Consider the following 72,089-nt stretch of genomic DNA (forward strand, 5'->3'; position numbering starts at 1 on the left):
AAAAGAAAAGCCACATGTAAGTGGACCCAGACAGTTCAAACCCGTATTGCTCAAGGGTCAACTATATTTCTTTAATATGTATTCATTATACATCTACTATGTGTTTGTCATGCCCCAGGCATTAAAGAACACAATCAACAAACAAGAGTAATATACCCATGGGGCTTACTTCTACTAGGGAATAGTAACAACAAAAAATGGATTGTGGTAAATGTCATGCTAAGAAAAGAAGTACGATGATGTGATAAAGAGACCCTGAGCATCATGTTAGCATTGCCTAGTCAAGGAGGAGCTCACAGAGAAGATGGCATTTAGGCTGAGACTGAGATCTAACTGACAAGAAACACCTATAATTAGGCAACATAGACAGGGACAGAAGGCATCCCTCCAGACTGAGAGAATAGCCACTGCATATATCTGAATACAGGAGACGTCTTGGTGTGTCCCAGGATCAAGAAGAAGACCAATGTTTCAGGAACAGAGGGAATAACAAGGAGAGTGACAGGAGATGAGGTCAGCCAAGTTAAGTAGCTTGGATTTTTTTAAATTGCATTTTAATACATGATTGCTGACATTGTAGTCTGAGAACCAAGATTTTGGTGAATTTTAATCAATGCCTGCCATTAACTGACTGTATGACTGCAGAAGACTTATATCCTTTCTCTTGGCCTCAGAGCGACCTCAGCTGTGAAACAAAGAGATTGGATTAGAAAGCAGATGATCTATGAATTCCTTTTGAGTGCTAACATTCTATGATTCTAATCTTTGCCCTCAAAGATGAAGTTGAACACTCCCTTTTCTTAAAAGTACTGAGGCCCTTCTGTGAACTAGAGAAGTATAGCTCAGAGTATGCTGGTCATTTGCCCTGAATTGTAAAACTGCCAAGACTTAAGATAGGATGAGGAGCCAAAGATTGCATTTCCCCTGTTTTGTTGACATTTCTTACAAGACATATTTGCTGTGACTTTTCTTATTTTGCTTCTGTCTTTATTACTTTTCCAGTTTCTTACGAGTGCTTGATTAAAGCCCCTGTCTTCCCTACTTTCACCTCAACAAAGAATAATTTTTTAAAAGGACAGAAAAGAAAGTATGAAAAAGGAAGTTATTAATTCTTTCCCTTATCCCAGGCACATTGGTTTTCCAAACTTTCCTTTGGAAATAAGATCCACTCATTTCTCTTTGTACAAAGGTGTTTGAAGATATAACGTAAATGTAAGCTTGAGCACCTTGTAGAAATTTCCAATTGGAAATATAAGCAATCAGCATAGTGATTTCCAGAGCCTGAAATGCACTGTGACCAAAGATTAGTTGGCTCTCACCATAAGTAATTTAGAAAGACCACTAAACAAACACTTCAATAGACTCATAGGGTTGCTAAATAAACAAGCAATACATGCACAAGATAAACCTTTTAACAGAACAGCTAAGAGATCTGGACTTTTAAAGAATATTTACCTTGGAACTGAGATAAAACCCAAGAATGAGTTTAAGGAAACAGACAGCACACAGAACACAGCCTCTCTTCAGTGGATCAAGAAGAGAAGAACGTTGTTTCTGATTTGTGGTATTTTTAGTTGCAGGGCTGTATTGATGCTATCTCTTTTCAGAGTCACATATGCTTTAGCAGGAAAAAAAACACTTACACTTAAATAATATACATATTTGTGAGTTTGTTATGTTGTGTAGTCTTTATTGTGCTTTAGGGGGCCAAAATATATTTGTCAGAAAACAAGTCTATTCTATTATGGAAAAGAAAATCTGACATACAGAAATTTTACTTTTAAGAAAACTATATATCCTATAAAGTTATTTTCAGGAAAACAAACCTTCTAGAAAAAAATATTGCTTAAGTTGCTAACAATGAGTCATTTGAGAAGTATTTTATTAAATAAAAGCATTTGACAACTGGGTTTTAAGACAGTTTTTTTAGTAATTAGCATTGTAAGCTTGGGTAAGTTACTCAGCTTCTTCGAACATCACCTGCAACTGCTAAATAAGGCAGTTGGATTAAGTGGCTTCAACTTGTAATTCAATGCTGAATCGCTGAAAATGTATTTTTAACACTACATATTACATTTGCATGGAGCATACGGTAAATATTTAATCAGTTAATCCACAATTTGGTAAAGAAAACTGAAACAGCGAGACAATACTCTGCAAGTTAGGAAAGGGCATAATATATCCTGGAAGTAAATATTTAATCAGTTAAAAAACAATTTGGTAAAGAAAACTGAAAGAGCAAAACAATACTTTGCAAGTTAGGAAAGGGCATAATTTATCCTGGAAGTATAATGGATAGAGTCCTGGAGATGTTATCGTAAAACTCTGGTTATTCCTCCTACTAGTCATAAAGAAATTTTGGAAAGATAATAAATTCTCTAGATCAAAATCTTGTTTATGAAATAGGCATAACAGTATTTTCTTTTAATAACTATTGTGAACAATTAAGAACACAGGTACTGGAATCAGACAGTCATATTTTTAAAAATCTGCTTTTACCAGTTATGAGTTCTGTGATGTGGGAGCAATTTAATTTCCAATTGCCTTAATTTTCTCATCTGTAAAATGGAATGATACCAATACCAAAGCGAAAGAGTTGTAAGGAAAAGGTAAGAAAACACATGTGAAGTAATTAGAATAGCACTTAGCATTCAGTAAACGTTGGTGTTCAGTTATATTGTTATTACTAGAAATAGCCATGGTAGCAGCAGCAGTAGCAGTGGCATGTGAAAATCCAGGTACTAGGCAGAGAGAAATCAAAATGCTTTAAAGGCAAAGAAAATGTAGTCCTGTGGTCTGGAGTTACTAAAGATGGCTTGAGGATGGAACCACGGCTATGGGTGGATGTCAGCGAAGGGAGAAAAAGTCAAAAGGAAGACATTACAACCTGAGAGGACAGAATAATAAAAAAGTAGGAAGAGAAAACTCTAAGTGAGATTTCCCGGTAAAGATAGTAAAATAAATGTACATGCATATAGTCTTGCTTTTTTGTGAAATCCAAGAAAATCACAAGGAAAAAAATGTTTTAAGGCATAAAACCATAAAAACAAAATAATAGAAGAAGAGAAAACAATGAAACTTTAGAATTGGTCGAGCAATTGGACTTATGCTAAATGACATAGAAGACGTGAGCAGTATGAATTCCAAGTTTGGAGTAAGAAAAGCTAAAATGTGACCAAATTTATGGCAGAAATCCCCACAACATTCAGAGGTTCTTCAGCACCAGGTGCCTCTAAGAGTAAAAATGAGAGTTGGGCTAAAAAGAGAATAATTCACTGAAGGCTTGCTTAAGAAACACCTCCTCAGATTCTCTTCTCAGGTCCAAACGATGGTATTATCTTGCCGAAATTAGAGAAATTATGTGCACTTTTTATATGCTAAGTGCTGAAATTCACCCTAATACCCCAGTCCCAGTCTAATCACTGCTAGGTCTCTAAAACACTGAAAATTAAACTAACATCCTGCAAGGAAAAGACTGGAATCTGAACAGCCCAGTTGGCTTTCACTTCAGCAGCACATCTACTATACTTGCAATGAATAGTCCAAGTGGGCAGACATTAAGGGCTCAGCATCGAGGCTTCTTCCACAAAGGAGCCCATCAAAATCATCTCTACATTGAAGACTGTGGCTGACAAGTTCTACCACAGTACCCAGAATTTCACATCAGCCTTTAAGGGCATCACTGTAAAAAATTACCAGATCATTCAAATAAATGCTAACATGAAAAATAGAGACCTAAATGCAAATAAAAAAGGACAAAAAAAGCCACTTAGATATAATAGGGGAAAAATGCAAGAAAGAAGTCAAAGTTATTAATACACAACATTCATAAAATAAGAACCGAAGCCCTTTACAAAAACAATTAATCTGACAATTTTAAAAAGAGTCTTGGAAATAAATATGAGAGCAGAAATAAAAACTTCAGTAGAAAGAGGGTTGCAACATAAAATTGGGAAAATTCCCTAAAAAGCAGGACCAGATGTCTAGGCAATGAAAAATAGGAGAGAACACAAAGAAAACTTAAAATCAGTTAGGTATTTTTAATATCCAAATAACAGGAGTTTCAGGAAGATAGCACTGAATAAACAAGAAGAAGAAGAAAGAAATCACAGTGGAAAACTACATCAAAATATATTCAGAATTGAAGCACATCAGTTGCCGAGTATCTGGCACAGTGAATGAAAACAGAATTATACCAAGATAGAGCATCATGAAATTGCAGAAAAGACCATACACATCTACAAAAAGAGAAATAAATAGTCACATACAAAGGATGAGGTATCAAAAATAGTGTTGGACTTCACAATAACAGAGCTAGAAGATATAAGACAATGCATCAAAGTCTTCAAATTCTGGGAGAAAATGAGCTGTGACATAAAATTCTATACCCAACCAAACTTTCAATTGAGTGGTACCAGAACAAAGACATTTTAAGACATGCCATAGTCTAAAAAATGTTATTTTTCATTATTCCTTTCTTATGAAACTACTGAGTGATGAGCTCTAGTTAAACAAGGAGATGATAAAAACAGAAGACATGGCTAAAACAAGAGGGAATCTAACATGGGAAAAAGAAAGTCCCTAAGGTAACAAAGGCGATTGTAGGGCAATAGCTGTGCATGAAGCAGAGAAGACAGATCCACTAGGAGCACATGTTAAGAATTTTGATAAGATTTCTTCTGGAATATAAAATTAAAAGAATACTTGAAGATTTTGACAGTTCATGAAAAATTCGGGCTGGATTAGTGATATGTACAGAGAAAACTAAAGAAAGAAAAAAAATCAAGTATTCATTCCAGAGGAAAGGAAAATTGCTCAGAAAAGAAAAAGAAACTATCATTTACTACACAGTTTATGATTTACCTAGTTATAATAGAGGAAACACTGAAAATGTATACAACCAAAATTATGATAACTATATTGGAGGGGCGGAAGAAATGAGAAGTGTGTGTGTGGGTGTGTACACATGCAGACACGTGTGAGGTCAATGGATAATGCCTAAACTGAAACATCTGTAAGTAGCATTGTATTTATCAATTCTTCTTAGCCTTGTTCAACACATGGCACACATGCACATAAATATAAGGCACACAGGAATAAATGCAAAAGGCTGATTGAGACTAGAGGCAACCAGATGGGAACTCATACCACCTTGGGTTCCACCTGACCACCTCCAGGGAAGAGGGGACCAATATCTCCCCAAATCTGTAGCCTATTTGTGCCTTACTGTTTGAGAAGCTCTGATTTAGAGAGGGTGAGGTAAATACCAAAAGTATAAGTTAAATGAATAGGAAGTGATTTCCTCTGGAGAGAGATAGTAATGGGGTGGAGAAGAATGGGGGCAGAAATCTATTTTTCATACAAATTTGTAGACCTATTTGACTTTTTAAACCATGTACATATATTACTTTAACTTTAAAAAGAAAACAAAATAAATTAAAAACCATAAACTATATTATAAAACTAAAGCTTGAACTAAATATAATGGCCAACACTGATTGAACATTTTTTAAATGCTTAAATGCCAGGCATATATTCATTTCCCCATTTGATTCTCATGACAAGGCAGCAAGCAATAATTATTGCTATTATACACATATTTTTTTATAGGGAGTCTTGCCCTGTTGCCCAGGCTGGAGTGTAATGGTGTGATCTCAGCTCACTGCAACTTTCGCCTCCCAGGTTCAGGTGATTCTCCTGCCTCAGACTCCTGAGTAGCTGGGACTACAGGCGCATGCCACCATGCCTGGCTAATTTTTGTGTAGTGGAGACAGGGTTTTGCCATGTTGGCCAGGCTGGTCTCAAACCCCTAACCTCACGTGATCTACCTGCCTCCCAAAGTGCTGGGATTACAGGTGTGATCCACTGTGTCTGGCCCTATTGTACATATTGTTAAAGAAGAAGAAATGTGGAGCAAGAGAAATTAAGTACATTGCCCATGTTGCTACACTAATAAATAACAAACTTGACATCCAAAAAGACCTCTTCCATGTACCAGAGAGACCAAACTCCTAACCATCCTGCTGTGCCCTCTCTCAGGTGAGGTCAGGGCTGGTGGGGCCTGATTCTGGAGAACTTTGTATATCAGGCTAGACAAAGTCCCCTGAGTAGGCACTTTGGAAACAGTCTCTTCCAAAAATGTGTTCAAATGATATGTGTTCATATCAAACTGCTCAAGCCTAAAAAGAATAGTGTTCAAAACCAAGCCCCATCCCCTCCCCAGCGTTTCCATAGATCCTTTTCCATGATAGGACCTCACTGCCTCCCCTTGCCATATGGAAATGGTGTAGCACAGCTTTCTGTCTTTACTCAAGGAAGCCCCTTTCTATAGGGATGTAGTACTGTGATGATTGAACATGAAGGTTGAAAACAGAGACACAAACTTCCGTGGATGTTTAATGTTTTTAAACATCACTGCTATGTTTTGAATGTTTGTATTCCTCCAAAATTCATGTTGATACTTAATCCCCGATGCCATAGTATTAAGAGGCAGGGCCTTTACGATGTGATTAAGTCATGAAGGTTGGGCCCTCGTGAGTGGAATTTGTGTGCTTGTAAGAGGGCATAAGAAAATCTGTTTGTTCTTTCTTTCCTCATCTGCCATGTGGAGAATGCAGCAAGAGCTGCCATTTATGAAGCAGAGAGTGAACCTTACCCAGACACCAAATCTGCCAGTGTCTTGATCTTGGACTTTGCAGTCTCCAGAACTGTGAGAAATAAATTTCTGTTGTTTATAAATTACCCAATCTAAGATATTTTGTTTTAGCAGCAGGATCAGACTAAGATAGTCACTATTGCTCAATATGTTTTCTAATATGAACTCTATTGTCTCATAAGATTCTTTTAGGTATATGCAAAGCAGCATGTTCTAATCTAAAATTCAGTGGAAAAAAACTTTAAAAACATTGTTGGACACTTAAATTTAATGTAAAAACGACCCTGACTTGAAAATAGCTAATGCAGGCAAGGTTTAATAGTTAGGTGATGGGCCAATGGGTGCAGCAAACCACTACGGCACACGTTTACCTATGTAACAAACCTGCGCATCCTGCAGGTGTACCCCAGAACTTAAATAAAATTAAAATGACCCTGATTTTAGCAACCATACCATTAGGAGGTTTTCTGTCATTTTTACAGTTTTAAAGCTTTTCTGAATATTTGCTTCCAGAAAAACTCTAATACACACACACACCCACACACACACACACACACACACACCCACCCACCCACCCACACACACACACACACGCAGAAGCAGGAGTGAATAAGTTTTAAAAGGATAATAGCAAAGAGCTGTGCTAATCTCTAATCAAAAATATTTTATTTTATCAAAGAAAACTATTAGATTATTTACGCTAATCAATGAAATTTAATTGACTGGATATGCCTATTTCTGTACATGACTTCTTGTTTCTGGACAAACCAGACATGTACACTTTTGTACCACAGATCTACCCAAAACCTTCCAGATGCCCCATGCTCATCACATATGCACACACACACACACACACACACACCACACTCATACACAACGCTGATTATAGAGTAATTTTCCTTGTGTAAATCTAGATTCCCTCTCAGAATCACATCTCATTTCACAGCAAGGGTTAGGCTGGCCCAATTTCACAGTCTGAAGTTGGATTTCCCATAGCCAACCAAACAATTCTCCAACTGGCTTCTATCTCTTAACTCCCCCTCACTCACCACCATCCCACTATACGCAGGATTCATCTTGAGTTTTACAGAAAGAAGTTCCTTTTCTCTAGGAGATGAGTCATGATAGGGTGATCATTAAAAACCTGACCTTTCTTGACTATAAAGACATTCATTTTACTTTCTTTTCTTAAAGAAGGATTTTATAATTTAAATATATAATATATAAGTTATACATTATAAAGTTATATATAATATATAATATATATTATATATATTATAAAGTTATATATAATATATTATATATATTATAGTTATATATAACATCTATAATAGATATTATAATATATCTATTATAATATCTATAATAGATATATTATAATATATATATTATATATATAACTTTAATCCACTCCATAGGGTTTCATGGAGGCTTCATCACACTCTTCCATTCCAAGGCTACACAAAATACTATCCAGGGCACTGATTTCTTCATGGATGTATTAAATAATAATACATTCATCCATTCAATCAGAAAGTGTTTAATGAATACCTACTTAATAGTGTTTGAAAGAGAGACAAGAAATCAAGCATGAGCCTACTAGTTTAATGTTGAAATGGAGGAAAACATGATGGTCTGGATGCCCAGTGGAAGAGGTCAGCACCTAACCTGGACTTACAGTGGGAGAAGCTAGAAAGGATGGGGGCAGGGGATGCTACTCATCATGGAAAAAGAGTGGTCTGAGCAGGGAAGAAGAGAATTGTCTGTGCAAATGACCAGAGCCACAGACAGTATCTAGGAAACAAAAGACTATTCTGCTGAAGCAAACAAGGAAAAAGGGATGGGTCAGGGTTGGCTTGTGAGCTGTGAAGGCTGAAGATCTGAGCAGGCATCAATCACACAAGCCCTTAAAAGCTAATTTTAGTGGTAAAAAACCATTGGAGAGGTTTTAAAAGGGCAGTAACATGATCACATTAGCATTTTCAGAATTTCACTGATTCTTGGCATTAGCTGGTCACTTTGGAGGTCTACTGTATACTTAAAAAGCAATCAAACCCTGATTATAACAAATCTATTAACATTTAACTGGAGTTGGATAATGGTTGTGTAACACCTGGAGATCACAAAATATTTCCAAATATATTTGTATATTTTATCATCATAACTATCTATAAGGCTACTGTGATTTTCCAATTTTTAGCACAGGGAAAGCTAAGACTCAGAAAAATGAAGTAGACTCTTGGGACTTGCTTTTATCCATGCCAGTTACACCCTATCAATGCTTTGTTAGCAACCTACTGCTCTGGGCCAGACGGAAAGTTCATGTGCTCACTTTGACAGCTTGTAACAAACAGCATAAACAGACACTAAAAACAGAAGGGCCAGTTGCAGTAGACTGAAATTTATGACTTACAAGATGATCCTGGCTGGGTATGGTGGCTCATACCTGTAATCCCAGCATTTTGAGAGGCCGAGGCGGACGGGTTGCTTGAGGTCAGGAGTTTGAGAGCAGCCTGGCCAACGTGGTGAAACCTGGTCTCTAATAAAAATACAAAAATTGGTTGGGCATGGTGGCAGGTGCCTGTAAATCCCAGCTACTCGGGAGGCTGAGGCATGAGAATCACTTGAACCCAGGAGGTGGAAAGTTGCAGTGAGCTGAGATTGTGCCACCACTCTCCAGCCTGGGTGAGAGAGCGAGACTCAAAAAAACAAAACAAAAAAAAAGATGATCCAGTAAAAAATGAAAAGACATGAATCTGAAAACCAGAAGATCTTCAGGGATTTTGCAAAGGTCTTGTTGACTTAAGAAGGCATTAGTAGTAGTACTAATACCCTGTAGGTACTAATGCCCGAGGCTTGTCTTTTCAAAAGTGTTTTCCATGATGTTAATAGCTGTTTCACAAGGAAAAGAAAATCTCAGTCAAATACATTTGGAAAATGCCATTTTCACCTGTTCTTCTTTGAAAAACTCTTACAAACTTGACTAGGGAGATTCTTTTTGCTAGGAAGGCTGTTTACTATCTTGCAGGATACCATTACTATATAGAACGCTTGGGGGAGCATTGTCATAAGCAGTACAGAAGATTGTCGCAGTAACCACCCTACAACTGGTCAGGCTTCTCCTGACTGACCCACACTCTTGTGCATTCCTCTTCCACTTCATTTTGAGTTGGGCTAAGCGATTTGCTTTGGACAGTGGATATCAGCAAAGACAGTAAGTGGGTATTTATTAAAAGCCCACCCACCAGGGCTTGACCTCTTGGATCTCTTTCCACGAATCCTCAAGCTGTGAAGAAGTCTGGGGTGAAAGACCAAGTAGAGAGAGAGAGCCCAGCCATCTCAGCCATGCAGGTGAGCCCAGCCTCCAGCCAACTGGCCTGGTGAATGTTAGTTGTTTGAGTGAGCCTAAGCAAACACAGAATTGTGACAAATAATAAATCATTGTTTGACATCATTACTTTTGGAATGGTTTGCTATGTAGCTACAGGTAACTGCTACAGACAGTTAAATGTCCAAGGATGGCAGTGGTCCAAGAACAAGGGCATTTGAGCTCTATTCTGAACTCTGTTCTTTGCCTCAGTTTCCTTATATGTAGAAAGAAACAGTCACAATAGATAACATCTAACGAGCCTTTCAGCTTCAACCTTATGTTTAATGTAAAAGGTATGTATTCCATGAAAATGTTCTACTATTTTGGCATCTGTTTGACCCCAAACTGCAGAGCTTGAGCTTAACATATATCTTGCATGTGAAAAAAGAGAGCCACACTTGAGAATTGGCAAATCAGGCTCCCTGTCCCTTCGGCTGACTTAGCCCAGATGTTACAATTGAAGTATCCAAGTCTGGAGCGTGATTCTTTGCAAAATCGGAGGTGAGGTGATGGGCCAAAGGTCACAGGCTCTTTGCCTCCTCACTTTTCCAGGCTCAGTGACTCTGTCGGCAGCAGCACGACCCTGGTGCTCTGAGCAGTGTTTGTGTTTACAGTGCACAGGACAGAAGAGCAACAAAAACCACCCCAATTCCCAGCCAAGCTTTCTAGCTGTCCGGAAGGAATAGGAGTGTGGGATCACACTCTGTTTATTTGTGGTTCTTTTAAGCGATGTCCAGAGACCTACATTTCATGCTTGTTTGAAAGTGTGTACGTAACTGGGGAAGCTGTTAAGCAGCAGTTGGCCTTCACTCCAGTTATTTACTTATTTAGTTATATGTCAGCATGCAGTTTATTGAGTCATAATTCTTTTCAGTGCTCTATGGTGACCAGCATTTGAGGGCATCAGAAGAAAGTCTGTACCTCATATTTATAAATATTTACCAGGACATCATATTTGGATGCTTCTATTTCAATTATCACAGGATTTTCGTTTGCTTGTTCAAAAGGGCTTTCATTGGTAATATGAATTACAAAAGAGGAGGGATAAAAGAAAAAAAGAAAAAATATATTTGTTTCAGAGGGAGGAAAAAAATAAATGTCATCCAAAACAAACTGAAGCAAATTCCTTAAAAGTGCTTAAAACTATTTTAAGATGTGCAGATTCTAAAAAGTGAGAAAAAACAATAATTCATAATTATTGCTTTTTACCACGAATATCTAACCTAATGTAGAAAAGTATAGTTTAATTGTGGGAGAAAAATCAAATTTTTGCTATTTTGCATTGTGTGCATTGGCAGCATAAAAAATTGTTCTTCAGGAAAAATAAAATTCTAAATCGAGGGAGAAGAAACCAGAAAGCTAAATGAATGTAGGACCTCAAAGAAATGCTACGGTTGTTACTTTTCTAAGAACACTGTCAACTACAATCTACAAGCCACATTTTCTAACTTGCACAATGTTGTAGAAATGTGCAGGCGGGATAAGTCCCTCTAACTCCTTTTGCAATACCTACAAGAATTTCACTCAAAGATGAGGCATTTTCCTTTGGCTGCTTGAAGGTTTTTCTGTGCAGTACAAGAAGGCAAAGGCAGGACGACTTAGCACACTCCATGCAGAAAGAAACGACTGGGTTAAGATTTGTGTTCTTACTCATCTCTCCTGTTCACCTCTGTTTACTGCAATTGGCAGAAAAGAGGGGGTACAAGAGAAGATGAATGATGGGGGATACTCCTCTTTTCTGTCTACAAGAAAGCTGAGTTACACCTAGGAACCAGAGCTACCTCTTCTTGGTTTTTAGGAAAATAACCACTGAAGACAGAACTCAGGAAGAATCTGGAAAGGTGTGGTCACTTCCTTGGCTACATTCTCACATTCATTTTTATAACCATCACTAGCAATCACTCTTAAGAGATAAAAGTTTATTTGGAAATTCAGTCAGCATGTTAACTGTGGTTGAAAGCAAATGATTCCCCCTTCTCTCATTTTGGCCTGAGATTTACACCCTTTCCAAGCCAGCCTGGTCTTATTTATGTAACTGCACGAGAGAGTGGCTTCAGGTTGCCTCTTAAAATAACAAACCTATTTGTGCCTTGTGGGGCTGGGCCCAGACAATTGAAGCAACTCAGACCAAAATAACTCAGGTAACCAGAAAGTAAGAACAGGCAGCTTCAAGAAGCTTTTACCAAGATGTCTCCCCTTTAAATAAGACAGCCTGGTCCTGAGTCTGATTACTTAGACCTCAGAGATACGTAGAATTCTAAGGGACCACCACATGGTCTGGGTTCTGAATTGTTTCAGGTGCTAAAGGCCTTGAAATGTGGACACCATCTTAATACAAAGCGTCTGTTAAGTGACACAACAAACAGACAGAAATGCTTTTTCTGCTTATCCTGGTAGACATAGGCATTGTAAGTACACTTTGGTGTCAGTTTTTGCTCAAAAGTAACCCTCCCCAATTCCAGATGTTACACTGTAATGCACACACACATCCACCCATAGTCATATACATGATATGTATTAATACATTTCTGTTATATCAAGAGTTATCAACTATTCTTTGTTACCTTTCATAAACCCACATGAAATTTAGAAGGAGAATAATCAGTGCTGAGCATAATTTGCAAAGGAGCTTAGATGAGGTATCCTTGGCTTTTTTCTCAATTCCAATGTCAAATGTTAAGTAAATCGACATTTCAGAGAGGAGAATAAAATATACTTCAATTTCAGCTAGGATAATAATACCATCCCTTTCTATCAAAGAAGTCACAAAACTTTCTTTCTCCTCAGGCTGTTAAATGGCGCCCCCTTCCTGTCAGTGGTGAATCTAGTCAAGGAGAAATATATATATGCACACACACATATATATTTAAACTAGATATATAATAAACTAGAAACAAATAATAAACAAGAAATATATGTATATATATATAAAGAATGCTAGAAGATGAAAGAGAGAGGTATCTCATCTTCTAGATTTCAAACTGTTAGAGTTTGAAATGAATACTGTAGAGAGAATCTCAAGTAGACCCTTTTTTAAACATACAAAATAAACTAAGATTCAAAGTGGGGAAAGGTCTTATCAATTTATTAAATTATTCAAACAATTTTTAAGCAGTAACTGTGTTAATCACTGGAGATAAAGAAGGGTCCTGATACCGAGGGAACTCAAAATCTCATAGCGGAGGCTATGGGACTAAACGTAAACCAATTATTCCAATGCAGGCCAAAAAGTGCTATAGTTGAGATGCTTCTAAAGTGTTGTTATAGAAATACTAAGTTTGCCAGAGCAGTTTAACGAGAGCTATCTAACACGTAAGTTAGACAAATCACTCACCTTTAACTAGATGGTTAAATGTTGACCGGGCATAAAAGGTGGAAAGAGAATTCTGGACAACTAAAATGGAATTTCAAATTCTTAAAGGTTTGGAAAACATGTTAGAATGAGGATCAAGTACTTCCGGGTGGCAGCTGTGTAAGATCCATATGAGTGAATAACAGAAGGAGCCGAGTCTTTCATGTAAGACTGCAGGGTTTCAACTTCAGAGTCATGGTGATCACAGTCCAGTATGCGCTGTTATAGCTCAGTGCTGTCCTTTTGTTCCATTCAATAATCAGGTCAATTATATAAAAAAATGGTTATGAGAGGCCAATTCTATGTTAAGCCTTGGAGTGCAGAAAAAAGGCTTCAGAGGTATCTTTTCTCTACATAGCCACAATATGAAGGTGTTATAAATCCACAGCAAGAACAAGGCAGAAGGCAGGGTCCAACAATGTATTATATACAATGTATTATATAGGGTCTTCATAAAGAAATAGTGAAAGGACTATATAGGTCATCTGTCATGCAAATAGGAAAGGGAATATGAAAATACACATAAACCTAATTTTTTAACATAAAGAAACATGAGAAGGGTTAAAATAAACAAAATTTGTCACCTAGATAGCAGAGGAGCAGGAATGGAGGGGTGACACTCCTTTGAGTGTATTATTTTGTAGTTTGGACTTTGGGAAGCATAGTAGTATTCCACATAGTAAAAAATAAAATTAACAAAGATGGTAGGGAAAACCTCAAACTAAATGCAAAAGAAACAAATCCAATTGTATTTGAAATGAAGAAAATAATGTTCTCACTCATAAGTGGAAGTTGAACAATGAGAACACATGGACACAGGGAGGGGAACAATACACACCGGGGCCAGTCGGCAGCTGGGGTGAGAGGGGAGGGAGAGCTTAGGACAAATAGCTAATACATGCAGGGCTTAAAACCTAGATTGACGGGTTGATAGGTGCAGCAAACCACCATGGCACAAGTATACCTATGTAACAAACCTACATATTCTGCACTTGTATCCCGGAACTTAAGGTAAAATTTAAAAAAAAAGAAAAAGAAAATAATCATATTGAAGAAAAAATAAAATGAATGCAAGCAACTATAGAAGACAGTATTATTAATATATCACTTCAGTCTAGGAAATTGAACTAAAACAAATCTGGAACTCCCGAGTATGTTTTTAATATATAGTCATTTGGGTTCAGCAATTCTAAAACTAATTTTGCTATTGTAGAATTGAGTAAATGTGTTGATGTCATTGGGAGCCAAGACTCTCACTGTGGAAGAAGGATGACAGAAATATAGTAATGGAGGGAAAAAGGATATTAAGGGCATGATTGGTGCAATTGACAAAACGGAATATGCAATGCAGATGCAATAAAAAATGTATTATTGTTACATTTCCTAAATTTGGTAACTGTACAGTGGTTACACAAGTTTGTAACTTTTTATTTTAGAAAATACATATGAAGATCTTAAAAGGTAAACGAGTACAATATATGTAAACTATTCTCAAATAGTTCAGAAAAATTACAAAATATGCACATGCATGAGTGTGCACACATGTACGCACATATATTAAAAGATTGTAAAAAAGCAAATATGGTGAAATGTTAAAAACTGATGAATCTTGGTAAATTGTATACAGAAGTTTTCAGTAATATTTTTGCAAACTTTCTGCTAGGCTGAAGCTACTTCAAAATAAAATTTAAAAATAAACAAATCCATAGAGGATGTGTGACCAAGTTTCATCTAATGATGTGAGCAACATGTGCCCAGTTCTTTTAATTAGTCAGGCAGCAACAGGCTGGCAACTCCAAATTGTCCTTCAGCACTGAATGTGTGTGCAGATTTAGAGCCACTTTTAACAAGCACATAACAAAAAATCCATATACCTCAATTCAAGCCCCTAAGGGTCATCCAGGTTAGAGAACTGGCCTTGATAACTATAATGCCACACTCCAAGTGCGGTCTTGGTGACATCATGAGCAGGACAAACATCCTGAAGAAAAGGGTTCCAATAATGCCCCCCCTCCCCGAAAATGCCTTAGCCCAGGTGATCCCTAGACAACGTGTTTTTAGATGAGTTATGACCTTAATGCTGAGTTCTCTTCCTTCATGGCCATCATATTCTATCTTAATGAATGTGAAATCAGACAGTAAGGAATGAGGAAAAACAAGGGCATGGTATTATAGCTTTGCAAGCTCTATTCACAGGACAAATTATTTTAAAAGTTCCACCCCTGCCCCGACCTTGTTTTTTGTTTTTTTTGTGTCTGTGGTTTTGTTGTTGTTTGAGACAGGGTTTTGCTATGTTGTCCAGGCTGGTCTCAAACTCTTAGGCTTCAGCCATCTTCCCAGTCAGCCTCCCAAGTAGCTGGGACTATAAGCACATACCACCATTCTCAGCTATGCCTTGAAAGATTCTAAAGAGGTGATACTATGAGCCAGATAGAGTTCTGGAAATAGAGTTCAAGTAAATTTAGAAGTATCATGACTGACAGTGTCACTAATATTGTGTATATTGAATCCTAATATGTCAGATGGTTTTTCTTCGACACGAAGTCTCACTCTGTCGCCCAGGCTGAAGTGCAGTGGTGTGACCCTGGCTCACTGCAACTTCCGCCTCCCGAGTTAAAGTGATTCTCTTGCTTCAGCCTCCTGAGTAGCTGGGATTACAGGCATGTGCCACCACACCCGGCTAATTTTTGTATGTTTAGTAGAGATGGGGTTTCACCATGTTGGTGAGGCTGGTCTCAAACCCCTGACCTCAGGTGGTCCACCTACCTCGACCTCCCAAAGTGCTGGGATTACAGGTGTGAGCCACCACGCCTGGCTGGTTTGCTTTCATACAGTACCTTTCAATCTGCAGAATGCTCTCAGGCATACCATCTCTATAGCAATAATACTGTCAGTAATAACCATAGCAGTTATTTATGAAGCATTTATCCCACAGGGATTACTCTTTTAAGTGCTTAACACATATCTCATTTAATTGTTATGATAATCCAGTAAATAATTATTGTTATTCTCATTTTATATGAAGCTCAGATACATTAAACAACTTGCCTGACATAACAGACAATAAGTGGCAGAGCTAGAAGTCAAACACAAGACTGGCATTAAAATCTAAGTTCTTGATCACAATGTTCCCCATAATGGCCTTATGAGTATCATTTCCATTATTCAAATAAAGAATTTGAGGCCCTAAAAAGTTGAAATATTTATGTAAGGTTGGAATAGCCTAGTCCAGGTCATTTGACTCTGAATCTGACATCATTCCTATTCTGATGCTACAAGAATCACATAAAACAATGCATAGAAGGTGCTCAGTAAATTGTGAAATTTGTGAATATAAGAGGATTAGATATCATTACCTTTAAAAACTTCCTCAGTGCATCATGAGAGCAAGCAGCAGCTGGAATTAAAAGGAAAGCTGTGCCACTCTGGAATTCAGTCTGGCAATAAGAAAGTTAAACACACACTTGCCATTTGACCTAGCAATCCCACTCCTAGGTATTTACCCAAGAGAAATGAAAATATATGCTCACATAAAAATCTGGATGGAAAAGTTTATTGCAGCTTTATTCATAATTGCCAAAAACTGGAAACAACCCAAATGTCTTTCATCTGGTGAATGGATAAACACACTGGAACATCCATTCAATTGAATAGTATTTAGCAATAAAATGAAGTGAATTACTGATGCATGTGACAATACGGATGAACCAGAAATGCACTATTCTAAATGAAAGAAGCCACATTCAAAAATTCACATACTGTATGATTCCCTTTATACGATATTGTAGAAGAGGCAAAATATAAGGATATAGAACAGCGGTAGCCAGGGCTGGGTGTGAAAAAAGTGTATTAACTGCAAAGAAGGGTAAGGGAACTTTTTTAAGTGATAGAAATATTCACTATCTTCAACGATCTGGTGGTCACGTGATTGCATGCATTTTATTAAAAACCATAGGACTTTATTCATAAAAGGGGTAAATTTTATTGAATGTAAATTATACTCCAATAACCCTGACTCAAAATAAAAAAAAAAAAACAGATTCTCTAAGAGTTGGCCAAATAGGTTGATGGGCACACTTGGCATCCTTATGGCTTACTGGAAACACCTCTCAAGAAGGCATCAATAGGCCAGGCATGGTGCGTAATGCCTGTAATCCCAGCGCACTTTGAGAAGCTGAGGCGGGAGGATTTCTTGAGGCCAGGTGTTTGAAGCTGCAGTGAGTTCAGTGATCGCATGCCACTGCAGGCCAGCCTAGGTGATAGAGAAAAACCCCATCTCAAAAAAAAAAAAAAAGAGGAAGCCATCAATATCCTAAAGATGGTTCATCAGAGCTTTCCCAGGCAATCCATGTTCACTGAAGTCTTGTATGGATACATCTCCACATAAGATTTTTGCTGTCTCCTGACCTACTTTCATTTCTTGATTTCTTTTGCATAATTTAGCACTAGTAAAAATGCAGTCTATGCTGAATCATTAATCTGAGTGGACCTGAAGATCACTCACCTGCTTTGTTCTTTTCCCTGAAACCAACCTGTGTGTCTTGTCCTATCTGGAACTCCCCTTCCTCTTTCCAGCCCCTCCTCATGTTTCAAGATCCAGCTTAGCTTTGCCTCCCTGACCATTTCAGCCCACATGAATTCATAAACTGTTCCAATTCCAATCATGTGTTCTTCTTTTGGTTCTTACTCTGCTACTGTTTGTGGTTGCCTATAGCCTCTTCCTGTGACTCTCATATAGATACAATGTGGTAGGCCTTACTAGTGGTCACAAATCTCAATTTGTCTTCTTATTTTTGGAGAGAAGACAGACTTCATTTCCAAGATATCTTTACAGTTAAGTGGATTCATGTGACAGTGGCCAAGGGACTGTGAGAATTGACATATGTTGCTTCCAGAACAGAGCTCAGAAGAGAAAACGTGAAATATCAATGGACTTGTTTTCCCTGTTTCTGCAAGTGTGGAAGTCTCCTATTAAGAACGTAGACAGGAATACTCTGAATTATGGAAGTGCCACATGGAAGATAGGTTCTGTAGATTCATCTGGATCTTTTGTGAACTGTGTGGAGTCAACACAAACTTTCTTGTGATAAGCTGCCAAGATTTGGGTGTTGTTACTGCAGTATAACCTAGGCTATCCTAATACAAATAAATAGCACAGAAACACAGATGGTGGGTTAAAATTCAATCCCATAGAAACCAACCAGAGAAAGAGATGGGTTTTTATCCCTGAAACTCCAGAGTGTAACATGCTGCCTGAAACATGCAGAGGAAGTAGGTTCTCAATAAATGCCTATTGAACTGAAGCTGTAACTCAGTATTTTAAGTACTTTCTTGGTTTAGGAATCTCAGGGAGGTTCACAACAATTCATTTGCAATCTTTAAGTCCATCTCTTGATTTTGAAGGTAAGGAAACTGAACTTTTGAGACAGACAAATATTTGGCCAGTTCGTTTTGGCCACACAGCTAGTTAGAGCCAAACAAAAACCTCTCTTAATCCAGTAATCATTCCACAGCACACAGCTCTCAAGAACAGATTACAATAATTTGAGATGATTCTTACTTTAGCTTGTTATTCTCCTTCTCCTAAAATAATGAAAGCATATCTTGAAGAAATATTGCTTAGAAATCGGATGTTCTTTATGTTTTTATTTCCTTTCAAGTAGATTACTTTCAAATATATTTAGTATCTCTTTACTCAAGAGGGATGCTGGAAGTCCTCCTCAGTTTATATAGCTTGAGTGAAACCAAATAATGTTAAATGTGCCTTAAAAATAGAGCAATAAACATATGCACACAAGCACCCACACACAATATTCCTGCATCTAAAATAAGCATTTATTATGTTTTATTTTAGGAACACCTGGGGTTTAGGCATCTAAGTAAATAAAAATAAATATGAGCTCAAATGAAAAGAACACAAGGTTTGAAGTCAGAAAAAGGGGGTCAGAATCCAATTCTGCTAATTTGATGTACATGGGTTTGAACATTACAATTCACTCCTTTGAAATATGAACATGATATAATCTTCCGTGCTTACTCCACAGAATTGTTGTGAGACACAAATGAAATAATATAATCAATATCATTTAAAATTAGCACATCCAAGGGAGAAAACAGGCTTATCTCTCTCCTAGCAAAAGCAAATATTCCACTTAAGCAAACAGATAAATTTTCTTCACAGTACAATTTTGCATTTTCTCAAGACCGCTGTGTTGCTAATTGTTCATGTCAGACCAAAAAATACTTGTAATGCATCTCTCCATCGATGTACTTACATTCCAGCTAAATGCTACAGTTTGTGCTATCTTCAATTCTTCACCCCAGTCACAGGTGGGGAGTTCTCGCTTCTCATCAGGTGCTGTCTACACTCCCCACCCTGCTCCTTCTCTCCTGCCTATATGGGTTTTCATCAACCAGTGCAGGAAATCAGATGAGATTGCCCTTGCGGTGGACAGAAAGCTGGGGGCATTGGAGGGCCTCATGCAGGTTAGGGGAGATGTGAAGGAAATGCTGGAGTGTTGGGAGAATGGACGTTGATAGCACTGTAGGTGGGAAAGCTGGTCTGGATAATGTCCACAATATATTCCTGCTCCTGACATTGCTGGACGTATTCCTGTGTCACTTGGTGGGAAACTATTTTGTAGGCTCACCCTTCATTCAGCAAACCATGTTTTTGCAGCCCTTTGAACTGCAGTTGCTGGCTCCAGGATTCTGCCAGCACCGAGGACCTCAGTAGCTGCTTTTCCACCATCGCGGAGCTCCCAATTAAGTCGCAGTCCAGGCTCTCATGGCATAAATTAGGAACAGAAAAACCATGTTTTAACTCATGGCTCTGAAAAGCAATCAGTAGAGCCATGAGGCCTGCTTTGGCAAAGGTTCTCTCTCAGTGAGGGAAATAGGACAGCCCAGCCAATCAGTCTGCCGCTCGTTTTCCAGCCCATGGAAGCAGAGCCACCAGTGGGCACTAGGCTGCCTGTTTTCAGTGGCTCTGCTCCCAAGCCTGTGGCAGCATCCTTGTTGTGATTTTGGCAAGCTCAGAAGAGTAGTGGGAGATGGCCGCTGCTAGTGTTCTCTAATTGGGAGGCTAACTGCTTGCCTTCCAGATTTACTGTTCCCAAGGTCTGAAGGACATGCAGCTTAGGTCCTGGCGAGTCGTGGATGGCTTTGTGTTACTGTTTGGAAACTTTTTATTATGTTCTGATGTAAGTGGTATGGGGGAGTCACTCCTTGAGATAACTCATCCTCTAAGTTTCAAAGGTGACACTGAACTTTCCCATTCTCTCCTATGTATGCGCTGCCCATCAGTCATACAAATGCAACACCAACATCGGCAGGGGGGCGGGGCAGTGGCAGTACCACCACAGTTTCCTCCGCCTCCTGCTCTTAAGCTTTGCTCTGAGCTGCACACAAATCCACAGCTCCGTTTTCCTTTCTTGGCCCTGGGCCCCTTCTTTCCGGCACTCTGTTTCAAAACATCACAAGCCACACAGGTGGTTTTTGTTGCACCACAGCTCGTATTCTTGACAGATCCTACATCTGCACATTAATACTCCTTGATGCCTCCAGCCTGAAACTTTCCCAGACACACTGGCCTAAGAGCCTCAGAAGCAATACATGAGGGGAACTAATGACATAGGAATTCCTTACTAGGTCTGAGGGTTGGGGGGTCGTGGTGTTTTAAACAAGAGAAGCTTCATGGTCATTTGGCTCAGAACTTCAAGGCATTTGACTATGTTAGTAGAAAATCACCCTCCTTTCAGAGCAATGAGTGCTTCAGGCAGGGCCCTGGGGCACCTCCAAGTTACTGTAATCATGAGGTATCACCATTGCCACAATTTCAATCACACAGTTAATGTTTTTTGAGTGAATATATGAATAAACAATAATAATAATTGTTAACATTTATTGGGTCCTTTCTATTTGTAAGGCACTGGTCTAAATTCAATAACATCTCTAATGCTCAAAACTTCCACATAAGGTAGGTACTAATTTACACACTTTACAGATAAGAAAACTGACTAACCAAATAAATAAATAATCTGACCTAAACCACACAGTTGGTTTAATGACAGAGCAAGGAACAGAATCTAGATTATGGGTTCCCAAGCCCAGGCTAGCTAACTCCATTTAATCATGCTGAATTCTTTAAAAAAGGGAGGGGTGGTGTGACAAACAGACACAGGGTCTTGAAAATAAACTGCCCAAAACTTGATTTCCATACTGGAGTCTGTCTTCTAAGCCATCAGAACATTTCACTGGGTAGAAGAAACACTTTTCCCATTTTACTAGCATGCAGCAACAAAGAACAGGAAGAAAAGAATGTGGGTTGGAATGAGAGAAGAAAAGCTTCCAAGAATTAACAAGAAATAAAAAGTAGGGGGAAAAAAATCATCTCCCAGGAAGGCTGGAAAGAAGAGAACAGCACCATCCCTAAGGATATGAAATAGACGAGTAGAGGGACTTTCAATAAATCAGAGATTTTGGAGACGACAGCCAATAAAAAGAAACACTGTGGAAGCAGCCCCTGAGTGTCCATTTCCTCCCTTTATTCTGAAATAACATGAATTTTAAGTATCACCAGAGATAAATTGACAATGATTCCAAAATGTTGTTTCTTTACATCTAGAATTATTTTGGCACTCACCCTGAGAAATTTGGTGGTGGTAAAATGTTGTCAGGATAGAGGAAGGGGGAGTTCGGATATATAGTGGGTCAACACAGGGTTCAAGCCATCCATCGGGACCTGACATCAAGCTGCAGAAGAATGAGCAGCGCAGGAGGGGCCTGGTGGACTGCCTGCTGGAGAAAAGTGACAGAGGGCCCAGCCAGCGGGCTTCTTGAGACAGCTGGAGGGCGGCCTGGGTCCAAAGCGCATGCCTAACCCATGACTTATGGAGGACCTGACTGGCCTGACCTCAGCATGATAAAGAATTGCGCTGGAACTGACCACAACCCTTTTTCTGGGCTTCAATTTCTGCCCTGAGGAGGGCCTCCACCACCCTCCCAGCATGATGAGGGTATGAACGATATCTGTGGATCTCAACCACAGGGAATGCTCTGGGAACATTCTCAGAACACACATCTTCAATCTCTTCCACTTGATTATCTAGTTTTGATTCCATCTACGGTTTGGGTGGATGGCTGAGAATAGAAAATCAGAGAGGGAAGTTTAATTCTGGTGAGTATAACATTCTGAAACATAGTTGTGAAACTGAATTTGATTTCTCTGCAGGGAGTTTGTAGGTACCCAAATACAGAAACGATCAAGCTAGTACTAACCAGTTGTTAGATAAATTCAATATTTCTGTTTATTTATTTCCACATTTTAACAGATAGATGAGTAATAATGTTAGTGTAAATGTTAATCATTTTAAATGTCCTTTTGGACATGTAATAAAAAGGTACTACATGGAAATAACAAGCTATGAACTGTGCAGGGAGGTGTTGGCAAAACATATTATACTTAAGGCATTGCCCCTATTTTCCTGATAATTGTGATTTAGTTGAGAACAGACTGAAATGGATTTCATCACCTTGTAATGTTCCCATGAAAATCTTAGACCAGAAATGTAAAGCAGTGTGGGGTGACATGGAATAGGTAGAAGGTATCTAAGTGTTCTCACCATACAATAGACCTTCCTCACATGCCTCCTTGGGTCTCCAAAGCACCTTAGTCTGTTCGAACCTCTGTAACAAAATACCGTATACTGGCTGACATGTAAACAACAGAATTGTATTTCTCACAGTTCTAGAGGATGGAAGCCTGAGATCAAGGGATTTGGTCAATTTGGTGTCTGGTGAAGCCCTTCTTCCTAGATGGCCATCTTTTCACTATAATCTCACATGGAAGAAGGAGTGAGGGATCTCTCTGGGGCTTCTTTCCAAAGGCACTAACCCCATTCATTAGGACTCCACCCTTATGACCTAATCACCCCTGAAAGGCTCCACCTCCTTATACCATACCATCAGTTTGGTGGTTGAGATTTCAACAAATGAATTTGGAGGAAACATAAACCTTCAGACCACAGCAACTAGGCATCTGAAGGAAAGGAAGAAGGAAGACAAATGTGTTTCAACGTCCAAGACACAAAGAGTTTTGCATCATAAAAACTGCATAGCATTCAGGGGACAGGGCAAAATGGCCAGGCTTGCCCCAGGTGGGGAGTCTAACAGGAGACCCATGCACGAAGTTGGAATCCCACTGGCCTATACTCTCTGTAGAAGGTTGAATGAGAAATAAACCACTGCCAAGAACAGAAGAGCAGGGAAACTTTACAGTCTGCATTGGCACTAGTGGAGGGGAAAAATTCATCCTGAGATTTTATAACCTCCACAGACCCTTCACAGGTTTGCCATCCAAATTTATGCCACCTGTGAGGTCTGAAAAATCTCAAATGGACAATTTAATTTAAAGTGGTCCTAGGCCAGCAGTGCCCCCCCAGGAAACTGGCAGAAGCAAACACAAATCATTTCTAGAGGAATACTAATTCAACCCAGGTTTCAAAGAATTCCCACAGATAAAGTTCCAAGGAAAATGAGAAACTCACTGGAAAATAGAAAAACACACAGAAACAAGGCACCTTGAATGAAATGCAGGAGAGTCAGGTTACTGAATATATCAGATATTGTCATGACCAGAGAATATACAGCTTTATTTACTTTGAAGAAATAGAGAAGCATAAAAATATAAACCAAAAATAAATGTAATTTTTAAATTGTAGGGATATTTTTTAAAGAAGCAAATAAAATATTAGAAATGAAGAGCTATAATGGTTGAAATTAAAAGCATACTGGATAGGTTAAATAGAAGATTAAAGTAGACAACATTGAGTGGCCTAGAAAATAGATTTAAAAGATAATGTGAAAAATGTGACCCAGAAAGACAAAGAGATAGAAAATAGGAAAAAGAAATTAAGAGCCAGAGCAGAGAGTGGGGAAAGCCAACAATTATTTAGTTATAGTTTTAGAAGGAGATAATAGAATGAAAATGAGCCAATATTTAATGACATTATGTTTGACAATTATCCAGACCCACGAAGGACACCAGTTCTCAGATCCAAGAAGCCCAATTAATTCGAAAAAGAATAAATATGAAATAAACTTCACACAAAGACATATTATAGTGAAGCCATGAGCATCAAAGAAAAATAGTCCTTAAAGCCAGTAGACAGCACGAACACATCACATAAATATCAATTAAACGGACGACTCATTTCACATTAGTATATATGGACATGTGAAGACAATGCAATGCCCTGAATGTTATGCCCAATGCAACTATTTTTTCAAGAATGAGAATAAAATTAAAACATTTTTTGGCATGATAAAATATGAAGTATACCACCAACATGTCTACACTAAAAGAAATTCTAAAAGAAAGAAAAGAAGAAGCAGGAAAGAATAGTGAGCAAAGAAATTATGAATAGTGAGTTAATCCAAACAAATACTATGTCAAAGTAATCATGTTTAATTTGTGGGGAAATACAACCAAAATATGGGACAACAGTTAGATATTAGTTGGAAGATAGGATAAGACAATTTAAGTAATTTATGCCTTGCTACTCCAAGCTTGTTCCAGAAGCTTTGACATCACTCAGGAGCTTATTAGAAATCCAGATTCTCAGACCCCACCCCAGATCTGCTGAATCAGAATCTGCATTATAACAAGATCCCCAGATTATCTGAATGTATTTTAAAGTTTGAGAATTTAAAGTTTGAAACTTTGTGAATATGCAAGTTAAGAAACTAGAGTAATCACTGAAAGCATAGGCATAGAGCATAACTTACAAACGGTAGGAAAAAAAAGTGATCCAATGAGGGGGAAAAAAACATGCATCAATGTTTGTAAGTCAGTACAGGCTAGTTACTTGATTCAAAAACTCCTCTTAAATCACAGGCTTAAAACAACAAAGGTTAATTTCTCACTCAAGCTGCATGCACATATTTTGCAAGTTGAAAAGGGAACCTCAGAGTCCAGATTTAACTAATTTCTTATACATTTGGGTTTAAATCAATAATCTGACCTTTTGAATTCTAATTATTTCTTTTAGCATGGAACTGTAAATAAAAATTTTCTTTATAATATGAAATGTCCTTATTTTGCCTTCATTTTTGAAGTTTATTTGTCTGGATATAGAATTCTAGGTTTCCATATATTTTCTTTAGTGCTTTTTTTTCATTATACTTTAAGTTCCGGGGTACATGTGCAGAACGTGCCGGTTTGTTACATAGGTATACATATGTCATGGTGGTTTGCTGCACCAATGAACTCGTCATCTACATTAGGTATTTATCATAATGCTATGCCTCCCCCAGCCTCCCACCCCCCAACAGGCCCCAGTGTGTGATGTTCCCCTCCCTGTGTCCATGTGTTCTCATTGTTCAACTCCCACTTATGAGTGAGAACATGTGGTGTTCGGTTTTCTGTTCTTGTGTTAGTTTGCTAAGAATGATGGTTTCCAGCTTCATCTATGGCCCTGCAAAGTACAAGAACTCATTGTTTTTTAGGGCTGCAGAGTATTCCAAGGTGTATATGTGCCACAGTTTCTTAATCCAGTCTATCATTGATGGGCATTTGGGTGGGTTCCAAGTTTTTGCTATTGTGAACAGCGCTGCAACAAACATACGTGTGCACGTGTCTTTATAGTAGAATGACTTATAATCCTTTGGGTATATACCCAGTAACGGGATCGCTGGGTCAAATGGTATTTCCAGTTCTAGATCCTTGAGGAATTGCCACACTGTCTTCCACAATAGTTGAACTAATTGACTACCGGGGAACCTGCCCCAATAGTCACATAGGTTCTTTTCTGTTTTCCCTAAGCATTGGCCGGCTTGAGAAATAAAGGGACAGAGTACAAAAGAGAGAAATTTTAAAGCTGGGCATCCGGGGGAGACATCACATGTCGGTAGGTTCCGTGATGCCCCACAAGCTGCAAAAACCAGCAAGTTTTTATTAGGGATTTTCAAAAGGGGAGGGAGTGTGCGAATAGGTGTGGGTCACAGACATTAAGTACTTCACAAGGTAATAGAATATCACAAGGCAAATGGAGGCAGGGCGAGATCACAGGACCACAGGACCAGGGTGAAATTAAAATTGCTAATGAAGTTTTGGGCACCACTGTCATTGATAACATCTTATCAGGAGACAGGGTTTTGAGAGCAACTGGTCTGACCAAAATTTATTAGGCGGGAATTTCCTCTTCCTAATAAGCCTGGGAGTGCTATGGGAGACTGGGGTCTATTTCACCCCTACAGTCTACAGACCATAAAAGACGGGCATGCCCAGGGGGCCGTCTATAGGCCTATACCCCTAGGCGTGTATTCTCTTTCCCAGGGATATTTCTTGTTGAGAAAAAGAATTTAGCGATATTTCTCCCATTTGTTTTTGAAAGAAGAGAAATATGGCTCTGTTTCGCCCAGCTCACCAGTGGTCAGAGTTTAAGGTTATCTCTCTTATTTCCTGAACAATTGTTGTTATCCTGTTTTTTTTTTTAAGGTGCCCAGATTTCATATTGTTCAAAAACACATGCTCTATAATTTGTGCAGTTAATGCAATTATCACATGGTCCTGAGGTGACATACATCTTCCTCAGCTGACAGGATTAAGAGATTAAAGTAAAGACAGTCATAAGAAATCACAAGGGTATTGATTGGGGAAGTGATAAGTGTTCATGAAATCTTCACAATTTATGTTTAGAGATTGTAGTAAACACAGGCATAAGAAATTATAAAAGTATTAATTTGGGGAACTAATAAATGTCCATGAAATCTTCACAATCCACGTTTTTCTGCCATAGATTCAGCTGGTCCGTTTGGGGTCCCTGACTTCCCGCAACAATTTACACTCCCACCAACAGTGTAAAAGCATTCCTATTTCTCCACATCCTCTCCAGCATCTGTTGTTTCCTGACTTTTTAGTGATCACCATTCTAACTGGCGTGAGATGGTGTCTCATTGTGGTTTTGATTTGCATTTCTCTAATGACCAGTAATGATGAGCATTTTTTCATATGTTTGTTGGCTGCATAAATGTCTTCTTTTGGGAAGTGTCTGTTCGTATCCTTCACCCACTTTTTGATGAGGTTGTTTTTCTCTTGTAAATTTGTTCAAGTTCTTTGTAGATTCTGGATATTAGCCCTTTGTCAGATGGATAGAGTTCAAAATTTTTTCCTATTCTGTAGGTTGCCTATTCACTCTGATGATAGTTTATTTTGCTGTGCAGAAGCTCTGTAGCTTAATTAGATCCCATTTGTCTATTTTGGCTTTTGTTGCCATTGCCTTTGGTGTTTTAGTCATAAAGTCTTTGCCCACGCCTATGTCTTGAATGGTATTGCCTAAATTTTCTTCTAGGAGTTTTATGGTTTTAGGTCTTAAGTTTCAGTCTTTATCTTAATTTTTGTATAAGGCATAGGAAGGGATTCAGTTTCAGCTTTCTGTGTATAGCTAGCCAGTTTTCTCAACACCATTTATTAAATAGGGAATCCTTTCCCCATTGCTTGTTTTTGTCAGGTTTGTCAAAGATGAGATGGTTGTAGATGTGTGGTGTTAATTCTGAGGCCTCTGTTCTGTTCCATTGGTCTATATACATGTTTTGGTACCAGTACCATGCTGTTTTGGTTACTGTAGCCTTGTAGTATGGTCTGAAGTCAGGTAGCGTGATGCCTCCAGCTTTGTTCTTTTTGCCTAGGATTATCTTGGCTATGTGGGCTCTTTTTTGGCTCCATATGAAATTTAAAGTAGTTTTTTCTAATTCTGTCAAGAAAGTCAATGGTAGCTTGATGGGGATAGCATTGAATGTATAAATTACTTTGAGCAGTACAGCCATTTTCACGACATTGATTATTCCTACCCATGAGCATGGAATGTTTTCCCATTTGTTTGTGTCCTCTCTGATTTCTTTGAGCAGTGGTTTGTAGTTATCCTTGAAGAGGTCCTTTACATCCCTTGTAAGTTGTATTCCTAGGTATTTAATTCTCTTTGTAGCAATTGTGAATGGGAGTTCACTCATGATTCGGCTCTCTGTTATTGGTGTATAGGAACACTTGTGATTTTTGCACATTTATTTCGTATCCTGAGACTTTGCTGAAGCTGCTTATCAGCTTAAGGAGATTTTGGGCTGAGATGATGGGGTTTTCTAAATGTACAATCATGTCATCTGCAAACAGAGACAATTTGACTTCCTCTCTTCCTATTCGAATATGCTTTATTTCTTTTTCTTGCCTGATTGCCCTGGCCAGAGCTTCCAATACTACGTGGAATAGGAGTGATGAGAGACGACATCCTTGTCTTGTGCCGGTTTTCAAAGGCAATGCTTCCAGCTTTTGCCCATTCAGTATGATATTGGCTGTGGGTTTGTCATAAATAGCTCTTATTATTTTGAGGTATGTTCCATTAATACCTAGTTTATTGAGAGTTTTTAGCATGAGGGGCTGTTGAATTTTGTCAAAGGCCTTTTCTGCATCTACTGAGATAATCATGTGGTTTTTGTCATTGGTTCCGTTTATGTGATGGGTTATGTTTATTGATTTGCGTATGTTGAACCAGCCTTGCATCCCAGGTGTGAAGCTGACTTGATTGTGGTGGATAAGCTTTTTATGTGCTGCTGGATTCGGTTTGCCAGTATTTTATTGAAGATTTTCATATCGATGTTCATCAGGGATATTGGCTTAAAATTTTCTTTTTTTGTTGTGTCTCTGCCAGATTTTGGTATCAGGATGATGCTGGCCTCATAAAATGAGTTAGGGAGGATTCCTGCTTTTTCCATTGTTTGGAATCATTTCAGAAGGTATGGTATCAGCTCCTCTTTGTACCTTTGGTAGAATTCAGCTGTGAATCCGTTAAAATTTCAATTCATTGTTTTCAAGTTTGTATCACTCTTTTTGATAAGTTAGCAGTTTCTCTTACTGTCTTACTGTTGCTCATTTGAAGGTAAAATGTATTTTTTTGGGCTGCCTTTAAGATGTCCTTCTGTCTTCTGTTTTCAGTAGTTTTACTATTCTGTGCCTGCATTTTTGTGTGTTTGTTAGCTTATTTATCTGTTTAGGGTTTGCAATTATTCTTGAATTATGCATCTTGATGGCTTCCATGAGTTTGGGGCAATTCTTGACCATTATCTCTTCAAATGTTGTTTCCTCCTTAATTTCTTTGCCTCTTCTGGGACTTCATTGTACAATATGCCAGAGGTTTTCACCATGACCCAAGTGGTTTTTATGCAGTTTTATGTAGCTTACATCTTTTTCTTCTCTGTGTGCAGAGCGTGGATATTTGATAGTAACTTATCTTTCTTACTTATCCTCCCTTCTGATCTGGTTAATCTGATACTAAACTTGTATATTAAATTCATGGTTTTCCATTTTCATTAGGTGATTGTATATATCCTAGTTCCCCCAGTGAAGTTCTTACTCTTGACATGTATTATTTTGATTATAGTAATCACTGTCATTTTAAAGTAGATGTCAAATAATAAATGGACCACTTGATTGGATTCTATTGTCTGTATTTTCTCTTGGTTTGGGTCATTTGTTCCTGTTTTGTGACATACTTCATGACTTTTTATTTAACATTAGACATTATGAATGAAAAATATGTAAAGATCATTCAAACTTTGATTTATCTTCCTCCAAAGAGGAAGTAGATTTGCTTGCCAGCAGGCATTTAGAGTAGGTACAGATTATTATAATCCAGCCTGGGGTTGAACTGCTTCAAAGCTCAATTCCAGTTTTTATGAGGGCCGATCTATTTTGAGTTTGCCTTTGCTTCTGGTATGTATGCCTTGAGGGTTCTAACTGGAAGAAGGGGCTTTACCAGGCCTTTGTCTCTTTGGTAGAGCATGAATCCAACTTCTTTCTCCTCTGGTCCCATGAGATTCCAAAATGCTCTGCTCAATTAGCTGCTGCTTTCTGCTCAACTTTTTAGGCTCTTCACCCATGCCAAGAACAACAAATACCATTTTTTTGGTATAAATTTAAGGGGTACAGGTGCAATTTGGTTACATGACTATTTTGCATAGTATGAAGATGAAGTCTGGGCTTTTAGTGTACCTATCACCTGAATAATATACATTGTACTTATTAAGTAATTTCTCATCAACCACCCTCTCCCATCCCCCAATCCTTCTGTGTCTCCAGTGTCTATCATTCCATACTTTATGTCCCTGTATGCACATTATTTAGCTCCCACTGATGAATGAGAACATACAATATTTGTTTTTCTCTGTCTGAGTTGTTTTACTTAAGATAATGGCTTCCAGTTCCATCCATGTTACTACAGAAGGCATGATTTCATTCTTTTTCATGGTTGAATATTATTCTATTGTGTGTGTGCGTGTATGTGTGTATGTGTGTATCTCACATTTTCTTTACCCAATCATCTATTGATGGACACTGAGGTTGATTCCTTATCTTTTCAATTGTGAATAGTGCTGCAATAAACATAAAAATGCAGGTATCTTTTTATATGATGATTTATTTTCTTTTAGGTAGATACCCAGTAGTGGGACTGCTGAATTGAATGGCTGTTTTATTTTTAGTTATTTAAGAACTCTCCATACTGTTTCTTCATAGAGGCTGTACTAATTTACATTCCCACCAACAGTGTATAAGCATTCCCTTTTCTCTGCATCTTTGCCAACATCTGTTTTTTTATTTTTTTGTCTTTTTAATAATAGCCATTCTGGCTGGTGTAGGATAATATCTCATTGTGGTTTTAATTTGCATTTCTCTGATGATTACTGATGTTGAGCAATTTTCATGCTTGTTGGCCATCTGTATGTCTTCTTTTGAAAAATGTCTATTCATATCCTTAGCCCCCTTTTTAGTAAGGTTACACTGGGGAAAGGAAATCCTTTTAAATAAATGGTGTTTGGAAAGTTGGATTGCCATATGTACATAAAATAATAAAACTGGACCCCATCTCTCATCATATATAAAAATCAATGAAAGATGGGTTAAAGACTTAAATGTAAGACCCAAAACTATAAAAAATACTAGAAGAAAACCTAGGGAAGACTCTTCTGTACATTGGTTTAGGCAAAGAATTCATGACCAAGGCCCCAAAAGCTCAAGCAACAAAAACAAAAATAGACAAATGGGACTTAATTAAACAAAAAAGATTCTAAACAGCAAAAGAAAAGACAACGTACAGAATGGGAGAAAATATTTGCAAACTATGCATTGGACAGGGGAAAAATATCCAGAATTTATAAGAAAGCCAAAATCTCAACAAAAAAAAACAGCAAATATCTTGAGTAAAAAAAAAAAATCAAAATTTTCAGTTCATCTCAGTGTACTTATTTACCTTCTTTCTAGGTTCTGGGACCTTCTAGTCCTGGCTGCCTTAGTAGCTCTCCAGTACCTACATGGATATTTTTCTGCCTTCTCTAGATGTTCCTGGTTGGAGCCTTGGTATGCAACAAGCTACTCTATAATTATGGGAAAGAGAACTCCACATTTCATCTTTGAATTCAGAATCCTGTAAACATTCAATTATGATAGGAAAAGAGAAACATAAAAATTTACTTTGTACATACAAACACAGAACATTTAGTGCCCTAACATTCTGTGTGAATAACGAAATGAATCTACTGTAGCAAAATTAAAAAAGGAAAAAAAAGCAAGCAAAATAATATGGTGTACTGGACAGTTTTCTATGTGCTACGTGTGTATTATTTTACTTCTTGCTCGTAATAATAATGTGAGGAAGAGCTATTGTTATCGTTATCTAATGATGAGAAAAGTAAGGCACAGAGAGTCTAAGCAACTTGCAAAATGTGACACACACACACAGTCTGCAAGCTTAACAGCAGCACTGTATTGCTTCCCAATCCAAGATATAAGAAATGAATATGATAAAAAATAATAAGGAAACCTAGAGGAAATTAAGGGAATGTATTTGACGTTGACAGTGACACTTGGGAGAGTATTTTTTAGAGCAGTGGTCCCCAACCTTTTTGGCCCCAGGGACCAATATCGTGGGAGACAATTTTTCCACAGATGTTGGGGGAGATGGATTTGGGATGAAACTGTTCTACCTCAGATCATCAGGCATTAGATCCTCATAAGGAGTGTACAAACTAGATGCCTCACATGTGCAGTTCACAATAGGGTCGTGCTCCTATGAGACTCGAATGCCTCTGCTAATCTGACAGGAGGAGGGGATCAGGGGATAATGTTCCCTAGCCTGCCGATCACCTTCTGCTGTGTGGCCTGTTCCTAACAGGCCATGGACCAGTACCGGTCCGTGGCCCAGGGTTTGAGGACCCCTGCTTTACAGGATAAAATTTTAGTGACAAAAAATTACATTTTTCTCTTTTTCTCTTCCTTTCATTCTTTCTTTTCTTTCTCTTTCTTTCTCTTCTCTTTCTCCTTCCTTCTCTTTCCTTCCTTCCTTCTTTCCCCTTCCTTTTCTTTTTTTTCTTTTCTTTCACAGGGACTTGCTCCGTCCCCCAGGCTGGAATGCAGTGGCATGAACACAGGTCACTGCAGCTTCCACCTCCTGGGCTCAAGAGATCCTTTCACCTCAGTCTCCCAAGCAGCTGGGGCTACAGGCACAGGCCATCACACAAGGCTAATTTTTATACTTTTTGTAGGGATGGGGGTCTCATCATGTTGTCCAGACTGGTCTCAAACTCCTGGCCTCAAGTGATCCTCACACCTTGGCCTCTACAAGTGCTGGGATTCTAAGCATGAGCCACTGCGCCTAGCCTACATTTTTTTTTTTTTTTTTGAGATAGCGTCTCACTCTGTCAACTAGGCTGGAGTGTGGTGGCATGATCTCAGCTCACTGCAACCTCCACCTACTAGGTTCAAGCAATTCTCACGTCCCAGCCTCCTAAGTAGCTGGGATTATAGGTATGCACCACCACGTCCAGCTAATTTTTGTACTTTTAATAGACAGTGTTTCACCATGTTGGCCAGGCTGGTCTTGAACTCCTGACATCAAGTGATCCACCCGTGTCAGACTAACAGAGTGCATGAACCACCACGCCTGTCCTGGAGCCTACTTTAAACTAGCTTCCCTCTCGCAGAAGAAATAAAAACAAAATTGTTGATAAACATTAGAAGATAAGGGGAAAGACAAGGCAGGAGCTAGTTAAGTGTGCTAAGCTCCTCATCTTTTATGAAAGAGAATCAATAAATATTGTTTAAAGTTGGTAATTTTAGAAGTGGAAATAGAAGTATGTCATTTAAAATTATAATAACAACCAAAGAAAGTAAAAATAGAAGTCGTTTAAAAGCGGTTGCCTCTGGAGTGTGCAATGAAAAGAGAGTGGGGGGAAATGGGAGAGACACTTTATCTTTTTATTTCTTTCTCATCTGTTCTGATGCTTTGTATGCATTACAAATAGAAACTTAGCTACATATAGAGAGATAAATTACACTATATGTAGTGGAGGGAGATTTATATTCCATGGAGAGCATATCTTCTTGATTGTTCTTGGCCACATAGCAAAAAATAATAGCCACCCCCTGAGGAAAGTCTGTGGTATTGGCTGGTGCCACCTGATGAGGGGGCTTCACAAGTTTTCCTAATTTTAGTCTAGTGTTAAAAAGCCCACATGTCCCAAGAAATAAGCCACATTGAACTATACTTGCTTTATCGATTATAAAGGTTATATTCTGGCCTTGACATTTTCACTTTTTTTGTTCTTGTTTTTGATTGGTTCAGAACTTGGTGGAAGAGAGGTGTGCTTTTCATGCGGGCCCCCGGCACATTCTAACATATTTAACAAGGAATATAATTGAGCATAAATTTGAAAGAGAGAAACAAGCACTGAATTACTTTACAACTTCTTAGCGTTTTTAAAATGTTGTAGGATGTTCAGAACCATTTGACACCTTTCTTGAACTGAAACACAACATTTTTAGGTGGGGTGGAAGCAAATTTGGAACTTAAGAAATGGCCAAGCTTGTATTTCAATCTCTCTTCGTTATCCCGTATCTCATGACTTAAAAGTGATTGGATAAAATAAAGATTTTTTTTTTTAAATCCAGTGTTGTGCAAAGTTTAAACTTCCCAGGTGAGGTCACGGGATTACTGAACCAAATCCTGTTTTGGGAGCTCACTCTTTGGCTTGAGAAGCTTCGTGGGTTTACAGCTTCATGCTTTCTCCTGTCACAAAAGCAAATCTTCTTCATTTGCATGGCAACTTCCCAGGGGAAAACCAGAAATAAGGACCTTGAGATCCCTTAGGTCCCAAAGCAAACTTGGAGATTCTCCTGTTTTTCTGGAACATGTGCTCCACTTTCCACATTTTCCACTTGTTTGCCAAGGTGCTGAGAAATGGTAAAGCTGGGATGGGCCAACTCAGAGCAATCTGGCTTGACAGTCCACAACCTACGCTAAGGATGTGCATTTTACTCAACAGCTGTTTCTGTTTCACTCTAATTTGTTCAGGATTTGGTTGGGACCCCAGAGTTCACCTTTTGCAAAATATTTGTTAATTTTTGTTTTTAGCTGAGAAAATACCTTTTTCCCCTCCCAAGATGAGAACAATTTACTCTGGGATTGAAGATGGATTTGTATTATAGTTGCAGTGGAGATTTGTTCAATTGCTTCATAGCCATATACCCAATAGTCACTAATTCCTTTTAACAAGAAAATGGTAAACAGGTGGAGCTGAAATCATAGATAAATAAAGAGTCCTCTCCAATCCATTCAGCTGGGCCTTTGTAAAAGGAATTCCACCCAGCTGGTGGTGCACATGCTCAAACACATGAAGTATTTTTTTAAGCCAGCATTGGAAATTATTGGAAATTAGGATAACAGGCTTATGAAATTCACTCATAAGACAGGACTCCAAAACAATCAGTATCATTTTGCTAATTGCCAAAACTCCTTTCTAGATATTGCCATCTTCATTTAGAAACTAATTCTTTTTAATTGAGGTACATTGACAAATAAAAATTATATATTTTAAAGTGTATACTACGATGTTTTGATATGGACGTATACATTGTGAAAGCTAATTAACATAACTCACATCGGTGCCATGTTAGTGTGTGTACTGACAACATTTAAGATCTACTCTCAGCTAATTCTCTTGATAAATTCAAGTATACAATACATTATTATTAACTGGTCACCATCAGTTCTCTAGAATTTACTCATAATTGAAATTTTGTACTCTTTGACCAATATCTCTGCTTTCTCCCCACTCCCCTGCCCCTGGTAACCACCATTCTACTCTATGTTACTGTGAATTCAACTTTTTGTTTTGCTTTTTAGATTCCACATGTGAGATCAGGTAGTATTTATCTTTCTGTGTCTGACTTATTTCACATGCCATAACCGTTTCCCAGGTTCACGCACGTTGTCACAAATGGCAGAATTTCTGTCCCTTCTTTTGTAAAGCTGAATAATATTCCATTGATATGTACATACACACACACACACACACACACACCCCACATTTGTTATCCATTCATCTGTCACATAACATTTTTTTTCTATATCTTGGCTATTGTGAATAATGCTGCAGTGAACATAGAAGTGCAAATATCTCTTCTAGAGAGTGATTTTACTTTCTCAAGATATATACCCAGAAGTGGGGTTGCTGGATCATATAGTTGTTTTATTTTTAATTTTTTGGGAACTTTCATACTGTTTTCTAAAATGGCTGTACTAATATACATTCCCACCAGCACTGTATAAGGGTTCCCTTTTCTCCACATCCTTGCTAACACTTGCTATCTTTTAACTTTTTGATTGTTAGATCACCTCGCTTTGATCTTATAACAAAACCTCTAATATTATTGGTAGCAACTCTCTTCTATATTTTAAGTTGTTTTTGTTTTGTTTTTTTCTCTAATGAGAGGAGAAATGGCCTTTGTAATCCTTGCAGTCACAGTCATGGATCTGAAATTAACTTCTCTGAAATGTAGAAATTTTTTTTTCCTAAAAAGTATGTAATTCCGTGGGTCAGGCGCAGTGGCTCACGCCTGTAATCCCAGCACTTTGGGAGGCTGAGGTAGGCGGATCACCTGAGGTCAGGAGTTTGAGACCAGCCTTACCAACACAGTGAAACTTCGTCTCTACTAAAAATACAAAAATTAGCCAGGTATGGTGGTAGGTGCCTGTAATCCCAGCTACTTGGGAGGCTGAGTTGAGAGAATCGCTTGAACCTGGGAGGCGGAAATTGCAGTGTGCCAAGACTGCACCGCTGCACTCCAGCCTGGGTGACAGAGTGAGACTCCGTCTCAAAAAAAAAAAAAAAAAAACAGGATGTAATTCCTATATTTGAAGAAAATATAACAAGACTATTGGTGAAGAAGATGCTCAAGCATATTCAATGAGACTCATATAGCCATGAGACCAAATCACAAGTCCATATAACTTGCCTTACCACTGTATTCAGTGTCAGGTTGCTACTTGTAAAGGGCAATCTAATTCTTCTTTTAGATGGGTAGTATTTCATGGGCAGACACAAACACATGCATTCATTCACATAAACACATGGACATTATAGCTTCTTTCTTCCATGTCTAGTATGTATCCATAAGCAGTGTTATGTTTTGTTATTTTTGTTTTAACTCTTTGTTCATATATACATATATATGTGTATATATATATAATCTTAAACTTTCGAGTAACATTGAAACAAGTTTAATCAAAACTTTATTATTAAAGAACATTCTGTTATGATATTGTTCATTGTCCATGTAAGGTAACATATTCAACTGTCTTCTTAATTTGCTTTCTCTGCTTCCTGCAGACACCTACCGCACTGTTCCCAAACACTGGTCACTGAGACTCACAGTAATAAATATGCTCTATACTATGACTCTGCCCTCAAAACTGAAACCACAGTTTTATGAAATTATACTTCTCTTTACTCTCTTTAATATCACGCTAGTATTTCTTGCTCAATTACGTGCCATTCTGGCCTACTTTATGTTTGTAACGAATGGTGGTAACAACCTGCAGCTTGGAAACTCCTTCCCCGTAGGATCTTTAATCTTTTCTTCTGCTCCTCTTAGATTGAATATTTAAGTAGCCCAAGCTACTCCAATCTATTATCTCATCCAGACCCCGAAGGATTCACTACCCAAGCTGCTAGGCTGAGAGGCAAGATTGTTCGAGTTCCCTCTATCTCCTTGACATCAAATTCTATCCTTGGTGTCCCAAGGCTGGCTTGATCTTCAGTCCCACCCAGCATGGTCAAGCTCCATCCCATACTACCTTACGCTAACCATGCAATGTCTCTCCCCCGCTGAACTATTATTTCCATTGACTCAGGAACTCTGATCAATTTGGCTTCAATTTTCCTCTCTTGCCCTTTCACCTCTCTTCTAACAGAGTCTTAGTCACCCAGTAGGTATTATGTTGGTTAAAGTTTTTTTTAATACTTAAGTAACCTTTGAAAATAGCACTAATGTATCGCACATATATCATGTTCCTCTAAGTTATATATTCAATTGAATAATATTTAATTCAATCTGTTCCCACAAATCCAATTTGACAAACAATTTGTGAGATTTCATTTCCAGATCTACTGAATCTCCAACAAAACAAACCTGCTTTCACTTTGAACTAAATGCTTCCAAACCTCCCACTCTGCCTCTTCCTAGACTGACAGATGTATGACTAGGACACTCTCAGTCTTACATCAAATCATTAGTATGAAAACTTGCTGGCCCAAACACTGACACAGCTGAAGAGAGGATCTTGAGCTGTTTATTCCACGACACTTTGTTTCCTTAATACCCCAAACTTGCCCTAAGCTCATTCCACGTCTTTTCCTCCCAGTTTCCTCTCTTCCCCTGTATTAGTCAGGGTTCTCTAGAGGGCCAGAACTAATTGGATATATGTATATATGAAAGGGAGTTTATTAAGGAGAATTGACTCAGCTTAGCTAGTCTGCTCTTTCATCTTCTGCTTGCTTTATTCTAGCCACGCTGGCAGCTAATTAGATGGTACCCACCCAGAATGAGGGTGGGTCTGCCTCTCCCAGTCCACTGACTCAAATGTTAATCTCCTTTGGCAACACCCTCACAGACACACCCAGGAACAATACTTTGCATCCTTCAATCCAGTCAGGTTGACACTCAATATTAACCATCACATCCCCCTGTGCTGACTCTCCTGTCCATCCCCCACATCCCTCTGTGGAAGCTCTAGCCACTTCCTTCATGAGACCATCCCTGACCCGCAGTCCCCACTTACTCACATGTGCCTCTCTCTTACTTAACTTCTTTAAGTATCTTCTGTAGAGTTTATGCCCATTTCACTTATTCTCTGTGTTATAATTTATGAACCAACCTATTTTCCCCTAGCCTCCCTCAACCTAACTACTCACACATCCCTAAGAAGTCACTAAGATAATGTATTTTTACATTACTTATTTTGTTTTTCCAGAGCCTATTTCATAAAAATTATGGTAAAAGTATACACATCATAAAATTTACCATCTTAACAATTTTTGCATATACAGTTGAGCAGTATTAAGTACATTCATATTATGCAACCACCACTGCAATCCTTCTCCAGAATTATTTTGATCTTGCAAAACTGAAACTCTATACCCATTAAACAATTCCCCAACTCCCTCTTCCCCTTTCCCTGCCATCTGCCATTCTATTTTACATCTCTACATATTTGACTATTCTAAACGTCTCATCTAAGTGAAATATAAAGTATTTGTATTTTGTGACTAGTTTGTCTCATTAAGCATGTCCTCAAGATTCATTCATGTTGTAGCCTGTGTCAGAATTTTCTTCCTTTTTAAGGCTGGATAATATTCCATTTAATATGTATGTATCACATTTTGTTTATCTATTCATTTCTTTTCTTAAAAAATTATTTTGAGGTTTTATGGATATACCCATTCATTTGTCAGTGCACTCTTGGGTTGCTTCCACCTTTTGGCTATTACAAACAATGCTGTTCAGAACATCAGTGTACAATATCTGTTCGAGTCCCTGTTTTCAATTCTTTGGGGTATAGACCAATAAGTGGAACTGCTGGATCATATGGTAATCCTATTTTTACTTTTTTGAGGAACTGCCATACTGTTTTTCAAAGTGGCTGCACTATTTTATATTCTTCCAGAGCCTTTGAAATGGTGGCTAGCACTGATGGCAGCTTAGTCAATTTAATTTAGTTTTATCAAATCAAACCCATGAGTTACTCAAATTAATATTGAAATGTACAATTATGTTGTTTTGAACTAAGGCTTAAAGGTTAAAAAACGGCATTAGTGTTTGTGACTTGTTTCCCTTTAGTAACCCATTAGTCTGAGTGTTATTTGTATCATTTCGAAAATGTAAGTCAGAAGAAACAAAATAGGGATATTCGTATTTCCCTGTATACATCTTACTGTATCTGTACTTAGTGAAGCAGCTACCTTAATCAAATGACTAGTTAACACAGATCGGATCTAGAAAACTACCTCTCCCCAGGAGAATAGAAGCCTTGCTTGGGCAGTTCCAAACATGACCTAATACTGTACTCTCCATGCCCAGAGAAACTCTTCATTCTGCTATGTATCAATTACCGTCAAGCAATGGAAGAAAGTCTAAGTAAATTACAGCGCACTTGCAAAGTACAAAAGTTTGTGATTTTTTGGAATAGCATTTGCAATGAATGTCATTTAATGATATGAGAAAAATTCCTGTATTAATCATACTAGGTAAAAAATCAAAATATATTATTGTTCATACAATATGATCTCAACAGCACAAAAGAAAAAACCCTAAGCATAAAAAATAACCGGAACAAACTGTAACTAAATGTTAATGAATAATTTTATTCTGCCTATTTATACCTTATACATAGCCTCAATTCTCTTCAAATGAGTATTGCTTTTATAGTCATATAAAATACATATTTAAGAAAAATGCTATATGTAGGATTCATTGGAGCTGTGACAAAAGGCTGAATCCAAGGAAATACTCACCTTGGGCCTTCATTGTTGAATCAGAAAGAGAGTAGCCTGAGATTCTGAAGGAGCTGTCTCCCAGCAGCTGAGGAGTAACCTGAACAACCTGGGACAGCCAGTGGGAGAGAGCCAGGAGGGGCTGGCTGATGGCTGACTGATGTTTAGAAGCAAAGGGGAAAAAGTTTTATTTGCATCCAACCTGCCCCACCATTGCATCCATTTACTCTCACCTCCCTCAGTAGCCAGACCCTCAGCATAATCTCTCTTGCCTCCCCATCTCAGGTCCTTTATTCATGAAGACATGAAGACCAACTGACTCTGTGAGTCACCTCTGCATCTTAACAATCATCAATGTCTCAATCTAGACTCATGAATACCAGAGGATGGAATTACAGGGGCCAGCATTTATTTACCCAAATATTTAATGAAAAGTCCACTAGTTGCCAAGCATCCACATCAGAGATGAAAAAATTCATCAAACTTCCTTTATGAACTCTTACTCTAGGCAGTAATGAAGACCCTGTTACAGGGGCTGGGGATATAACAGGGAACAAGATGAACAAAGCCCCTGTCCTTGTGGAGCTTGTAAACTTAGACCTTAGCCTTCTGTGAGCTACGTTCATTGGTATGTGCACCTTATTTTAGGTTCTGGTCAAGGAAAGACACAATTTTCTGACTCTAATTTAATTGCGTTTAAGCAGTGGTCACAGGTAAATGAGATTAGCTGATTTGATAGAGGAGGGAAACCACAATTTTTATGGAATGATTGGAAAAGGTTTTAAACTAGCCTAATATTTCTTTGGTCATGGCTGAAGCCGAAGTTCAGGACTGAGAAGCATCTGAAATGTTTTTCTAGGCAGACAATCTGTTTAAGAGACTTCGCACATTCATTAAAGCAAACATCAGACTCTCCGCACCACACCCTCAAAACTGGCAGAGAACTCTGAGCCAGACCCAGTAGGGCCTGACCCCTGAAAATGATGCTGTTCAGGCCCTCTGATATCAAAAATGCTTGTCAGGCCAGATTCATTTGCCAAATCATTCAACATGGACACACTTAACCTATGGTCCTACTTATGTAAACGATTTCATCCAAAAAGCAAATTTAAATGGAAACAGGCATGTTCTGTCTGTGTCTGTGTATGTGTGGTGTGTGTGTGTGTGTGCGCATGTGCATGCACAGTCAGGATCTAACTCATTCTTATCCATAGCGCCTTGTGTATCTGCGACAAGTATATGGGTGCAGCTATAAACAATGGAGGAACTCTCAATTCCATGAGAGACCCAATTAGAAAAAATAACTTCTAAGCAGGCCAAGAAAAACAGCTAGAGGAAAGGAGGATAAAGGAAATTTAAGAACATTTAGTGGTGCAGGAGGAGGCAGGGGGAAAAGAGGACAAGGGTGATTCCCAAGATTACGTCAGTCTACTTCCCTTGTAGTAGGCATTTTTCCTAAACAGAACACTTTGGCCCATATTGTCAGAAGCCACAGAAAGAAGGTAAATAGCCAAGAATGTGTGACTTCATTGTGCAAAGAAAGGGTCTAGGGTGCCTGGGATATCCTGCTCTCTCATCTTACTGAAACTTCTTCAAGATCTCTTTTGAATTTTGGTGTTCTCGCTGAGATAAAGCATGGAGAAAGCAGCGCCTGGATCTTATTACTTATTTTAGCTATTGTATAATGGTTCTGAAAGACTAACATATGTCATGCCCCTCTTCTAAGAATATATTACCTCATGTTTTAGGTGTCATGATTGTGTCAACTTTTACAGATAAACAAATAAAACCAAGAGTTTGAAAAACTTGTTCAAAATTAAGAGGCATGTAGTATAAAAGCTGGAATTCAATGCCCAGGTCTGGTCTTCTACACACCTTTGGGTATACAAATGCACACAGTAAGTGATTAATAAATGATTGGATGCTGGCTGGAAGTATGAAATGGACAGCATTACAGCCAATAGGTACAGGATCCATCTTTTTCACACTCTAAATTGCATGCCCTGAGGGTAAGCTGGGCATCACTGGGATCACAGCAGAACAGAAAGTCCATACGTGACTCATGACAGAAACATTTCACTGGGACCATGAGGCCTGGGCTCTGGAAATAAACCACTGCTGGCTCTCTGCATGGCTTGGCAAATACCAGTTTATCTCCCAGGGTCTCTGTTTTCTTTTCTAGCAAATGAATGAAATTCCACTTCACTCTATAAATCTATTGAGAGGACCAAAGGAAATAAATATAAGAGAAGGTGCTTCTCATACCCCACATGGGACACAGCACCAGGAAAGAATGTGTCCTGACACTTGGGAACTAGTTTTACGTTCTTCTAACCTAACTGTTCTGATCATTGTTCATTACTCTCTGCTGCTGGGGAGCTCAAACAATATTACTTTTAAGTAAAATGCAAAAAATTCATAGGGTATTAGAAAAAAGAAGTTGGGAAATACTGGCAGATTAGATGGAAAGTAGATCTCTGACTCACCATCTCTTCCAGAAAGATATCCAAATGCTTTCTCCTGATATCCAAGACCTTTCCAAATGCTCTTCCATGGAATTCATGCTCCAGCAATAACACACGACATGTAGTTCCTCCAACAGAGCAAACTCTCTCAGACCTCTGATCTCTTTCATTTGTGGCCAGAACACTGATGCCCCTTTCTCTTTACTGTTTTGAAATTCAGTTCATGCACTATTACTGTTAGGGACATTCTCTGCTCCCTATTCAGTGCTCATGCATCACTTGTACCATTGCACAATTCCTGAGCATCCTCATCACCATTGCTACTAAGTTCTTCAAGGGCAGGAACTGTGCTTCTTTGATCTTGTTATTCCCAATGTTTGGCATAGGACCTAGAATTGTGGAGTCATATGGTAAATTTCTAGTCAAATAAACTGAATTAATATGTGTCCGCAGTACCTTGTATGGTCAGGAGACAGAAAAGGCTGTTTCGTTTGATGCTAAACAAATAATCTCAAGTGCAAAGTTTCATTATTTGCAAAGTAGTTTCCTAGCATCTATGATAGTTTCCATTTATTTCATGTTAAACCAAAGGATCTCAACAATTTTATTAACTGGGGTTTCTGTAGCTACACTGTGAATTTACTGAAGATGGGAAACACATTTTATTAACTCATCAAATCACAGATTTTAAATAATGTTCATTGACCGAATGAATGAATGAATTTACTGTATTCATTTCCACATCACCTCACAGAACCTAGCATGATGCTGAGCACATAATGGATGCTCAACAAACGACATCCGAATGAATGAGTAAACAAATGAATGTCTTTCTAATTTTTTTTAATTGTAGTGACTAATAAAAAATGTGGCACATTGCTGCTTAAAGGCCCTTGTTTGAGGCATAGGAAAACTGAGATTCAAGAACTATCAAGTGAAAATCTGGCTACTTTTTCAGGGTTAAGACCCTTTTACAATACAAAGTGAAATATAAAAATATCTGCCAAATGTTTACATTTGTAAGTTTAAAGATGCTAGAAAAACATCATTAAAAGTAGCATCCAGGGTTGCTTAATCTCAAGATTGTCATGGTTATATGCGGCGTGACATATTATTTGGCTATGATCTTGGTAGAATTCCTAAGCTGATACATTTAATGAAGAGCATATTCAGATGTAGAATAGTTATTACATAAATGACAGAAATAGTGCACTATGTTCAATGTCTACCCATTATGCCAAAACTCCTAAAAGCATTCCTTCCAACCAATCTCACTCTCCCCAAGAGCATAATTGGAGCCCATTAGAGTTCAGGACACAGAATTTTCTCTGTGATGTTTCACATATAAAAAGATTAGGCCATGAGAACCAAGTACAGTTAGATGAGTTCACCTTACCATGGCATTTTCCTGACCAAACAGTCAAACTAGCTCTCTCTTCCAGGAAACTTGTGATTAGATTTTGTTTAGGGAAAGTAGACTCTTTCAGGCTGAGCCTACTTGGCTGAACGGTACCTCACTCTCCCATTGGGGATAATGAATTAAAATGAAGAGTAAATTGGGTCTTCGAGGAACCTAGGTTCAAAGGTGAAGCCAAGGCAGGGCTTTGTGCATGGATACAGTTAGTCTCAGAAATGTTGAACCTCATAACTTCTCAAAACTATCCGCGTCCCAAAACCAAAGGCGCGTGACCCAGCTTCTCAGAGTTCTTGTTTAGCAGAAAAAATAAACACAGATAAAAATTCATCACCCCATAAACTTATACAAAACTCCAATAAAAACTAATTGAAGTAGGCAAAATATAAAAAATGAGGAAAGCACTCTTTATTCATAATAATTTGATCCTCAATTCTGATTTATTCCAATCTTAAACATAATTTATAAAAGACATACGCAGACCTCACCAGCAATGAAAAACAAATTAATGATATAGCTTATTACCCTTATAAATGTTAGTAATTTAAAAAGAAGAGTAGGCAATGTGGTCAAATGCACAGAAATGGGCCATCTCTCATATTGCAAGTACGTGCAGTAAAGACGCACAAATAGGACAAAAGTAAATAACAGATAATAGAAGGGGAAGGAAGAAATGACCCTAGATTCATCATCAGAAAAAAATAATAATCTAAACAATAGGCACTCAATAATGGATACAAATTAATTAATATCCCTCCCATTTTCCCCTTTCTGTTCTTGTCTCCTCTTCCCCTCCCTCCTAGGTCTTATCCATCATCATCACCATCATCATCATCATCATCATCATCATCAAAAAAGAGCAGAGCAAATCCTCTGGGTCTCTTCATAGGGAAACCACCATTCACGAGAAATACAGATATGGTTTCTGTGGGATAAAGAGACTTTTGGAAATTGTGTGGCACTTCATTGCCATGCTGTGTGCTGACATTAAATGTTTACTCATGTTTTTCTTAACATTTAAAAAAATTTAACCTTCTATCTCACAGATAATTTTAATCTCCTCCCCACCCCATTTCACTCACATTCTCCAACAATAAACCTTATAATCTTTTAATTCCATTCCAATTTATTGAAGCTTAATTTTACTAGAAAGATTTTACAGAGGTGAGATGCAGATTGTTTAAAAGAGTAGTATTGATGACTGTTTTTAAATCTGATATTTTAGAAATGCCCCTTAAATTGCCTTACTAGGTAACTCATCCTAATTATCTTCAGGAAGAGAGTGAGATGGAGGAGTAAGGGAGGCGAGAGGGAAATAGAACTGCTGTGTAATATGTATGAGTACCTGGTGCAGGCTAAGAATTCTACATATATGACCTTGGTTAGTTCCCATGTCAAGCGGAGAAGATTAGGGAGGCTCAGGAAGATTAGGTGGCCAGCTAGAAAGCAGGAAAGGCAGAGACCGAGTTGTTATGTTTCTGATACCAAAGCCTATTGCTTCTTTGCAACTTTGTCTTGCAGGGAAGTTCAAATTTTTCCCTGGAAGTTTAGATGATTGGAGCCTCTAAAACAAGCTGAGCCAGGTGTGAACATGCACACCTGTGGTCCCAGCTACTCAGGAGTCTGAAGCGGAAGGATTCTTTGAGACCAGGAGTTCAAGGCTGCAGTGAGCTATAATGGCACTCCAGCCTGGACTACAGCCTGGATGAGAGAGCAAGACCTCATATCTCTCTCTAAAAATAAAAATAAAAATAAAAATAATAAACCCTAATAGACAAGACTATGGACAGATAACAGGGAGAAAGACATACAAATTTATTGGGGGGGTGAGTATAGAAGTAAAATGATTTTCAGGAGAAATGAATGAAAGAAAAAGAGTTCTGGAACCCACTTTGGGCTCTGGGAAGTGAAGAGAGGACAGCAGGTCAAACTAAGTCTTGTCATGCAGATAAAACCTCACAGGTAGTGGTGCTCAGAAAGAGAAAGTATCTGTCAGACCCTGAAAGTGAGCCAATCAGTCCTAGATCCAGACTGAAGGTGGAGGGGGAGGCTGGAGTGGGAAGCAGAGCAAGCCAGGGTGTTCATTTTACCAATGCAGATTTTCTCTACAGATGCAAATCTCCCCCACAAAGGGCAGCTTTTAAGCTATTATTGTGTTACCATTCCCTCCTAATAGCCATCTTGAAATATGTCAAAGAAGGATATTTTGGGGTGAAATATTTTTTGTTTTCTTTAGTTGCTTATAGTTATCCTCCTCCAGGACACTGTTGTATTTAAATAAAGCAAACCATAAAAATAATTGTATATATTAAGGTATGCATTAGATGAATATTACAACAGAAAAAAATAACTGGAATGCAGAAAACAACATACATGTCTAACAATAAGAAAATGATGGTATCCCAAAATGAACCACCATCAAAAGTAAGAATTCTGAAGAATTTACAATAACAGGAAAAATATTTGTATTAAAGTAATTGAAACATAAAATTGGCATGGTAATGGTTACCAAGTAAAGGAAAGACATAACTCATCAGAAAAACAAGACTGGAAAGTAATTCACCAAATACCCATTATATTTGCCTTTGGATAATGATTATAGATGATTGTTTTCCTACTTTCTATATTTTCTTTATTGGCTAATTTTTATAGTTAGCATGTTTTATTGTTTATAGCAAAATACTTTCAATATATTATTTCTTTAGAAGAAACTTCAGTGGTTGAGGTAAATTATTTTTTTAAAAAAGCAGATTAGCATTTAGAGTTCAGGAATAATATGTCATGGACTATCTTTTTCCTTTTCATCCCCTTTATATGCAATGACATACTTTGGAAATAACTTAGCAGGCAATTATAAAAGTACTCTGAAAGGTAGTAAGATGATGATTGGTGGGATAAGGGAGTCACCATGAAAGGAAGAGGCTGAAGAACAAATTATAATTTAAAGAGTTTACGTGAGCCCATATGAAGACAGCTGCCTGGAAGACTCAGACCCAAGTAACCGCAGATATGAGCTCCAATAAGCATTTTTTAGAAGCAGGTTTTTAAAGGCAAAAAAAAAAAAAAAAAAAGTGGGGGAGGACAGGAGTGGACTGATACAAAGTTTTTTTGTCAGGAATTCTCATTGGTTTACAGAAATAACATTTACTAGTGATTGGCTATACATTGTTAAGCTGTGTGTGGTGTGGCATTGTTAGAGTAAAGCTACTTGTGGCAATAACAAGCAGTTTGAAGAGCTCAAAGGGGGAAGTAGGAAGTGTTTCCTATCTAATTTTAATGTTTCTCTGGGTCTGATCACTTAAAAGGCTCTTCAGATACAAGTTCTTTCCTTTCCTCAAGGGTCTCAGGGATTAATAAATACCAACATGGTAACTTTCCTCCTGTTTATTCTGTTATCCCAGAATGGGTACCAGGGAGGCCTGTAACCCACAACCGCTAACCAAAACAAAACAATTAAACAAAGCAAAAAAAAAAAAAAAAAAAAAAAAAAACTGAGAAAAAGAAAAACGCAAAGAAAAGGACTCTTCTCTCTCTGACCAAAAGATCAGAGAAGGAAAGCCCAGTGGGGACTTGGGATTGTGGCAATGATGCCTAATCTACCTGCAGCAGCCATGCCACAAGATCTTGGGTAGCCAACCTATCCCTTGCCCACACCTGTCAGTGACAGCAGACCAGTATTCCCAGCAGCAACAGAGCCTGGAGGGGCTGACACAACAGAGCCTAGAGGAGCTGAGACAACCCATACCTGCCAGCATTAGTGGACATGATAACAGGTAACAGCAATGTCAACTGAACATCTTGTGCAGGCCTACTAATATGGTTTGGCTGTGTCCCCACCCAAATCTCATCTTGAATTGTAGCTCCCATAATTCCGTGTCATGGTAGGGACCCAGTAGAAGGTAAATGAATCATGAAGGTGGGTCTTCTCCATGCTGTTCTCATGATAGTGAATAAGTTTCATGAAATCTGATGGCTGTATAAAGGAGAGTTCCCCTACATAAGCTGGCTTTGCCTGCTGCCATGTAAGACATGACTTTGCTCCTCCTTCGCCTTCTGCCATGATTGTGAGGCCTCCCAAGCAATGTGGAACTGTGAGTCAATTAATCCTCTTTCCTTTATAAATTACCCAGTGTCAGGTAATTTATTAGCTGAGGCTAAATTTGCGGGTTATAGGCCTCCCTGGTACCCATACCTTGTGGCAATGATGCCCAATCTACCTGCAGCAGCCATGCCATAAGATCTTGGGTAGCCAACCTATCCCTTGCCCACACCTGTCAGTGACAGCAGGCCAGTATTTCCAGCAGCAACAGAACCTAGAGGGGCTGACACAACAGAGCCTTTTATTAGCTTTATTGGCAGCGTGAGAACAGACTAACATGTCAACTCATGCCCCACTCCAGAGGAAGAGATATGTCTCCCTGGTGCTCCAAAACCAGCTGCAGAGAGCCACCCAGACTCAGTAGCTCCTGGCTCTCTACGCAATGGCATAAAGTGGCACAGAACCAATATAATCTTGCCCTCCACCAAACTGATAGAGAGTCCTCCAGACATTGTAGATATTGATCCTCTACCCAATGCCAGAAGGCAGCCTGGTAAGTCTTTTTTCCTCCAGTGGCACCAGCAGAAATAATGTAAGAAATTCACCAATATCAGATGGCCAGAAAACAAAACAGAATTTATTCTGTCCTACAGGTCTAGTACCTCCTCCCCATTATCTAACTTTGCTGGGTAGCTGAAATGAGCACCCTCAGCCCCTCAGGGAGCTCTCTCATGGATCCAGAGAAAACATGAGCAGAGCCAAAAAAATGAAGCAGACAATAATAGCATTTCAAAGGCTCAGAAAACCAAATTATCATTGGAACCGTAGCCCACAAAAGAATGTCAAAATTTACATGTTAAACCTAAAAGGAATGACTATCTGCTAAAATAGAAGATAAAAAATGGGATCAAGAACCTTTTAGCATAATATCCAAAATGTTCAAGATAGAATCAAATGTCATTTCTGATACCAAGAAACAGGAAAATTACAACTTGAATGAGAAAAAAAAAAACAATGGACTGATACAAATACCAAGTTATGGGAAATTTCTGACAAGATTATAAAGCAGCAGCCACAATAAAATTGTTTTAACAAATAATTTTGAATTCCATTGGATCAAAAAAGAAAACCTTAGCAAAGAAATAGACGTTATAAAACAGGAGCAAACTAAAATTATTGAACTAAAAAAATCCAATAACTGAAATAAAAACCTGATGGATGTCCTCAATAGTACAGAGCAGATAACAGAGGACAGAATCAGCTAACTTGAAAGCAGAACAATAGAATTTACTCAGTCTGCACAATGGAGAGAAAATAGATGGAAAAAATGAATAGAACATCAGGGACCTGTGTGACTGTAACAAAAGATCTAACTGTTTTATTATTGGAGTACCAAAACAAGAGGAGAAAGAATGTGAACCTAAACATATACTGAAAACAATGATAACTGAAAGCTTTCTGAATTTGGTGAAAGACATAAAACTACATATTCAAAAAACTGAGCAACCATAAATAATTAGAGAAATTATGGCAATAAATATCATACATAAATAGCTTAAAACTAAAGACAAACTTAAGAGCAAGCAGAGCAATAATGCATTATCTATAACAGCATACCGATTCTAATGAAAACATATTTCTCATTTGAAACCATGGAGTTCAGCAGGAAGCAGCACAGCATTTCTCAAGTGTTGAAAAAATACTGTCAAATATTTCTATATCTAGCTAAAGAACTCTTTAGAAATGAATGGGAAATAAAGACATTCTCAAATAAAATTAAAGAAATTTGTTTCTAGAAAAACTACCCTTAAAGAATGGCTAAATGAAGCTCTCAAAACATAAAAGAAATTATCAAAAGAAGGTGTGGAACTTCAGAAAGGATACTTTTAAAAACAGAATAAAAAATAAGGGAAAATATAATGACTATTCTTCTCCACATGAATTTTTAAAATTGTATTTGATGGGTGAAGCAAAAGTTATAATATTAGTTGTGTTGGTCAATAAATGTAGAGAAAATACTGATAAAATTACATTTAAAAAGTAGGGAAGATAAAGGGAGATAAAATGGAAGTAATTTTTCAATATTTCATTCAAAGAGTTACAATGACAATATTAGGAGTCTGTAATGAATGATATATAAAAGATTTTCAAAAACTTCATGTAAAACATATATTATAAAAAACCTGTGCATGGATATTAAAATCTTTTTGCACAAAAATAAACTCATACTAACTTGCTATACCATGTCTGAACTGGATCTAGTTGGAGGCATCAAGAAAGATAAGTCATCATCTTATTAATCATTTCACCCCAACTGGATCTAGTTGGAGGCATTAAGAAAGATAAGTCAGCTTGAAAGGAGCCTCTATCAGGGCAAAATAAATTCTACTAAAATTGGTGCAAGACCGAACATCTAATTTACTGTGAACCTTGGAAGAATTGGGAAATCATTGAAAGATTATGAGAACAATGTCCCCCCAAAATAAGCAGTTTATAAACTGATATTCATTTTAAGAAGAGAAGAGATGATGTTGAAGATGAAGCCCACGGCAACACACCATCCATATCAATTTGAGAGAAAAAATTTATCTTGTTTGTGCCCCAATTGAAGATGACTGATGATTAACAGCAGAAACAATGGGAAACACCATAGACATCTCAACTGGTTTAGCTTACACAATTCTGACTGAAAAATTAAAGTTGAGCAAACTTCCTACTCAATAGGTACTAAAACCATTGCACCCGGACCAGCTGCAAACAAAGGCAGAACTTTCAATAGAATTTTTAAATAAATGAGATCAAGATCCTGAGAAATTTCTTTGAAGAAATGTAGCAAGAGATGAAACATGGCTTTACTGGCACAATTCTCAAGTCAAAACACAATCTAAGCAATGGTACTAAAAGGTGAAAATGGTCTAGTCCAAGGAAAAGTGGACTGGTCAAGAGCAAAAGTCATGGCAACAGTTTTTTTTGCATGCTCAAGGCATTTTGCTTGTTGACTTTCTGGAGAGCCAAAGAACAATAACATCTGCCTACTATAAGAGTGTTTTGAGAAAGTTAGCCAAAGCTTTAGCAGAAAAATGCCCAGGAAAGCTTCACCAGAGAGTCCTTCCCAACCAGTTCAAAGGCCCTGCTCATTTCTCTCATCAAAAAAGGGCAATTTTGCAAGAGTTTCAGTGTGAAATCATGAAGCATCCACCTTACAGTCCTAATTTGGTTTCTTCTTTTTTTTGCCTACTAATATTTTTTAAAAATTGTAAAGGGTACCCATATTTTCTCAGTTAATAATGTAAAAAAAAAAAAAAACTGCATTGACATGGTTAAGTTCCCAGACTCATCTTCAGTTCTTTAGGAATGGACTAAATGGCTGGTATCATTGCTTACAAAGGTGTCTTGAACTGGATGTAATAATGTTCATATTTTTTACTTATTTTTACTGTCATTTTTCCATGAACTTTTTGAAGTGCTCTCATATGTATGATACCTACAGTAACCATCAAGAAAGCTACAAAGTAATATATTTAACATAATATAAATAAAACAAGATGGGATAATCTAAAAATGCTTAACCCAGAGAAAGGCAAGAAAAGAGAAAAACAGAAATTACCGAAGAAACAAATAAAAAACCAAATAATACAATGGTAGACTTAAGCCCTAATATATCAATAATTACTTTAAATAAAATGGTCTCAATACATCAGAGAACAAAGATTGGCAGATTAAATATATATATAAGTAATATTTTTCATAAGAAACTTTCTTCAAGCAAAACGACACATGTAGGTCAAAGATAAAAAAAGATAGAAAAATATCATGCTAATATTATTATTTTTAAAAACAGCAAGATTGGCTATATTAATACCAGATAAAGTAGATTTCAGAGTGAAAAAAATTACTTGGTGAATAAAGGGGACATTTCAATGATCAATCTGGCCAAAACATAATGTTCTTAAATGTATGAATAAAACAACAGAGCTTTAAAATTAAAGTTGAGCAAAGTAAAATTATAACAATAACTTCATATGTTAATAGAGTGCTTTGCATTTACCAAGTGTTTTCATACACATTATAGCATTGGATTCTCAGGAAAATGCTCAGAGATAGGTGAGCAAACATTATTTTTTAAAAATTATTCTCAATAGATTTAAAATACAATGTGGTACCGAGAATCAAAGATATGTACATCATAATCCTTTGTATATTATGTTACATGACAAAGAGGAATTAATGTTGCAGATGAAATTAAGATATTAATTATTTGACCTTAAAATAAGGAGATAAATTATCCTGGATTATCTATGTGGGTCCTATGTGATATAATCACATAGGCCCTTACAATTTCAATGAAGCCAGAAGAGTGGTTCAGACGTATGCAGCAATGGAAGAAGAGGCAGGAGAAACTCAGAGCATAAGAACTTGACCTGCCATCACTGGCTTTAAAGATGAAAAAGGAAGCCATGAACCAAGGAATACAGACAGCCTACAGAAGCTGGGGCTGGCAGTCACTCGACAGCAAGTAAATGAAGACCTCAAAATTACAGCCAAAAGGAACTGAATTCTGACAGCAACCAAAATGAACAAGGAAACAGATTCTCCCTCAGAGCCCCCAGACAGGAATACAGCCTTGCTGACACCTTGATTATAGCCCAGTCAGAACTGTCTTAGACTTCTGACCTGCAGAGCTGTGACAATAGATATGTGCTGTATTAAGCCACTAAATTTGTGGTAATTTTTTAGTGCAACATAAGAAACTAATGCATACATGAAACAAAAATTGATAGAGCTGGAAATATAAAAAGATAAATCCACAGTTATAGTTGGGACTTCAACACCCTACTCTCAGCAACCGATGGAGCCACTAGACAGAAAATTAGCAAAGATATAGAATAACTGAAAAAGACCATCAATTAACAGGATCTAAATGACATTTATTGAATACTCCACCCAACAGCAGAGTACACATTGTTCTCAAGTACTCATGAAATGTTCATTAAGATAGACTGTATCCTCACTCATAAAGCAAACATTTACAAACTTAGAGGAATTAAAATCCTGTAAAACATTTTTTCCAACCATAATTGAATCAAAAGCAATAATAGAAAGATGACAGGAAAAGCCTCAAACACTTGGAAATTTACAAACACACTTCTATACAACTCATGGGTCACAGAGAAAGTCTAAAATAAAATTTAAAATGCAAGCAATTGAATAAAATGAAAATAAAACATAACAAAATTTGTGGGATGCAGCTGAAGGAGGGCTGACACAGATATGTATAGCCCCAAATGCTTACATTAGAAAATGAGTAGAGTTCAAACTAATAACCAGGTATCTATCTTAAGAAACTAGAAAAGAAGAGCACAATAAAATAAAGCAAACAAGAAGGAAATGATAAAAATAAGAAGAGAAATCAATTAAATGTAAAACAGGAAAACTACATAAAAACAATCACTGAAAGCAAAACCTGATACTTTGAAAAAATCAATAAAATTGATAAGCCTCTCGCAAAATTGGCATAAAATATTTGCAAGCCACATATTGCATAAAGGGTTAGTGCTGTGTATTTCAAAGCTCAGCATCAAAACAACAAAAAGTCCAACTATGAAATGAGCAAAAAACATGAACGGACATTTTACTGAAGGAGACAGAGAGACGGCAAATAAAAAAGCCTTTAACAAAGCTCATGTTACAATAATATTCTTAAGAAATAATGACTGAGCAACTTCAGTACATATTTTCACATACTTTTTATGTTCCTGACACAACAAACCATGAGAATGGCAATTGAGGTAGTCTCTGGCCTTCCTGTATTTAATTTCAATAAACAGATCAAACTAGAATTCCCAGTTATCTCTAAACTTTAATTGTTGAATTCAGGGAGGTTCTCAAGTTGAAAAATTATTGATACATATTTTTAATTATGTAAAAAGAACTCCAATTTGATCCTGGTCTGTAGTAATGATTGGGCCTAAATATTTTAAGTTTAAGTTATTTGATTGAGGCCCTCTGATTGAGCCCCTCAAAGACACTGAAATGTAACAGCAGTTGACCAAGGAAACATTGAAATGTAATAGGAGTTGACCAAGGAAAGTCTTTCCCAATGGAAAGATGGACAATGGCTAAGGCAATCTTATTAGAGCAGTCCAGAGCTATCAAAAACTTGTTCTTCCTGTGGGGTCCTTGGAATGCTTTCCATCCCTCCCTGGGTATTCCTTTTGGATGATTTTATTGGAAAACATTCACATTGATCTTTGGTTTATTCCATTGCTTCTCTAAGGAGCCAAAGTTAAAAAATGACCTTGAGCTCAAGTAACTTCTAATGTGTCACATCTGGAGGCAGGGAGATAAAGCTCTGTCTGTGGTTGAGAGAAGAAAAAATCCTGCCAAAGCATTGTTCTCAATGGTTTACTGATGAAAATGATAACAATAACTTCATATGTTAATAAAGTGCTTTGCATTGACCAAGTGCTTTCATACACATTATAGCATTGGATTCTCAGGAAAATGCTCAGGGATAGGTGAGCAAACATTATTTTTTAAAAATTATTCTCAAATGGAAAAAATGAGGCTCTAAAATATATGTACTTTTTCTAAACTGACCAGCAAGTGTTGCAGATAACACTTAAACTTCAAACCTGTTTTGTAACATTAAAAAAAAATTAAGATACAAAATGTCATTTCACAGGCCAGCACCCTAAAGTCATTCATTCAAATTTATGAATTTTGACAATTGTGTCCATATGCATTTGCATTTTATATAAAAATCACAGCTACAGAATTGTCTTATATATTTTGATATTTATTATATAATAACAATCTGATCGAGTTGTGGCATGGTTCTTATAATTAGGTTGCCACTCTATAGGGTAAGGAATTATAATTTATCTCACCTTTATCTTACTATGCATGATTTTTTTCTTTGCTTATTTACTTAGGATAAATTCTCAGATCTCTGAAACTTTGTCATAGAGTTTGAAGATTCCACATGTTTAGTGCTGTTAATTATCTCATTCTTCTCAAATAGACATAAAATTTTGCATTGAGACTGGCAATGTCTACGTATACAACACAAGCTTATCATAATTCCAAGAATATTTAGAGTTACCATTTTTAAGTTGGTTACATATAAAGGTAAATCTTCCTTTTTTCACTTAACATAAAATTTTATCTTTTTAACAATTAGCCCATTCTAGTTTGTCATATAATATTTTTAAAATTCATCTCCCGAGGTCTTGATAGTTTTCATAATTTGAATGAGCTACTTTATAATAAAACTTAGTTTCATAACTGATAAAGTTTCAGATTTTTATTTAGTTTTAGCTTTTTATTAGACAGATGTTTTTCGCTTCATTTTCTTCTGTAGCTTTGAGCAGCAGAATCCCCTCACTCCTATCTGTTTTCTGCTTCACTCTGATTGAACTTTATTCTAATGTTATAGCTCTATTTCTAATACATCTGAATATTTTTATAAAGAGTGTGAATCTAACTTTTTAAAATGTATGTTTTTTGTTTTAATGTATTTTATACAGACATAGAATTTAAACAGCAAAATAAATCTATGTGGCTTATTATAAAATATAAGGCCCCTGCTGATATCCTTTCAATATTTTTATTCTTCAGTGTTATGCACTGTTGACACTTGTAGCTATTTTTTCTTGGTATTAATCTCTCTACATATATGAAATGCTTATAAATAGCCATTCTTGATTTATCAGTTTTAGGTATAATCTATTGACTTCCCAAGATGGGACATACAGACTTAACTCTCTTCCTCCCACATTACTATACACATGCATGCCTCCAGACTTCTAACCCCCCCATAAAGTTACAATTTTATGTTGCTTAGACCAGTCTACTAAGGTTATGTAAATGCTATTTACAATTGAGCCATGCAGCAAGGTGTAATTACTTTTCCTATCTTGCATAAATTTCCTTCTCCCTAGATTCAGTGGATGTGTTGTTTACTTTTATTTTCCTTGTTGCCTGTGTTATTATGACTAATTCACCCCTAAACTTTTCCCCAGTGTTCAAATACATCCAGTTTTCTATCTGCTTCATCTTCTTGGAAAACTTTTCTTCCAGAGCCTCTGACTTGCTCTAATCTGGACTGGTTACTCTCTAGGCCTATTACATAGTTTTATCCTAGTATTTCCTTTACCGTTCCTAGTAGTTAGGGTAGGCTGCAATGATAAACAGACTTCCAGAATAGAAAGTTATTTCCTGCTCACGCAACAATCCAAGATGGTGATCCTTGGTTAGTGGGTGCCTCTTCTCCATGTGGTGATTTATGGATCCAGGTTTTTATTTTTAATCTTGTGAATCTACCATCTACTGGGGCCTAGTCATAACCTGCATCCAGCTATCTTAAGGGGAGCCAGAAGAGGCAAAATCATTTGTTGAAAACAGTAGCAAGAAAGTAGAACAATCCATTCCATCCACAAGACAGTCCAGAGGCCACACTTTAATGCATGGGAGTTTGATGTGGAAGCTAAAGCAACTCCATCTTGGATGCTAATCTGCCACGTTGACTTCTGATTCACCTCTGTTCCAGGCAGGCCTCTAAGATTTCCAGTCTATCTATTGTGCCTTGTGTAAGAACACATACTTACTATAAACCCTTCCCTTAGGTCAGAACAATCTTGATGTTACCATACTTCAGGTGTCCTACACATTCCTTCTGAACCACATATACCCTTTCCCTATGGTATATAAGCCTCAGATCTGGGGTTAACGGCATGGGGACCCACTATCTCGTTGCCACTGGGGACAGCATGGCTTCTGTTTGTAAGGCCCTATTAAATATTTCTTACTAAAAAAATTGATTTGTCAGCTTCTTTCTTCTGCTTTTCAGTTTCCTCTAACTTTAGGGGTAGGTTTGCAGAGATCTGCCCACTGAAGAACGTTTGAGGACACAGGAGTTTGGAGATAGGAAAAGGAAAGTGATATTTACTAAATACTACAAATCGGTGCATATCATCATCAAGGATATTCTTTTTACCATTTGCTACAGTGAGATCCTGTTTCCCAGATCATTTATCTTCTTTCTTGCTTTTACTTTCTAAGTTGGCAGAGAAAATCCTAAAGTAGCTTTCAGAGAAAAGGTAAGTAGGAGGCACATTTCTGGTAATACTGACTGTCCTAAAATGTCTTTATTCTACTCTCACATTTACTTGACAGTTTGAGTACACAATTCTAGATTGGGAAACATTTTTCCTAAAAGTTTTGAAGACATTTGTCTGTTTCTGCAGAGTCCAAAAGCATTCTATTCATAATCTTTAGTATATCTGATTTTTGTTTCCTCTCCAAAAGCTTCAGGATCTTATCTTGGGCACTGGCAGTATGAAACGACAGGATGTGCTCATATTTTAATCTATTTTGCTAGGCACTTCTTATAATTCTATAACTCATTCTCTCCAATTCTGGGAGATACTTATTGATTATTTTATGTTCCTTTTTTGTATTTTGTCTATTTAGAACTATAATTTCAAATATTGGCACTCCTGAGATAATCCTCTACTATTTTTTCTCTCCTATTTCCCATTGCTGTTTGTTTTACTTTCTGAGAGAACATCTTAATGTTGGTTTCTAAAACTTCTATTTTAGAACTATTTTATCGTATTTTGTTTTTAATTTTCGGGACGTTTTTTCTTGAGTCATATTCTCCCTTTTTGAAGCACATTATTCTTGTTTCGTTGATACAATATTGTCTCATAGCTACTTGGGAAATAATTGTGTTTTTAATTTTTTAGCTCTCTGTATAATCTGTTCCACCAACATTGTTACTTTCTGTTTATTTATGTTAGTCTCTAACTTTTAGGTTAGAGGTTTTGTTAAAATATCTGGTGATCTCTACAGGCTGGTTGGCACTTCTCAGCACTGTGTGTGCTTGTCAACTTTGGGCTTCACTTTAAAGAGTGATCTGACTGGGCTGTGAAGAAGAAAAGCATAAGACAGGCTCTTTTGCTTTCTGAGAGCAGAGTGGGAGAAGAATGGTATGGGAGCACCTAACATTCAGTAGGCAAGCTTTAACTAAATCCCTCAATCTGCAATAAGATTTGCCTTCCTTCAAAATGTGTCTGATATTCCCAACCCAGAGACAGTCAACTTTACCTCTCTAGAGAATAAACTTCCAGTCTTCTGCCAGGGTGAGGGACAACAACTCTTCCAGCTGCACAGAGGATGAAGAATCTGGTGATTTAACTGAGTCTAAAAAAATAATTGAATCCAACTTCCTGTTTTCAACAACCTCTTCATACACTCCATCCTGTCCTCTCCAGAGATACGTGGTGCTGACAATTTCTGAGCCTCTTGTGAGATCTGCGGTACAGATTGAGTAGCTGCTCAATCTTCTCCATTGCTGACTTAAGATTCAGTATTCTCAGGTCAGTTAAATGTCTTAGCACTCATCTTTTAATGTCTATCTTCCAAAAATTTGTTGCTAATGCAATTTCTCATTTCTTTTGTCCTTTTGCATTTTTATGCTTAGAAAATCTTTCAGTGCCTTACTAAAGAGTGGAGGTAATTGTATCAATCCTTGATCATCAACACAGAAATCTTTAATATAATTTTTCATTTTCAAAACTGCTATCTATCAGATCACCATTTAATGAAAAATCCTTAAGTTCTTCTTGTTGGAAGTGTTCCTTGAAACATATTAAATTAATTCTTTTTCTGGAATTCATACTCTAACAAACTGATCCATTTTTATACCAGTATCATAATGTGCAATATTTTGCTATTTTAGAAGATATTATTATATCCAGTAGTTGTTCAGTACAAGCTAGTGCTCTCTCTTCATTGCTTCATTTATTCAGGTAATCCATGTGGAAAGAACTCTGTTAAGACTCATCATGCAAGCAACTTGCCAATAATACCACATGTAGATTTTTTTGTTTGTTTTAAAAGATAGACATGTTCTTAAAATTAGTTCCATTAATCATCCCTCTTCCAGGAACATGTCAGCCAAGAGTGTGTCTATTCCAGGCTTAAAGATTAGAAATCCCCTGGGTCGACAGTTTACCATGGAATAAGACCCATTCACTAAAGCCTAATCTTCTCCAATAGGAAACAAATATATAACTGCACACACACCTCCCTAAATCATATGTATCTTACTTAGATTGCTGCCTCTTTGAAGCGCAGTAAGATTTACTGATTTAAAATATCAACGTAGTTTGTCAGACATGGACTTTAGCAATCTCAGTAACATCTCCTTAGCATATTAAACATTAAAACGTGAATCAGCTTTGTAAATTCCCAGGAAAATAAGGACTCTAGTGCCATTTCTGATTTCCTGGGGTTCTCCTTTATGGACATAGTCGTTTAGTTTTTGCTTTAACAGACCTTCCTTATTGTGGAGATGAATTATAAAAATTGTCTTCTACACTGTTCTTCTTCAATACAAATATGTTACCAAGAGTAAGTAGCATTTACACATATAGAACTAATTATTAATCCCATATAGATTTATTAAGAAAAAAATGTTTTATTTGCCTTTACTACAATCCTTCTCCCATCCTATTTGGCAAATAAATATTAATCACATAATCTTCTTTGAGCTATAGCTAACACAACTATGCTCACTCACTAGACCAAGTAATTGCTATATCCTTCCAACGGCTTCTTAGTGCTAAAGCTCATTATCTGTAGCTATGATGGTCACTAAAATATATGGACCAGAACAAGGACTAATGGTTACATGAAAGAAAAACCCATAAGTCTCATAGTTGAGGTAGTGGCAAGGAAGATGAATAACTATGAAAAGAATTATGAGAAACAATGATTCCATATCTGTGAGAAATATTACCACATATATTATACTCCTGGGGATGAGAATTCAATTGTTTCTAAAATAAATTTTTCTTAGTTTTAAACTTTTCTTTCTTACTCCAGGTCATATTCATCCTAGAGGTTGTGTGATTCTTAGCTTATTCATGGGATCACTCAGAGACATTAAAACAATGGTGTGAACTTATTGGAACATTTCCCTCCTAATCTCACTGGAAAAGTATAAAGTTTTTAATGGCCTACTTATGGTTCTCAAAAATTTGATTTAGGGTGGGAAATATTGGACTAAGCTACTTTTTTTGCAGTCAAAATCACATACCAAAAAGAAGATAGTCTCTGAAAATTAGGAGCTTAGGGTCCAAAAATAAAATGGAATCCAAATGTTTACTAAGAGACTAGGCAGAGACAATATTCTCAGCCCACCCCACCCACTCACACTTCCACCAAAAGGAGATTCTCAATGAGACAGTTGCAAAGGTTGATAGGACTAAGACTCATTAAAATAGGTGATCCTTGCAAGAACAAAGTTAAAATAAAGCAGCTAAAGTAAAAATCAAGGGGGCAGTCAAGAATGACCTGGTCTTTTCCCCACCACAAATATGACTCCTCTCAAGTCCAGCTGTTTGATTTTGTTGACTTTGAAGACAGTCATCAGAGGATGAGTAACACCAACCCTTCCAGTTCAAGGTTTCTGAATTCTTTCCCTTTGGTCTTCACTTCAGAGGCATCCAAGAACAATACACATCCCAATCATCCTCTGGGCTATAGAGCCAAATCTACACAGTATTCCATTTCAGGAAATGAGCTTCTATTCCTCTGCCTTTTGCTCCTGCTTAGGCATACTTACCCAATGGGAAGAGATGATCAAAACATTTACATATGTTTGCCCAGTGTTTTTTACAAAAGGAAAAATAATCTTCTTCATTAAATAAAAAAAGCAGCAAACTTAATGAGAGTAGGTTTTCCCTGTTATGGTCATTTTCCCTGGCTTCTGCAACAGAGCTGACACAGGTATTTCTGACATTGTCTAGGTCCATTAACATAGCTATTTGGTAAACTGAATCATAAGAATCAGGGCCAGCTAATTTTGCACAGAGTCAATTTCAGTCTTGTGCTAAATTCCCCATTACAAAACCATTGCCAAAAAATAATGTGATTTATCTTTCAGGAAAGACTGGGGGTGGCAGGGAAGTGTAATGAGGAAACAGAGAAGGGTTTATATGAGTCAATTTTTGGAAAAGTCTGAATAAATAATAATCAAGCTAATGGCAACTAGCAGGATACACCCTAATGATTCTGGACAAGTAATGCCTTAGAACAAACATAAATAGATTGAGTTTTAAGGTTTTAATGTTTGAGGATTGACCTTCTAAATTAAACACACATATACGTACACACACACACACACACACATATCCAGTTTTTTAAATTAGTCATAGAATAACAAGAATCAATACATACATAAGAGATAAAGGTGAATTAAAGAAAAAGAGAGGCTCAACTTGGTTGAAATAGATGTAGATGCTTATCCCAGATCTCTAACCACCTGTTTAATGTTAGAAAAGTTATAAACTCTTTATACTACAGATTTTCTCATTTAGCAATTTGGTTTAGGAGAAATGACAGGCTTCAAAGTTAAGTCTCTGCCACGCCACTTAGCAGCAGAAACTTTGGGCAAATTATTTAACTTACTATTGCCTTAGATTCCTTCTATATAAGTGGAGATATTAAACTTTATTGATTGTCATGGAGGAATAAATGAGATAATACTTGAAAGGGCCTTCTATGAACTTAAAAGCATGCAATGAATATCAAGTATATATGAGTGTGTTAACATACTACATATTCATATATCAATGATGGAAGTACAGTATACTTTTGGCATAAACCTTTTAAAAGGCAATTTGAATTAAGAGTAATAAAATATTTCATACCAGTTGATTTATACATTTACATATGGGAATCTATTCTAAGAAAATAATCCAGTTTGAACAAAACTTTATTCATAAATGTGCATTACTTACAGTAGCCAGACAATTGGGCTAAGCCCTAATGTGCAATGGCAGGAGAATAGTACACCTGTATGATAGTAATTACACAATCTTTAAAATCTCATGTTTTTAATAAATGTTAATTGACATGAAAACGGAGATCGTAAGATTGTAAACACATTAGGATACAATTTACAACTCATGCATGATTTTGTGTGTGTATGCACACATACACACTCTCCAACAATGGAAGAAAGTATCTCAAATTATGGACAGTTTGGTTTTCTTTATGTGATATAGATTTATGGGTGACTTTTATTTATAGTAATTCATCAATTACTTTTTAGAAAACTTGGATTGCTTATTCACAGAAGAAATGTTACATAAAACACTGTAAATTTTCAATTTTATAATCTGTTAGGCAGTGAGGGGTCCGCTTTCCTCACCTTTGAAGGCCCAGGTAAGGAAATAAGTGAGAAAGAGCTTTGAGTAGGTAATAGGGAGCTACTGTTTCCTCCATTTATGTTTCCTTCATTTTTATTCCAGTCAGTGGTGTGGAGATTGCATGATTTGGAAAATGGTCTCTTTGTAGCTCAGTGTTTGTAAGCTATGGGCTGCAAATACAAATATACATCAATCACTGTGAGTTGACTGAATAAATTATATGTATTGTACATGTATGGGAAACTAATTTTTTCAAATACATTTACATGCAATTGTGGTTAATAAACTACAAGTCCATTTAAAATGATTATCAAATTCATGGCAGAATTTTTAAAAATCAGAATGTATTCCAATAACATGACCAGGTGGAGTGTGTTTCCCCACCTAGCAATTGCAGCAGTCCCGTTTATCGGCGGGGGACACGTTTCACGACCCTTGGTGTATGCCTAAAACCATGGATGGTACCAAGCCCCATATATATTAAGCACAAATTTCTCTTTCTTCTTCAAAATTTCACACATAGAAGACTCATTCTTGTGTAGATCATAGCAACCTCAGCATACATTTTTTCCCCCTATGTTGAGAACTTTTACATTTTTACACAAGGAATGCACCTTATGGCTTCTCTCTGGCATATCCAAATTGCCAGCATCACTACCCTTGCACTTTGGGGCTAACATGAAGTAAAATAAAGGTTACTTGAAACAAGCACAGCAATACTATGTCAGTCAGTTTGATAATGGAGAAGGCTACTAAGTGACTCACATGCAGAGGAGCATCAACAGTATGGAGATGCTAGACAAAGGGACGATTGACATCCAGGATGGGATGGAATGTGACAGCGAGATTTTGTCATGTTTCTCATAATTTAAAACCTATGAATTATTTCTGAAATTTTCTATTTAATATTTTTAGGTTGCTGTTGACTCTGGGTAACTAAAACCACAAAAAGTAAAACCATGAATAAGGTAGGACTATTGTATCTAACTGGGTGTCCTGCAATTCAATTCAATTCTGACACTAACCGAGGTTAGTGGAGACCCCACAGGTTAAGGACTTGACCCCGTACAACTGTCTTCCACTTCAGAAGCAAACCACAAGGAGTAGGTTGCCAGGTTATCCACGTCTGCTGACTTGGCTACAAATTAGAGGTTCCTATGACCCCCTTCTCAGGTTTGATTTGCTAGAATGGCTCACAGAACCCAGGGAAACAATTTTACTTACCAGTGCTGATTTATTACAAGACTCTTTTTTGAGGATAGTATCATTAATTTAAGTTTTAATTTTTTTACTTTAATTTTTATCATATATATTTAAGGTACACATCATGATGTTTATATATGTGTGTGTGTGTGTGTGTGTATATATATATATATATATATACACACATATATATGGAGTAAAATGATAACGATAGTCAAGCTAATTGACATATCCATCACTTCATGTTTTCTCTTGTTGTGGATAAGACAACCCCAAATCCATTCTCTTAGCACATTTTCAGTATACAATACAGTATTGTTAACTACAGTCCTCATGCTGCTGCACATTAGATGTCTACATCTATTCATCCTGTATAACTGCAAGTGACCTACTCTTCCCTATTTCCTCTGTTCCACCACTTGCTCCTGGTAATCACCATTCTATTCTCTGTTTCTACGCATTTGGTGTTTTTTTGTTGTTGTTGTTTTTGTTTGTTTTTTTTAAGATTCCACATAGAAATGAGATCATTCATGCAGTATTTTTCTTACGTCTGGCTTCTTTCATTTCATATAACCTCCTCCAGTTTTACCTATATTGTCACAAATAGTAGTATCTCTTTCTCTTTTTTTTTAGATGAAGTCTCACTCTGTCACCCAGGCTGGAGTGCAGTGGTGCGATCTCGGCTCACTGCAACCTCTGCCTCCCGGGTTCAAGCGATTCTCCTGCTTCAGCTGCCTGAGTAGCTGGGACTACAGGTGCCCGCCACCGTGCCCGACTAATTTTTGTATTTTAAACGGGGTTTCACCATGTTGTGCAGGAAGGTCTCGATCTCCTGACCTCATGATCTGCCCGCCTCGGCCTCCCAAAGTACTGGGATTACAGGTGTGAACCACCACGCCCAGCCCTCTTTCTCTTTTAAGATGGATGGGTGGGTGGGTGGAGCCAAGATGGCTGAATAGAAACAGCTCCAGTCTACAGCTCCCAGCATGAGCGACACAGAAGACAGGTGATTTCTGCATTTCCAACTGAGGTACCGGGTTCGTCTCAGTGGGGAGTGTCAGACAGTGGGTGCAGGACAGTGGATGCAGTACACCGAGCATGAGCTGAAGCAGGGTGAGGCATCACCTCACCTGGGAAGTGCAAGGGGTCAGGGAATTCCCTTTCCTAGTCAAAGAAAGGGGTGACAGATGGCACCTGGAAAATCGGGTCACTCCCACCCTAATACTGCGCTTTTCCAATGGTCTTAGCAAACAGTACACCAGGAGATTATATCCCACGCATGGCTCAGGAGGGTCCTACGCCCATGGAGCCTCGCTCATTGCTAGCACAGCAGTCTGAGATCAAACTGAAAGGCGGCAGTGAGGCTGGGGGAGGGGCGCTCACCACTGCTGAGGCTTGAGTAGGTAAACAAAGTGGCCGGAAGCTTAAACTAGGTGGCCCACTGCAGCTCAAGGAGGCCTGCCTGCCTGCCTCTCTAGACTCCGCCTCTGGGGGCAGGGCATAGCCAAACAAAAGGCAGCAGAAACCTCTGCAGACTTCAATGTCCCTGTCTGACAACTTTGAAGAGAGCAGTGGTTCTCCCAGCACGCAGCTTGACATCTGAGAACGGACAGACTGCCTCCACAAGTGGGTCCCTGACCCCCAAGTAGCCTAACTGGGAGGCACCCCCCAGTAGGGGCAGACTGACACCTCACACGGCCAGGTACTCCTCTGAGACAAAACTTCCAGAGGAATGATCAGGCAGCAACATTTGCTGTTCACCAATATCCACTGTTCTGCAGCCTCTGCTGCTGATACCCAGGCAAACGGGGTCTGGAGTGGACCTCCAGTAAACTCCAACAGACCTGCAGCTGAGGGTCCTCACTGTTAGAAGGAAAACTAACAAACAGAAAGGACATCCACACCAAAAACCCATCTGTACATCACCATCCTCAAAGACCAAAGGTAGATAAAACCACAAAGATGGAGAAAAAACAGAGCAGAAAAACTGGAAACTATAAAAATCAGAGGGCCTCCCTCCTCCAAAGTAATACAGCTCCTCGCCAGCAACGGAACAAAGCTGGATGGAGAATGCCTTTGACGAGTTGAGAGAAGAAGGCTTCAGACGATCAAACTACTCTGAGCTAAAGGAAGAAGTTCGAACCCATGGCAAATAAGTTAAAAACCTTGAAAAAAATTAGACGAATGGCTAACTAGAAAAACCAATGCAGAGAAGTCCTTAAAGGACCTGATGGAGCTGAAAACCACGGCACGAGAACTATGTGACAAATGCACAAACCTCAGTAGCTGATTCAATCAACTGAAAGAAAGGGTATCAGTGATGGAAGATCAAATGAATGAAATGAAGCAAGAAGAGAAGTTTAGAGAAAAAAGAATAAAAAGAAATGAACGAAGCCTCCAAGAAATATGGGACTATGTGAAAAGACCAAATCTACGTCTGACTGGTGTACCTGAAAGTGACGGGGAGAATGGAACCAAGTTGGGAAACACTCTGCAGGATATTATCCAGGAGAACTTCCCCAATCTAGCAAGGCAAGCCAACATTCAAATTCAGGAAATACAGAGAATGCCACAAAGATACTCCTCAAGAAGAGCAACTCCAACACACATAATTGTCATATTCACTAAAGTTGAAATGAAGGAAAAAATGTTAAGGGCAGCCAGAGAGAAAGGTCGGGTTACCCACAAAGGGAAGCCCATCAGACTAACAGCTGATCTCTCGGCAGAAACTCTACAAGCCAGAAGAGAGTGGGGGCCAATATTCAACATTCTTAAAGAAAACAATTTTCAACCCAGAATTTCATATCCAGCCAAACTAAGCTTCATAAGTGAAGGAGAAATAAAATACTTTACAGACAAGTAAATGCTGAGAGATTTTGTCACCACCCTGCCCTAAAAGAGCTCCTCAAGGAAGCACTAAACATGGAAAGGAACAACCGGTAACAGCCACTGCAAAATCATGCCAAATTGTGAAGACTATCGATGCTAGGAATAAACTGCATCAACTAACGAGTAAAATAACCAGCTAACATCATAATGACAGGATCAAATTCACAAATAACAATATTGACCTTAAATGTAAATGGGCTAAATGCTCCAATTAAAAGGCACAGACTGGCAAATAGGATAAAGAGTCAAGACCCATCAGTGTGCTATATTCAGGAAACCCATCTCATGTGCAGAGACACACATAGGCTCAAAATAAAGGGATGGAGGAAGATCTACCAAGCAAATGGAAAACAAAAAAAGGCAGGGGTTGCAATCCTAGTCTCTGATAAAACAGACTTTAAACCAACAAAATCAAAAGAGACAAAGAAGGCCATTAAATCATGGTAAAGGGATCAATTTAAGAAGAAGAGCTAACTATCCTAAATATATATGCACCCAATACAGGAGCACCCAGATTCATAAAGCAAGTCCTTAGAGACCTATAAAGAGACTTAGACTCCCACACAATAATAATGGGAGACTTTAACACCCCACTGTCAACATTAGACAGATCAATGAGACAGAAAGTTAACAAGAATATCCAGGAATTGAACTCAGATCTGCACCAAGCGGACCTAATAGACATCTACAGAACTCTCCACCCCAAATCAACAGAATATACATTCTTTTCAGCACCAAACCACACCTATTCCAAAATTGACCACATAGTTGGAAGTAAAGCACTCCTCAGCAAATGTAAAAGAACAGAAATTATAACAAACTGTCTCTCAGACCACAGTGCAATCAAACTAGAACTCAGGATTAAGAAACTCACTCAAATCCACTCAACTACATGGAAACTGAACAACCTGCTCCTGAATGACTACTGGTTACATAACAAAATGAAGGCAGAAATAAAGATGTTCTTTGAAACCAACGAGAACAAAGACACAATATACCAGAATCTCTGGGACACATTCAAAGCAGTGTGTAGAGAGAAATTTATAGCACTAAATGTCCACAAGGGAAAGCAGGAAAGATTTAAAATTGACACCCTAACATCACAATTAAAAGAACTAGAGAAGCAAGAGCAAACACATTCAAAAGCTAGCAGAAGGCAAGAAATAACTAAAATCAGAGAAGAACTGAAGCAGACAGAGACACAAAAATCCCTTAAAAAAATCAATGAATCCAGGAGCTGGTTTTTTAAAAAGATCAACAAAATTGATAGACCACTAGACAGACTAATAAAGAAGAAAAGAGAGAAGAATCAAACAGACACAAAAAAATGATAAAGAGGGTATCACCACCGATCCCACAGAAATACAAAGTACCATCAGAGAATACTATAAATATCTCTACACAAATAAACTAGAAAATCTAGAAGAAATGGATAAATTCCTCGACACATACACCCTCCCAAGACTAAACCAGGAAGAAGCTGAATCTCTGAATAGACCAATAACAGGCCCTGAAATTGAGGCAATAATTAATAGCTTACCAACCAAAAAAAGTCCAGGACCAGATGGATTCACAGCCAAATTCTACCACAGGTACAAGGAGTAGCTGGTACCATTCCTCCTGAAACTATTCCAATCAATAGAAAAAGAGGGAATCCTCCCTAACTCATTTTATGAGGCCAGCATCATCCTGATACCAAAGCCGGGCAGAGACACAACCAAAAAAAAGAATTTTAGACCAATATCCCTGATGAACATCGATGCAAAAATCCTCAATAAAATACTGGCAAACCAAATCCAGCAGCACATCAAAAAGCTTATCCACCATGATCAAGTGGGCTTCATCCCTGGGATGCAAGGCTGGTTCAATATATGCAAATCAATAAATGTAATCCAGCATATAAACAGAACCGAAGACAAAAACCACGTGATTATCTCAACAGATGCAGAAAAGGCCTTTGACAAAATTCAACAACAATTCATGCTAAAAACTCTCAATAAATGAGGTATTGATGGGACGTATCTCAAAATAATAAGAGCTATCTATGACAAACCCACAGCCAATATCATACTGAATGGGCAAAAACTGGAAGCATTCACTTTGAAAACTGTCACAAGACAGGGATGCCCTCTCTCACCACTTCTGTTCAACATAGTGATGGAACTTCTGGCCAGGGCAATCAGGCAGGAGAAGGAAATAAAGGGTATTCAATTAGGAAAAGAGGAAGTCAAACTGTCCCTGTTTGCAGATGACATGATTGTATACCTAGAAAACCCCATCCTCTCAGCCCAAAATCTCCTTAAGCTGATAGACAACTTCAGCAAAGTCTCAGGATACAAAATCAATGTGCAAAAATCACAAGCATTCTTATACATCAATAACAGACAAACAGCCAAATCATGAGTGAACTCCCATTCACAATTGCTTCAAAGAGAATAAAATACCTAGGAATCCAACTTACAAGGGATGTGAAGGACCTCTTCAAGGAGAACTACAAACCACTGCTCAAGGAAATAAAGGAGGATACAAACAAATGGAAGAACATTCCATGCTCATGGGTAGGAAGAATCAATATCGTGAAAATGGCCATACTGTCCAAGGTAATTTATAGATTCAATGTCATCCCCATCAATCTACCAATGACTTTCTTCACGGAACTGGAAAAAAATACTTTAAAGTTCATAGGGAACCAAAAAAGAGCCCGCATTTCCAAGTCAATCTTAAGCCAAAAGAACAAAGCTGGAGGCATCATCCTACCTGACTTCAAACTATACTACAAGGCTACAGTAACCAAAACAGCATGGTACTTGTCCCAAAACAGAGATATAGACCAATGGAACAGAACAGAGCCCTCAGAAATAATACCACACATCTACAACTATCTGATCTTTGACAAACCTGACAAAAACAAGAAATGGGGAAAGGATTCCCTATTTAATAAATGGTGCTGGGAAAACTGGCTAGCCATATGTAGAAAGAAGAAACTGGATCCCTTCCTTACACCTTATACAAAAATTAATTCAAGATGGATTAAAGACTTAAATGTTAGACCTAAAACCATAAAAACTGTAGAAGAAAACCTCAGCAATACCATTCAGGACATAGGCATGGGCAAGGACTTCATGTCTAAAACACCAAAAGCAATGGTAACAAAAGCCAAAATTGACAAATGGGATCTAATTAAACGAAAGAGCTTCTGCACAGCAAAAGGAACGACCATCAGAGAGTGAACAGGCAACCTACAGAATGGGAGAACATTTTTGCAATCTGCGCATCTGACAAAGGGCTAATATCCAGAATCTACAATGAACTCAAACAAATTTACAAGAAAAAAACAAACAACCCCATCAACAAGTGGGCAAAGGATATGAACAGACACTTCTCAAAAGAAGACATTTATGCAGCCAAAAGACGACATTTATGCAGCCAAAAGACACATGAAAAAATGCTCATCATCACTGGCCATCAGAGTAATGCAAATCAAAACCACAATGAGATACCATCTCACACCAGTTAGAATGGCGATCATTAAAAAGTCAGGGAACAACAGGTGCTGGAGAGGATGTGGAGAAATAGGAACACTTTTACACTGTTAGTGGGACTGTAAACTAGTTCAACCATTGTGGAAGTCAGTGTGGCAATTCCTCAGGGATCTAGAACTAGAAATACCATTTGACCCAGCCATCCCATTACTGGGTATATACCCAAAGGATTATAAATCATGCTGTTATAAAGACACATGCACATGTATGTTTACTGAGGCACTATTCCCAATAGCAAAGACTTGGAACCAACCCAAATGTCCAACAATGATAGACTGGATTAAGAAAATGTGGCACATATACACCATGAAATACTATGCAGCCATAAAAAAGGATGATTTCATGTCCTTTGTAGGGACATGGATGAAGCTAGAAACCACCATTCTCAGCAAACTATCGCAAGGACAAAAAACCAAACACCACATGTTCTCACTCATAGGTGGGATTGAACAATGAGAACACATGGACACAGGAAGGGGAACATCACACACTGGGTCCTGTTGTGGGGTGGGAGGAGGGGGGAGGGATAGCATTAGGAGATATACCTAATGCTAAATGACGAGTTAATGGGTGCAGCACACCAACATGGCACATGTATACATATGTAACAAACCTGCACATTGTGCACATGTACCCTAAAACTTAAAGTACAATAATGAAAAAAAAAGATGGATGGATGGATGGATGGATAGACAGACAGATACCATTTTCTTTATCCATTTATCTATTGATGAACACTTATGTTGTTTCCTTATCTTGGCTATTGTGAATAAAGCTGTGATGCACATCAGAGTGTAGAAATGTCTACAAGGTGTTGATTCCATTAATTTTGGGCATATAATCAGAAAAGTAACCACTGAGTCACAAGAGTTTTAATTTTGACTCTCACCAACACTTGCTATCTCTTGTCTTTTTGATAATAGCCATGCTAACAGATGTGAAACTATATCTCATTGTGGTTTTTATATTTATCTGATGATTACTGATGGTGAGCACCTTTTCATATACCTGTTGGATATTTTTATGTGTTCAGAAAAATGTCCAGATTTTTGCTCACTTTTTAAACTTTTTTTTTTTTGCTATTGAATTGTGTGACTTCCTTATATATTTTGGGAGTTAATCTCTTATCAGATGTATAGTTTGCAAATATTTTCTCCCAAACCATAAGCTGTCTTTTTCTTTTGTTATTTGGAGAACTTTTTAGTTTGATATAGTCCCACTTATTTATTTTTGTTTTTATTCACTGAGCTTTTGTTGTGAAATCCAAAAACTAATTGCCAAGGGCAATGTCAAGAAGCTTTTCCTCTATATATTTTCTTTCAGGAATTTTTACAGTTTTAGATCTTATATCGAGGTTTTTAATATATTCTGATTTGATTTTTGTGTAGGATACCATTTAAGGATCCCGTGTCATTCTTTTCCATGTGGATACCCAATTTTCCCATTTCCACTTGTTGAATCCTTTCACCATTTTTGCCTTATTGGTGGTCTTGTCAAAATTTAGTTGATTGTATATGCTTGGGTTTATTACTGAGTTCTCTATTCTGTTTCATCAGTCTTTGTGTCTGTTATTTTTTACAAAGGATATTTTAAAGGATACCAATCAACAGCCAGATGAAGGCATATATATGGCAAGGTTTGGAAAAGTCCTGAGTGTAGGAACTTCTGTGCCCGTGTACTTAGGGGTACACAACTCTTCTGGTACATGGATGTATTCTTGTTCACCATCCTTGAAGCTCTCTAAACCCTGTAGTTCAATACTTTTTATGGCAGCTTCATCACATAGGCATGATTGATTATTAATTTAATCTCTAGCCCCTTTCTCCTTCATGAAGGATGGGAAGTGGGGTGAAAATTCCAAGCTTCTAATCATGCTTGGTCTTTCTGTTGATAACAGTTACTTCATTCAAAAAAAAAAAATAAGATGCTTATATCACCCAGAACACTCCAAGGAACTAGGTGCCCTGTCTCAGGAACTGGGAACAAAGACCAAAATATGTATTTCTTATTCTAAATCACGACATCATACCAGGCTTCTATAAAAGGTAGCAAAACCTGCTCTTT

This window comes from Gorilla gorilla, chromosome 12 (genome assembly GCF_029281585.2).
Source record: "Gorilla gorilla gorilla isolate KB3781 chromosome 12, NHGRI_mGorGor1-v2.1_pri, whole genome shotgun sequence".
Taxonomy (NCBI): Eukaryota; Metazoa; Chordata; class Mammalia; order Primates; family Hominidae; genus Gorilla; species Gorilla gorilla.